This window comes from Callospermophilus lateralis, chromosome 7, assembly GCF_048772815.1.
Source record: "Callospermophilus lateralis isolate mCalLat2 chromosome 7, mCalLat2.hap1, whole genome shotgun sequence".
NCBI classification, from domain to species: domain Eukaryota; kingdom Metazoa; phylum Chordata; class Mammalia; order Rodentia; family Sciuridae; genus Callospermophilus; species Callospermophilus lateralis.
Window position 1 is genome coordinate 136,125,021 of NC_135311.1, and position 56,017 is coordinate 136,181,037.

At 56.3% G+C, this 56,017-nt stretch overlaps 2 protein-coding genes across 3 annotated transcripts; both read right to left on the minus strand.

Annotated features, from left to right (window-relative positions):
* Window positions 1–577: 577 nt before the first annotated feature.
* On the minus strand, window positions 578–14,716 carry Agtrap (angiotensin II receptor associated protein). Of its 2 annotated transcripts, XR_013155554.1 has the most exons (6): window positions 14,616–14,716; window positions 9,071–9,105; window positions 7,481–7,586; window positions 6,206–6,398; window positions 2,722–4,996; window positions 578–2,641 (listed from the first exon to the last, which is right to left on the minus strand). XR_013155554.1 is itself a non-coding variant. In XM_076861287.2 (5 exons), exons 1-5 carry the CDS (start codon window positions 14,640–14,642, stop codon window positions 4,881–4,883), a joined length of 477 nt encoding a protein of 158 aa, XP_076717402.2. In that variant the 5' UTR covers window positions 14,643–14,716; the 3' UTR covers window positions 580–4,880. The 2 variants fall into 2 exon arrangements, 1 of the variants encoding a protein (XP_076717402.2); XM_076861287.2 differs by having other exon boundaries at window positions 580–4,996.
* Window positions 14,717–27,853: 13,137 nt separating this feature from the next.
* Draxin (dorsal inhibitory axon guidance protein) lies at window positions 27,854–37,837 on the minus strand. The gene is made up of 6 exons (XM_076860439.2): window positions 37,420–37,837; window positions 35,243–35,433; window positions 32,609–32,720; window positions 32,126–32,212; window positions 31,097–31,186; window positions 27,854–27,966 (listed from the first exon to the last, which is right to left on the minus strand). The coding sequence occupies exons 1-6, from the start codon at window positions 37,835–37,837 to the stop codon at window positions 27,854–27,856; spliced, it is 1,011 nt and encodes a 336-aa protein (XP_076716554.1).
* Between the last annotated feature and the right edge of the window lie 18,180 nt (window positions 37,838–56,017).

The following is a 56,017-nucleotide window of genomic DNA, read 5'->3' on the forward strand; positions in this document are numbered from 1 at the left end:
AAACCTGGTGGGTGGGACCTTTTGTTCCTTAGATTTTTTTCCCTCTTTAACTTCCACCAGTGCTTTTTGCCTTAAAGTCAAGTTTGTCTGATTTTACTTTAGCTACACCAGCTCTATTTTGATCTTTATTTGCTTGGTATAACTTTTCATACTTGTGGCCATCCGGGTTCATATATTGTAGATGTGTCAGTTGTAAATACAATATATCTGAATTGTTTTAAAAATCTGAGCTGACATTACTGTGTTTTAAGCAGAAAGTTTAACTCACATACAAATGTATGATTAGGACTTATTAATTTATTTGGTGCTGGGGTTGAACCTAAGGGATGCTTTACCACTGAGTCACATCTCCAGCCCTTTTTATTATTTTAAGCCAGGGCCTAAGTTGCTGAGGTTGACCTTGAACTTGCAACCGCCTACCTCAGCCTCCTGAGTCACTGGGATCACAGGCACGCACCACCCAGGGCTGATTTGACTCTTTTATTTTATTGTGCTTGCCAGTGGTCAAATTTCTTTTTTTTTGCATTTTTAAGAAGTGATCAAGGTTTTCTTTTTTCTTCTGTTCCCCCCCACCCCGCCCCACCACTACTGGGCTAGGAAACTGTGAGTTGAGAGAAAACCTGAATAAACTCTCTAGATGTCACCTGCTCTAAGTTACTTGCTTTGAGCTGACTACAGATGTGTGGGTCAGGATGGTGACAGCTGATCCCCTCTAGCTGCTTTACCTGCTCTTGATTAACCTCAAGTCACTTTCCCCATGCTTCAGCCCATGAAGATCCCACGCCCCAGCCTTGGGCAGCCAGAGTGAGAGCCGTCCCTGTCTCCACATGCTTGGCTGCCTCCTGAGTCTGCTTTTCCACAAAACTCCTGGCTTCAGGGATTGGCATCCTCCGTGGCGGGCGAAGTGAGCCTGGTTTGGCAACAACTGCACCTCCCCCAACCCTGCACCCCACAGCTCCTACAAAGCCTTCCTCAGGCCCCTTCATCACTGTGTTGCGTTCCAGCGGGGAGGAACCGTGTCCTCATGAACAGCGTCCCATGCCGATGGCTGTAAATGGGGGTTTTTCTTTTCATTCTCTTTGGAGGTTTTTTGGCTCCCTGAATCTTGAGCTTTGCCCTCTCCCCTTTGAAAACGTTCTGTCGTTCTCTCTGAACGCTGCTCCCCTCCCTCAACTCCTCAGGAACCAGCACCGCGTCTCTGGCGTCTCTCCCTCCAGCCTGTTTCTTGACCTCTCTTTCATTCATTCCGTCTCTGTGTGGAGTCCTCACATCTTTCAGGCCCCCGATTCTCTCCTCAGGTGTCGTCTATTCTATGAAGGAACCTAGCCATTGAGTTTCTGATTTCGATCATTTTCCACTTTTAAAGTTCTGTTCCCTTCTTTTAAAATTCCACCGGCTTCCCAAGCTCCATATCACCACCGTCCAGCTCTAGGAGCAAGGCTCCTCTTTCTGGGCCTGTCCCCAGCAAAGACCTCGGAGATGAGTTTTCATGTTGTGTGCCAGGGAGCCACAGGTTCCCTGGTAGCAAGGAGGGAGCTGTCATATTGGCTCTTTTACATTCTGGAAAATAGGTATTCTTCTGAAGAAAGTTTGAAATAAAACAGATTTAAAAGAAATTTAAATTATTTTTTAGTTGTTGATAAACTTTGTACGTGGTGTCGAGAATCAAACCCAGTGCCTCACACATGCTAGGCAAATGCTCCACCACTGAGCCACAGCCCAGACCTATAAAATATTTTTTAAGCCACTGATCTCAGAGCTCTAAGCTCTCCTCAAGCTCAAACCTGTGATTCTGAGTTTTGATTTGGATGTTTTATGACAACCCATAGATTCCGCAGAGTCTCTGGACTATGGCTGTGCCCACACCACCAAGCACCTGGAGACCTGGACCTCAGAGCTCTGCACTGGCCAGTGAGGATAACCTCTGTTTTGCTTCCTGAAAATATCCCTCTCTTCTGAAAGCTTGTAGAAAACACTCAATAAATGTTTGTAAACTCATAATAAATGAATAGATGTTTGGATAAGCAGACTGGTCACCCCCTTCCTCACTCTGAATAATTACATGGTCATACAGGCAATGAGATGGACATTTATTAAACATTTATACACCACTTTCAAGCCTCCCTAATCCCTGAGTTATGCATTTTTTTCTATCAGGAAACTAAGGCACAGTGAGGTTCAGAGACTGTCATCTCTTATGTAGCTGGTCCCAGGGTTCATTTGGGATTTAAATCAAGGCTACAAGCTCTAGAGCCAGTTTGGAGACAGGCTGCGAGAGCTGGGACTTCTGATCCATTCTGGAGACTCTGGAGACAGGCCCGTGGTGAGGCCTGTCCAACGGGGACAGGCAGGGACCTGCTCTGAAGCAGTTTCTCTGGCTTCATCCTGTGGTCGGCTCCACTTTATGAAAACAAGATGATGTCCAAACCGGACAAGTGACTTCAGCTCTCCAGGAGTACATGTCACCTCTGCGTTGCTGTGACCAAAGTGCTTGATAGGAGCAACCCAGAGGAGGAAGTCTGTTTTGTGCCCAGGGTCTAGGTCCTTGGTTGGCTGACTCCACTGCTCTGGGCCCAAGGTGAGGCAGCACATCCGGGTGGCGGGAAGGGATGGCAGAGGGAAGCCGCTCAGCTCACCGCAGCTGGGAAGCAGAGGGAGTGGGGGAGGAGCCCGGGCAAGCTATATCCCCAAGGCATGTCCCAGTGACCGGCCTGCAGGTACCTCGCAGTGTGCATCCTAAACATTCCTCCATCGCAGGGGTCAAGCTACAGCTCTCATAACCTAACCATCTCGCCCTGACCATGCCTGCAGTGCAAGCGCTTGCAGGAGGCCAGCCAGAGGCGAGAGGTGACCAGAGGCTCGAGGAGTTTCCTTCCAGTGGCTGCTGCTAGAATGCCGGACACTGGGCTGGGGTTGTGGTTCATGAGACAGCCCCGCCTCGTAGGCAGAAAGCCTGGGTTCCACCCCAGCACCTGAACAAACAAAAATTCCAGAGTTGCCCCCGCCCCCAGGGCTGCCCTTGGCATGACTGAGAGTGCCCAGCTCCTGGCCCTTACCTCGGTTGGCTTCTGGGGAACCCTCCTGAGACAGCAGGCCTCCTCGGGCCCTTCTCCCAGAGAATGGGTCAAACTTGGGGGATGGGGACAAGGAACTGTGGTCTGTCATGTACTGTCCCCTCTGCTGCGCACAGGCTCTGCCTGGGCTGCTCCGCTGCCCAGCCAGGCCGTGCCTCCCTCTCATTCCCATGAAAGCCTGACCCACTCCTGTCAGAGAGCATGGACTCTGCAAGCCTTCCTGGCCCAGGGACCACGAGAGAAGAGGAAGGGACTGGTCTGAGCCCCATTCCTCTCGGCCATAGCACACTCCCCCAGGCCACTGCAGTCTGAAGTTGACAGGTGTCTCCTAGCTCATCTTTTTACCCCTTTCTGCGTGCACACCCAAGAGCGAAACGGGCGTGGCGTGGTGCTTCAGGGTACACCAGCGCTCTCCTGTTGCACCCGCCTTCTGCAGTCGGTTCACACCTGGGAGCAGCGTTGGCACGTGGTCAGGTTCGTTCACTGTAACTGCCAGGTGGCAGCCCAGGCGGTGAGTGGACCGTGGCCGATCCGCTGTCTCCTGACGCACTCTTTCCAGGCTTTCATAGCCGTGGCCACCCATTGTCCCTGGGCCCCAGAGCAGCCTCCCCCATCTGCCCAGAGGGCTCCTCCTTTCAGGCCTCTTGCTTCAGCCTGGATCCTCCTGATGACTCCAAGCATGTCCTCCCTGGAGAGCAGGCACCAGGGCCCCACTGTGGGCCCAAGCCCTTGCCGGGTAGGGCTGTGCCCCTGCAGAAGCCCAGGAACCTGGGCCCAGGGGACAGAAAAGCAAGCTCTTAATGGCCTGTTAGTCAAGTGAGGTGAGCCCTGGCCCTGGGATCCAAGGAGCTCTTGGACATGAGTCAGCGCTGTGGCCAGGACACAGGGGCTGCAGGACAAAGCCACCCCTTGCCTCCAGACCCAACAGTACCACTGGCTCAGGGAGCAGCTCACTGTGGACAGCGTGCTGTCATGCAGGCGTCCTGCCTGGGCCGCTCACTTTACCTGAACATCACATTTGGCTCTGGACAGGCATGATCAGCCCTTCCTGGGAGACATTGAAGGTACTAAGTGGCAGAGGAGGGTTCAAGCCAATGCCAGGTCCTCTGATCCAGGTCCCGTGCACTGCCCAGCGCCTTCTCAGCTGTGGCCTTGGCCGGGCCAAGCCAGGCTCTACCGGGTATCCAAGGAGAAACCACCCAGCACAGCCAGGAGATTAAGCATGGCACAAGATGCAGCCTGGCCACGGACGTCCTCAGATTTCCATGCCTCGCTCTGCAGGCTGTGGTGGCTGCTGGGCGCTGCAGACACCTCCTGCCTCTAGGCCCGGGGCCCCTGCATCAAGTGACCTGAGCACAGGACCTCAATGCCACGCTGGATGAGGTCCGGAGCTGGGAGCGACCTGAAGTGCTCAGCATTCTGCAGAAGGATGACACAGACTTGGGGAGGCCTGGGGAGGTGGCCATCACCGGTCCTGAGAGGCCTGACCTGGCCACACCCAGGAGTGACGTGCCCCAGGGTCTGCGTGGCACAGTGGGAGGCAAAGAAAGCCAGGGTTCCAGCCTAGGGACAAGGGAGACTTGAGGGGAGGGAGGCCTTGGAGGTTAGGACAGGTGTGTTCATGGGCTGGGAAGCCACGGGGCTCCTGGCCTCTCAGGGCACTTGATTCCAGCAGCCCCTGGGACAGGGACCAGGAGACACATTCCAGGTGAGGCTCAAGGAAGGGAGTCCAAGGAAGGGAGGTCAGGGACCAGGATGTCCCGGGCACCAGGAAGGTGATGCAGCAGGGCTGGCACGGGGGCTGCTTCAGTACCCTCGGGTAGCTTGACCTCTGCCCTCTGGGACTGCAAAGGGGTCCGCAGGCGGCTCTGGGGAGTCAATTGTCTGGTAGGCACTATGTTCCTGAGAATGTCCAAGGAAATCTGGGGGCGGGGGGCGGTGGCAGGAAAAGAAAAAAAACAAGAGTGAGAAATTGGGATGTTCTGTTGAGCCCAAACCAAGATCCATCTCCCATCCAAGGCCAGGGCTGGGCATCCTGATGCCAGGGAGAGTGGACAGTGGCAGCACCTATGAGCCTCTAGAATGCCCCAGAGCAGGTGTGTTCACGGCCTCACTTTGCCGAGGAAGCAGAGTCAAAGAGGTGACCGACTTGCCTGAAGTCATTCAGCTCCACATCCCCGACGCTGGGCCCTGGGGCCAGAGCTCGGTCTCTAGGCCACATGCTTCCCAGAGCAGCACATGCTCAGGAATCTGAGGGACACCCAGCCTGGGCCCGTGGACTTCTTTCCAGTTCCCCTCCCAGGAACAGGGAGACCACATCCCTGTACCCCAGCGGTCTGGAACTGGCGCTATTGCCGCACCCAGAAAACCAGAGCTGGAGGCGCCAGGCAGAGCCCTGCACACCTCACTCCCACCCTCTCTGTACGTCTGTCCTGGGCGTTCAAGCCCGTCCTAAAGGCTGGGGGCCTCGGTCTCCTTGTCTGTCCCCTGGGGCAGGGTTGGGCGGTGCTGAGGTCAGTGAGGACCATTCCTACACTTGCCCAGCGCTCCCTGGGCCACCTGCACCTCTTCCCAAAGCAAAGATGGAAGCCCCCGCCCCGCCTCCACTAGAGTGCAAAGGAGGTGTCAGAGGGGACAAGAAAATGGCTCAGCCCCCATGGAAGACAGGGGTACAGGGTTTCTGGGGGTGGGGCTGGGCAGGAGGCGAGATGGCTGCCCACAAGGAAGTGACTGCCATTTGGCGCTGGCTTCCCCGAGGCCCCCAGGCCCCAGCAACCCTAGCTCTCCCCGGACATCTCGCACTGTCCATCAAAGAGACCCGCGTGGCAGGTCAGCAGGGCTGGTGGACGCAGGGGAGGGGCTCTGGAAACTGGCTCACACCCTGCCCCCTGCCTTGCCCGTGCTCTGCACCAAGGGAAGGCCAGCCTGAGGCTGCTGCCCCTGACCCTGTGACAGCCCGACAGCGAGGAGACCACCCCAGACTGTGATGGCTGTGGCCCAGGAGCAGCGACCAGGGGAGTGCACACCCAGCCTGGTGGGGAGCCACACCACACGCCTGCCTGCGCTGGAGCCCCAGGCCCATGGGCAGGGGCCATGGCAGGGGGAGTTGGGGCAGCCGGAGGCAGGCTCACCGTGGGACAGGAGGTTGCCCCCGCGCTCCCGGTACATGTGGTAGACCAGGAAGCAGGAGAAGGGCTTGAGCAGCAGGCTGAGGATGGCCATGCCGGCGCTGAAGCGGCCTCTGTCTGAGGTGGTGACCAGTGGGTAGAAGACACTGATGTGGATGATGTCCAGTAAGATGGTGACCAGCAAGCCCCCCAGGAACTGCAAGACACACAGCCACAGGTTTGGGGGCACTGCCCGGCCCCCTCAGACATGCAGCTCCTCCTCTGCATACACCAGCCCAGAAGCCTGGCTCCTGCCCTCTGCCCCTCGGGCTTTGCTGGCAGAGATGTCAGGTCAGCAGGCAGGACCTGGAGGGGAGCAGAGCCGCCCGCCTGCAGCCTGCAGCCTGCAGGGCTTTGGAGAGGACACTGGGGAGGCACCAGTAGCACCACCCCACCTCCCCAGGTCGCGACGGGGTCAAAGACTTGGTCTAAACCTCCAAGTTGGAAGATTCCTTGGAGCTTGTGGACAAATGGCCGCCACAAAGGAACCCTTCTCTCACCACTGAGAGGCTGCGGCCCGGCGGGAAGAGCTGGGGTGGGGCTGGTGGGGGCTGGGAAGCACCCTGGGCTGGGTCAATTCTAACTTCAGTACAGAAGTGGAGCTCCCTCCAGGCCAGGTCTCCCAGCCAACTTCCCTCTCCCCGCAAGGAGGGTGTCACGGTTTACATGTGAGATGTCCCCCCAAGGCTCCTGCGTGAGGCAACGCAAGAAGGCTTAGAAGTGCTATGGCGCTAACCCCTAGAGTGGTAACTGGAGGCCATACAGTGTGGCAGGAGGGGGTGGGCATTGGGGGCATAGCTCTGGGTATTTATTTTGTCCCTGGTGAGTGGAGTCCCTCTGCTTCCCTCCACCACACCCTTCTCCATGTCTTGCCTCACCTCCAGCCCCAGAGATGGAGCTGCTGTCTATGACTGAGGCCTCTGAAACCGGGAGCCCCCAATACTTCTCCTCTAATTGTTCTTATAGGTCTTTCAATCACAGTGATGAAAAAGCTGTCAGAGGTCAGCCCACCTGGGGCAGTGGCCCATCTGGGGCACTGCTGGGCCCCTCCCTGGGTCTGTCTTGGGAAAAGCAATACAGACATGGGCTCCCCAGGGCACCCAGCAGGAAGCAGGCCAGCTGGCAGGCAGGTGGACAGGCAGCCTGGAGGCTGAAAATGGGGGACCAAGGAAGAGAGAGAACTGGGGCAGGTGAGAGGCGGCAGAGCCTGAAGCCCATCCCACGCCCCTCCCTGCTCACCATGCTTATGGCGTCCACGGAGTCCCGCTGAGCCACGGCCCACACGCCCAGGGCCAGGATGGTGAAGTTGGCCCAGGCATAGGAGCCCGAGAACCCGATGCAGCCCCTGTGGGAGAGATCTCTGTCCGTCAGGTGGCCACCACCCTGTGGCTGCCCACCCTTCCACAGGTCACCTCCCTCTTGCTCCAGCGTCCCAGGCCTCCTCAGAGAACAGGCCCCAGGCTGCAAGGCCAGCTGGCTGCACTTCAAACATCAGCAAGTCACCTCACCCCTCCTGACTGGGCACGGCCTCCCCCAAGGGTCTCCATGTGGCCACTCCTGGCCCCGCAGACCACTCTCGAAAATGCAGTCGGCGTGTGAATCTGATGGTCACTCCTCTGCTAAAAACACCGTTTTCTCTCCCATTGAAATAAAATAGACCCTTCACCAGGGCCTGCGGGGTTGGGCGAGTGTCCCAGGGGATCTGGCCAGTACCGCCACCTTCACCTCCCTAGCCCAGCCCTGTGCAGCTCCCCGGACACTCAGCCCCGGTGATTTAGTCTCAGCTCAGATGTCAACTCCGAGACCCCGTCCCTTACTGCCCAGCGTTAAGTATGAGTTCCCTAACACATCTGCTCTACCCTACAGTGCACAGCCGCTGTCTGACAGGGTGTTCACTGGTTTGCTTGTTAACCCAATGGAAACCTGCTAATCCAGGGTCCTCAGTGGGACCCTGCGCGGTTCTGCACCTTCCATTCCTTCCTGGGGGAGGCATGGTTATTATCCTGGGCTCTCAGAGACTGACCGCCCGAGGTCACTCCGCGGCTAAGAGGTGGGGCTGGGATGTGAGCAGCCTGGCTGCAGAGGCCCTGTTCGTCCCGCCTCCCTGGAGGGCAGGCTGTTGATGGCCTCAGTCTGTCTCCCCGGGGTCTCCATGGCCAGCAAGCTGTGGGCGCTTCATAAATTTAAATGATGTTCACAGAGTGTCACATGCAGGAAACCTGTGCAGAGAAGCTGGGGCGCAGGCAGCTGGGCTCCATAAGCGGTTGACTAAATCATCTCGTCCCAGGGTGTCAGGAAAGCAGGTGCCCAGCTTCTGCCCGGGCTCGCCCGCTCAGAGGCTCCAGGAGAGTGACAGGGAAACCTGCACCTGAGCTGTTCTCGCTGTGTATATCCCTCACAGCTGTCTGCACGTGCACTGCACTTGGAAGTTTGCAAAATGCACACGTGAGCTCTAGGGTTTCCGGTCTTGGTTTGGCAGAGACGCCCCAGGAAACTCCACAGACACAAAAGAGGTGACAGCGAGTGCCAAGTTGGCCCCATTGGAGCCTTGTGTCTCTGCAGGCCCTGGGGGTGCCCAGGGAGCTGCGTTCTCCCTCCCGCTCCTGCGGGGCCCTGTCCTTACCCCACTGCACAGATGGAAAGCAGGCTCCGTGGGGAACTGCGGCTTGCCCCAAGTGGCCTGACCAAAAGACAGCAGACAGACCTTCCCAGGCTGACACGGACCTGGGGACACGCGGACACAGCCCCTAGGAGATGCAAGGGCACACACCCGCAGACACGGCACAGCAGGGAGCCCCTGCATGCAGGCAGAATCCCACAGTCACTCACCAGGTTGTCAGCAGCCAGTGGACCAGGAGAATCACCTGCGGCACAAGAGGGGCAGGGAGCGGGTCTGTGAATGGGGTGTGACCACCACAGGGGAAAGGAAGCTTCCGGAGCCGGAGAACAGGAGCCCCTGCCTGGTACCTACGAGGGCTGGTCATCATCTCAAAGGAACAGCAGCAGCCCGGGTGGAGGAGGGGCATGGTGGACACCCACACCCTCCTGCTTCTAAGGGAACGGGCTCTGGAATCAGAAGAGCTTTCGGTGGAAATGGTGGGGATGGGGGGATGAATTTCCGGGGACATGGAGAGCAGAGGGGGGTAGGTCACCACTGTGATTGGGAGGAAGAGCAAGTGGGGAGGAGGCCTGAGGGCCTCTGGAAGGATTTCAAGCCCAGGACAGTGAAGGGGGCCATCCTGGCATCACTTGTGACAAAGAAAACAAAATCCCTCTGGTTTTTTTTTGGCTTGATGCACAGCACCAGGGATCAAACCCAGGGTGCTCTACAACTGAAGTACAGCCCGGCCCTTTCTAGTTATTCTTTTTGAGACAGGGGGTTGCTAAGTTGTCCAGGCTGGCCTTGAACTTTCGATCCTCCTGCCCTGGCCTCCCAAATCACTGGGATTGCAGGCATGCACCCCTGCACCCAGAAATCCCACCCTTTCCTCTATTCCTGATCATCCAAAAGGCCTTTCTGGATGGTATGTGACGAAAGGAGGGGCGGGTGTGATGGGAGGGCGGGGGCCGGCGGCCACAGTGTCCGCAGAGGGCGGCTCCCAGGCTGAGGGCCGAGTGGACAGCAAGCAGGATGGGCCAGGCCCCAACTGCAGGGAGGGCGTGGCCGTGCTGAGATGGGGTGGGATGGCACAGGACTTTAGGAGGACAGAAGCCCCGGGTTGGGAGCGTCACTGGGGACACAGGTCAGGCTGGAGGGGAGGCTGACCGCCGGGGGCAGGGAGCAAGGGGAGGCGCTGCGGGGTCCCTCTTACTGCATACCTCACATGCTTCAGCTGGAACACTACAGTTATCATTCCCATTTCACAGGCGGAAAACTAGGCCCAGAGGCAAATTAAGCTGATCAAGATTCCTCAGATACTGAGGCCAAACCAGAGGCCAAACCAGAATGAAAGTCAAATCTGGCTCCTACTGACCAGTGCTGCTGACCTCCACACTGGAGGCCCAGGCCTTCAGCCAAGAGGGGCTGTCTGGGCCTTTGAGAAATGTGGACGTCCTCTACCCGCAGGGGGCAGGGGGCGCAGATGACATCCAGAGCAGAGGCGTACCCCAGAGGGGAGACTCCAGGGGAATTGTCCCGTCCTCCACCTTCTTTATAACTGAGCACTTCCCTTCTAGGCACTGTCTGGACGGGAGCCCCGTGAGCCTGCCCATCCTTGAGGCACTGTCATCCCTGATTCACAGCTGAGAAAGCTGAGGCTCAGTCACGCAGCGGCCAGTGCAGAACCAGCATCACACCGGGCCACAAGGCCTCTCCTGGCACTAAATGGGAAACTGAGGCAGGGGAGGCCAAGCTCCATGGGTTTCTCTTCCCAGGGGCTTAAGAAGAGTGACCACATGGTGCTGCGTTTCCCCAACATTTACCATCTTACTTGGCGTCACTGGTACCTGCTCTGTGTCTACCTGGGGTGGGAAGGAATGTGGACGTGGATGTCAGCCGAGGACTGACATCCAGCAGAGCACAGTCCCTAACAAGCAGTGGGCCCTCGGTGTGTGGGGTCCACTGAGACCCTGCTCTGTGAGAGAAGAAACCTCTGTTGACCATAGTGCGGGGTGACAGGGAGTGGGGTAGTCACAGGAGGCTTCTCCGTGGAAGTGACCTTTAAGCCAAATGAAGGGGGTGACAGGCATGGCTAACCAGGGCAGAGGACAAAGGATGTGTGGACAGGGCAGCTCCTGCAAAGGCTGAGGCGGAGGGAGCATCAAGCTTTCTGAAAACTACGTAAATCCCTGCTACCGAAGCCAGAGGAGGGCAGGGCAGGAGGCTGGGGGCAGGGAGGATTCTGATCCTTATCTTAAAGCTACCCATAGTCCCTTCAGTCCCATAGGAAACTGACCCAGAGGGAAGGACCCTGCCCATGGCCACTCAGCAGGCCTTATGGTTGGACTTGAACTGTGAGAAGACACCAAGGGAGGGGGCCCCAGTGGCAGCTCACTCCACACTCTCCTCCCAGACGACCACCTGGCCCTTCTCAGCCTGACTTCTGAGAATCGACCTCCGTGTCCACGTCTCTGGCTCCCACACCAGACTGCACACCGGGAGGTCTGGAAAAACGGTGTTTCTTGGCCCTGCAAGTCCTGAAGGGGACGCAGCACATGGCCTCACCCATGCTAAGCACACGCCCTGCCTCTGACTTCCGCCTGCAGCTGGCCAGCCCTGGCTTACCATGGAGCATGGCAACGGGACCAGAGGCCGAGGCAGGGGCAGCTGCAGGGGCCACAGGCAGATCACTGAATGACCTGTGGGAGACTCTGCCTCCAGCTGAGGGCTGTGGGCAGGAGCGGCCAGCTAGCCAAGCCTCTGCAGTGGAGGAAGAAAACAGAACCCCAAAGCCTGCGGACCCTCAGAGGACACACGGCCCCCTGCACGGCATCGCGGTTGTGTCCCTAGTATGGAAGGAACTCAGAGCTGTCACTTCTCTTAAGCCCCCGAGAAGACAAGCCATGGAGACTGAGCCTCTGCTGCCTCCGTTTCTTATTGTTGTGCTGGGAGGTCACCACCACCTCCCCCCACCCCGGAGACCTAACACCCAGGACCGCTCCCGGGAACCCAGCCAAACCAGGCCTGCCCTTCCTGGCACCCTGCAGCAGGAGAGGTCTGTGACTCACTGTGGACACCGGCTGGCTCTAGGGAGGTTTCTGGTAACCAACGTGATCCCGAGGCTTCTGAGAAAGAAGCAGGAAACGTGGGAGGGTTCTGAGCTACATGGAACCAGGACAGGCCCCGAGGTCAGCAAGACCTTCCCTGAAGGACAGGGGAAGGCAGGGCCTGAGCCCTGGACTCTCACTGCAGTGCTCAGCCAGGGGGCTGTCCCCAGACAGAGGCCAATAGACCAAGGCACTGGGGGTCACAGGCTGCTGGAGGGACAGGAGTCAGGGTGTGAGATGCAGGCAGCCTGTGTCTGGTAGGACCCATCTGTCCAACTGCCAAGGAAGCAGCTCTACCCACTTAATACCCACAGGTCCCTGTGCAGCCCAGTGTCCTGTGCAGCAGTGACAGGAGGAATTCCTACTACTGACCTGCACCTGCCTGCTAAGGTGATCTGTGTCCCTACTGCCCAAACACCTGTCCCAGGTCATCCCAGGAACTAACCCTATGAGCAGAGCTGAGGTGTGAGAGATAGGTAAACTGCCCCAGAGGTAAAGCTCACCCACCTCAGAGCCCAGACGCACATCTCGGGATCAGCGCATCTGGCCTGAGTCAACTTAAGGTTCCCTCCTGGACCCAGGCTCCTCCCTGTTCACCCTGGAAGGCAGGAGCTATTTTATCCTCTTATGTGAGGAAATTGATACTCGGGTCAAGAAACCCACTCAACTCATACAGCTAATAAGTGGCAAGGCCTGGGCTTGAATGAATGTCTGTCTGTCTGTCCACAGGCCCGTGCCCAGCCACTGTGCTGCAATCTCAGGAAGAGCAAGGCAGGGTGGGTCGAGGAGGAGGTCTGACCCAGAGAAGGGAAGGCCAAGAAGAAACCAAGGAGCCAAGTGGTCCACAACTCAAACCTCTACCACCAGCGGACCCGTGGGAGGAGGCAGGTGGGACTTCCCAGGGAGGCCTCAGATGAGCATGCCACTGGGAACAGTGAATGTGTTCCTACCCTGAGGCTAAGGGACACGTCAGGGCTGTCCTGAGGGAGGTGAGGCCATGGAGTGGCTAACTGCTAGGTTCCTGTTGTTCCATGTGTGGCTGTGATCCTGGCGGGGTGACTTCAGAGGCAATATGGCCTTGGAAAGTCACCTGACCACCCCAAACTGCTGAGCCTACACCCAAGGAATGAAAGAGGGAGGGACTGAGGGGGCTCAGGCCCAGGGTACAGTCCCCAGCTCCCGAGGGATTTCCTACTTAAGTGCCTAAGAGCTGCCCTCCATAGGCTGGCCAGATGTGGCAAACAAAACCACAGAACACCTGGTTAATCCTGAATCTCAGACCATGAATAATTTAATCTGTCCCCAATACTGCCTAAGACGTACTCATAATAAAAACCTGTTGCTCTGAAACCCAAATTCAACTGGATGTCCCGTACGTTACCTGGTAACCTGGGCCCTCAGGGTCCCCCAGCACTCGCTTGTCTCGGTAGCAGCTGAGACCCCGGGAGACAGGTTCTTGTTGCCCAGTCAAGGGAAGGCCCCCGCCAGCAGAGCTCACACCTGTGGATGCTCTTGGCCTGTCAGGCCCATAAAACTGACATAAGCAGTCAAGGCCAAAGTCAGCCTCGACTGAAGTGGACTGTGATGAAGGTTACCACCTGCCCTGCTGAAAGGTCCCACAAACTGGAGTGCCCTTCCCTCTCAGTTTCTCCCCAGGGAAACATTCCATTCCCTTGTTCCAGCCCTCTCTCCCCAGGCTGTGGCTGGAAGCTCCAGGAAAGCTGGCTCAAGCAGCACTGCACGATTAAGAAGGGAAATCTGCCCAGGGCGAGTCCCCACCCAGACCACGTGTAATGATCCAAATACAGATTACACTGCAGCTGTGTGGCCATCTCTCAGATTCCTTTAGTCCCAGACACCAACGGTGCTAAATGCTTTGTCACTCAAGCACTCAAGAGTAAGGGACGGATAGAGTCTCCGAGGAAACTGCACCAAGACCCAAAATGGCCGGTTTAGTCCAAGGTCCACACCTTCCTGACAAAGCTAAGTCGCCAGTCCCTCTGTTGCAAACGAAGCTCAGGCACCAGACACTGGGGGTGGGCGGCGAGAAAAGGAACAGCGCCAGGCTCAGGAAATGAAGACACCCCAGGAGGCCCGCAGCGTTGGCCCCAGGGCCCCCGGTTGGGGTTTTCTGCTTTTAAGTAACTTCTGCAGCTTGTGCTTCTTAATTATGCAATAAGGACGCTGCCCTGGTAAACTCTGGAAAGCCCAAGGCTTGGGAACGTCGGATTTTCTTAATCTGACTTTGCACACAAAGGCGGCCACCAGGGCTGGACCGGGGCTCGGGAGAAACGTCTGGCCCCCTCGGGCCTGGAGGGGCGGTGTCCCTCGGCGGCCCCTCCCCCTGCTCCAGGGGCATTCTGGGCGCGAAGGCCGGCGCAGTCCTGGGGACCCGTCGCTGCCAGCCCGAGGGACAGGGCACAGCCCCCTCCCTCGCCGGCCGCCCTGCGCCCCCCGGGTCTAGGCTGCGGGCTCTTGCCGGCCCCTGCCGGCCCCTGCCGGCCCCTGCCTGCCGCGGCCCGCGCGCACCTCCTCCTCACTGGGGTCTGTTTGGTCCCCTGGTCCCTGCTACTCCTCCTTCCCCGGACTCGGTCCTCCCACCCTCCTTCAAAACCCAGGTGCCAGCACCCTCCCGCACTGGAGGCCCGCTCCGCCCCGCAGCGGCCACCTTCAAGTTCACGACCGGCAGCTCCATCCCGGCCCAGGCGGTGGGCACCGACGCGACGGCCGCGGGGGCTCCTGGGCTCCGAACTCGAAAAACTAACTTGCCCGGTCCCGCCCCACCCGTTGCGCCCAAGCCAATCCCGGCTCGGCTCCTGGTCACGTGAGGCACGCGGGGCGGGGCATATGACTGCTGCCGGGTTGCCAGGAGACGGCGTTCTGCAGCTCTCGCCTCCCGCTAGGCTGCAGCCCCCACCGGGTTTGTAGCCTAGAAGCTGGGCTGGTGGGCCCACCTGCGGCCGGGTGCAAGCTGCTGACATGGCACCAGTGGGTGTCTCCCCGAGGGCACCCTCTCTCCTCTGTCCTTACCCACGTAAATGGGTTATTTACAGTACCTACCTCCTTGAAAGGATAAATTAGTTAATTTATGTCGTTAAAGAAAAAAAAATTATTAGAGCACTCGTTAAAGCAGTAAGGAGGCTGTTCAAAAATAGAACTGCAATAGGGAGGGAGGAGGGACTCAACTGCAAACAAGGGTTAGTGGAGATTATCACTAAAAACCATGAATGAAAAATTGATGAGACACCAAGAGCAGGGCGATTCTTGCTACAGGGAGCAGCATTCTTGCTATAATTGGGTCATGCAGACAGGGCAGGACAGGAAGATAGAAGGCCAAGGTCCATTCCTAGTCAAAAGCTATGGAGACCCCTACCATTTTGGAGGCTGAGGCAGGAGGATTCTTTGCACCCTGGAATTCAAACCAGCCTAGACAGCCTAGTGAGACCTTGTCTCAAAGAAACAAACAAAAACAGAGGTGGGCGTGTAGCTAAGAAAGAAAAACAAAACAAAACCCAGGGCTCCCTACAGCCCAGCTAAAGCTTAGTCTAGAAGAGAGTGCCTTGCACTTATTAAATGGGCAACACACAGAAGCCATTGTTGCCTCAGTACACAGGAGCCAACTGGTTGGAACCCATTTAAGTCAACATACCAAAAGTTTTAGGAAGCTGTATCCAGAAATCCAGCAGAAATTCTTCCCTACGTAAACCCTCAATTGTGCTGGGAGGAAATGAGGAGAAAGGGATTGTCTCCCTGCCATCTTGGGTGTGGCCACTCTCAGGGCATATCTGAGTTCTTGCTCTGTTTCCAGGAGGGTAAAAACCAGGTGGGAACCCACAAAACAGCCTGGACAGGTCCTCAGATAATATCCAGACCCAAGATCTCCCCGCATACAAAGAAAGGATTCCCTGCCTAGATGAAGAGAGTTTTGCGGCCTCAGAGGCAAAGCCCCTCTGACCTTCCCCTGCCCTCCTGTCTCCTTCCCTTTCCTTTCTCCCTGAAGTGCATCATAGAAACCCTCACTGAAACCCAAACTCCTTTCCCCCAGATGCATCCTGGAAACTAGAATCCCTGTCCCCCAAAGCAAGCCATAAAGCCCAGAAAGTTCTCCCTTTTCCATTCTCCCTGGAGGACATTCATTCCAGAGGAGGCCCTAAAATGTACCCTATTTTTAAGGGCTAAGGATGTAGCTTAGTGGTAGAGCATTTGGTTACCATGTCTGAGGCCATGGATTTCATCCCCAGTACAAGGTGGAAAAAAGAGTACCTAAGAGTACCTAAGGAGCTCTGCCCCAGACCAGGAGGAATAATGACACAAAGGCTAAAAAGAATTTGAATGGGGCTGGGGACATAGCTCAGTTGGTAGAGTGCTTGCCTTGCATGCACAAGGCCCTGGGCTCAATCCCCATCACCACAAAAAAGAAAAAAAAAAAAAAAAAAAGAGAGAGAGAGAGAAAGAGAGAATTTAAATGTACAGGCCTTGCTGGTCCCACGTGTCTGCCACCCTCAGATCCCATTTCTGCACAGTTCTCTGTTCTTCATCACACTGAAGCATAAAAGCAGCCAGTTTTCCTTAGGATTTGGGTCTTTATTGCTAAAGGCTCCTATGTCTCATGGAATCTTGATTAAATAAATCTGCTATGATTTTCTCTTGCTAAACTATCTTTTGTGTTGGCTGTGCCCTTTATGGAAGGGGAGGAAAAGAATCCCACCTTCCCTCACCCACGTGTGCCAATAAAACCGTGGTCACTTTGTAAGGAGAACGTTCAGGATTAGTTAGAAGGGACATTAAGTACTTCTTTCGTGGCAGACACAAACAACCCTAGCTCGGGTAGGCACAGTTCTTACTCCTGTTCACAAGTTAAGAGAAGTTCCACTGCTTGGCTCAAAGACCCATGTACTCGTTGGCACTGAAGCTGAGTTGGGTGCCCAGGAGTGCGGGCTCCAGGACCCTGACATCTAACCACTGAGCTCCACAGCCTACGGAGCAGGCAATACCGGCCAGGCTGGGATGAAGAGGACAGAGCCAGGGCGAGGAGGGCCTGCAGAAGCACAAGGCAGGTCTGTGGAGTGTCCCTGCCACTCACACACTGATGCTGTGTTCCTCCCAGCCAGCTGGCATAGGAGGGAGGCGGGGGAGAGTGCAGGGAGAACTCCAGCTGCTGGGTGGGCCTGGGGGAGGCAGCCAAAGCACAGAGGAACAAAGGAACCCTAAACTGTGTTCTCAAAGGAGCCCGAGTCCTCCTTACCATGACTCATTGTTGGCTCTGGAAGGACAAATGACCTCCACATTCCACAAGGCTTCCGCTCACATCTTTAGTGAGTACCCTTTTGGAATTCAGGTGTAAATGTTTAATGTCCCTCGCCCATCCTGTATGTTTCTGTCTCTTCAACAAAGAATTTTTTTTTTTTTTAATATTTATTTTTTTTAGTTCTCGGCGGACACAACATCTTTGTATGTGGTGCTGAGGATCGAACCCCGGCCGCACGCATGCCAGGCGAGCGCGCTACCGCCTGAGCCACATCCCCAGTCCCTAAACAAAGAAATTGACTTGTGGAATGCTGGGATTGAACCCAGGGGCGCTTCACCACTGAGCTCCATCCCCAGTCCTTTTTTTAAAATTTTTAAATCTTGAGAAAGGGTCTTGATAAGTTGCTGCTGCTGACCTTGAACTTGAACTTGAGATCCTCTTCTGTGTCTCTGGGATTATAGGTGTGTGTCACTGTGCCTGGCTTGCACAACTTCTTGGATAAATACCTAGAAGTGAAATATGGCTGATCATATGGCAGTATATGTTTAACTTATTTTGGGGGGGGTTGTACCGGGGATTGAAGTCAGGGGCCACATCCTCAGTCCTATTTTGTATTTTATTTTGAGACAGGGTCTCACTGCGTTGCTTAACACCTTGCTGTTGCTGAGGCTGGCTTTGAACTCACAATCCTCCTGCCACAGCCTCCTGAGCTGCTGGGATCACAGGTGTGCGCCACGGTGCCCAGCATATGTTTAACTTTTTAAGAAACTGCAACATGGTTCTTGAGACACTTGTACCATCCTATTTTATTGTTTCCATAGCACTTCTCAGTATCTGAAAGGATTACCTGACCTATTTATTTGTACCCACCACCACCTAGACTATAAGCCCTGGGAAGGTCTCGCCTCCTGAGTGCCTGTCCTGAGCCTGGCACACAGTAGGTGCTCAGGGAGTGAACTGAATCACATGTGGGCCACTTCCTCCTATCACAAGCACCTGCCACCAAACTTGCTGCTTGTCCTCAAGTTGCTTCTGAGTCCAAGCTCTGCCCAGAACTCTCTCCATCAGCTGGTGGTGAAGCCCGCGGCTGATAAAGGCCAACACAGCCGTTTCTTTCTCATGGTTTCTTGTGTCTTTCAGATAAAGTGTGTTTTGGACTCCTGCCCGGCCTCCTCTTGTCAGAGTGATCTTGGGCGAGTTATTTAGCCACTTTGAAGCTCACGATGTGGTGGGGATCACATTGAGGGAGGAGATAAGAAGCAAGATAGGCAGAAAGGAGATGAAGGGAAAGGAGGCCGTGACTTTAACCCCAAAGCTTGTGCCGAGGTTGCCTGGCCCTTCACTGCCTGAGCCGTCATTCTTCCCCAGCCCTGGCCCTCTCGACTTTCTGGAAAATCTATAGATCTTCATTCACAAACTCACCTGCCTATGGAAACCGCCCTGTGCACTGTTAATTAGTCCGCGGCTACAGCTCTGTGTGTTTTAGAACAGCCTGAGCAAAGAGCAGTTCAAATCCTATCCCACAGGGGACTTGGCCACATTGTCTACTGACCAGACAGTGGAGAAGACGTCAACCTGAGCATACAGAGCCACCGACCACCACACGATCTGGGATCGTGAGGCTGATGTCACCCCCGCACACCTTCCCATGCTTACCCCCCATAAGTTTTCTTTTAAAAGAAGAGCCCCAGACCCCAAAAGTATGTCTCCCACTGGAGATGGCCCGCATTCTCCCTTCAACGTGTGCTCCTGGATTTCCTGATAAATCTCCGTTTCTGCCTCTATCCGACATTTCTTGAAACCCTTTTTTATGACATTTGTCAAGGATGCCACTGTCCTGTGAGGAGTCCTCTCTGGGACCTCCTCAGAGCCCCTCCAGGGATGATGTGGGGTCACTTATGTAGGGTGCCTGGCACAGCTCCTGGGTGGCACCTGAGAAGCAGGGGCTGCCCCTTGCTGCACTAAAAACACGGTGTCTTCAGCATCTCTTGTCGTTCCCTGGCCTGCGGGCACACCGTGAATGGATAGGGCCTGTTGGACAGAGAGATGAGGCCCAGACATTTTCCTGCTGGCGAAGCCCAGGAGAGGACCTCCCACACTGTGGAGATTCCTGCTGATTTCCTAGTGTCTTCCCAGCACTCTCCTGCTGGGTGCCTGTGACCTTGGATGAGTCACTGACTCTGATTTTTTTTTTTTTTTTTCTATTTCTAGAATATGGGGCAGTGAGGCATTGAATAAGAAAAGACTTTGCATGGATTTCCAATTGTCCTTTGATCCACGAGGTAGTGGACACCAATTCTGATGCAGATTCCAGCCACTTCCTTTCCAAAGTGGGCAAATAAAACCGGAAGAAACAGAGCAGAGATACCCAAACCCTGTCAGACAGTCTCACTACCCTGTGAGCAAGCAGGGCCCATCAGGAGACGCCCAGGGAGGAGGGCCTGGCAGGGAGTCCTGGCCCCTTATGACTGGGCTTTTTCTGGGGTTCCGTGTGGAACCCTTCCCCGTGATGTTCACAGGCGCGCTCCGTGTCTTGGCCTGGGTCTGGCAGGGCCGGGTGGGCCGGGCTGTCTCTGGGTCAGTGCCGACCCTGTCGCTCCAGAGACCTGTGTGCTCCCGTCGGGCCTCAGCGAGCCCATCAGAGTGCCCCGTGGAACCCTTGGTGCTCATAGAAAAGGCAGCAAAAGCAATTGCCTGCGCCCTGCTGGATCCCAGGAAGCCAGCTGCACAGACGGCGATACAGTATCGCCCCAGAGGAAGCTGGTCCGGTCCGCGGCTCTGCTCACTGGAATTCTCTGCTCTCAGGCATTTCTTTCAAACATTTATCCACGGAGCAGTGATCCTCTTTATTTCACTATGTGTGTGCATGTATGAGCGCGTGTGAATGTCTATGCATCTGAACACACGCGTGTGTGGACGTGCTCCCACAGACGCTGAGCATCTGGTTTGGAGCTTCTCTGCAGCCCCGGGACCTGGCGCAGCCTAGAGCTGGCCTTCCCCAAGTGCACGCTGCTCCCACCGCCTCCCGTGGCCGGTGGGAGTTCTGCTGCCTTCCTGGTCAGTTCTCCCGCCTTCCCACTGGATGGTGCTGGAGTTTCATGGGAGGCCTCTGATGACCGTGACTGTGCCCGAGCAGAGGCTCAGAAGCACAAACAAGCCCACAGTGGCCGCTGGCCCTGTGGCCCTTGATGCCTGTCCTGCTGTGGCTTATCTGCTGTGGTGTTTCTTTCATGTCCGCCCCTAGGGCAGGCTCTGGGAGGCCTCACCGTCCTTTCAGGAGGTGCCCATGGAGCCTGAGACTGTGCCCGTGCACCAGGAGATAAGGGAAGAATGAGGACAGGGCAGGGTGGCAGGGGCCTCCACTGGCTCTGCTAATCGGAAAGCCCTGGGAGGACTCCCCACCCCCTCCTCCCTGAGAGGCAGCCTGAAGGGTGAAGGTTCTGGCCGTACCCCTGACTCTGGGGGGCTGGGGAGTGGGGCAGGGGCATCAGAGACCTGGTAGGTGCTCAGTAAACTTGTACCATGGGTCATGGACATATCTTCAGGTTTGGGAGTCAGACAGACTTTGGCAGGGCCTCTGGCTCTGCCACCAACTGGCTTAGCACCACTGGGCAGGTGGCCTCACTTCTCTGTGCCTTCCTTTTCCTCCTCTGCAGAAGTCAGCCTAACCGTTTCCATTTCATAAGAGGATGGGGGCCTCACGCAGTCAACAGAGGCCAGAGCTGGATGTGCCCTCACGTTTCCCCTCTCTGAACATGTGCTGTTCCATGCCAGCCACTGACCCGAGGTCAAGGTGGAGGGCACAGAGATGGTTCAGGACCACAGTGTACAGAGCTGCCCTGATCAGTCACCAGGACGAAGGAGCTGGGTCCCCTACCTCTGGTCTCCTGGACACACACCTGGTGTTTCTCGATAGGCCAGAGTGTGGCATCTCCTGGCATATCCTGGGGGTGGGCTGTGAAGAAGGGCAGGGGGAACCTTTATTTAGCCATCTGCCTACTCACTCACTCTCATCCTTCCATCCCACCCTGACCCAGATTGATACTGGCTGGACATTTGCTGGATATTTGTACCCAAGATACAGGTAGTTGGTGCTGGTCATGTTATCACCTAAAGTTCAAGATGACCAATGGAGATTCTGCCCACGAAGACCATTCTGCTGTGTGCCTTGGTTCTGTGATCCAGGGTTTAGGGTACTGTGCCCCTGAAGCCTCCGGATGGCCAGTTTTCTGTGTTGAAGGCCTTAAGAAAAAAAAATGGCGCCTGTAATTCCAGCAGCTCGAGAGGCTGAGGCAGGAGGATCACGAGGTCAAAGCCAGCCTCAGCAACTCTGTGAGGTCCCAAGCAACTCAGGCAGACCCTGTCTCTAAATAAAAATACAACAAAGGGCTGGGGATGTGGCTTAGTGGCTAAACACCCCTGGGTTCAATCCCCAGTACCAAAAAACAACAACAACAACAACAAAAAAAAAAAAACGAGGACTTGGAAATGACATCTGGCCTCAAGTCTGCAATATCAACTCTGCCTGAGTCTCTGGCCCACCAGCTTGTTCTACAGACTACAGACTTGCTAGCCCCTACAATCATGGAGCCAGTTTCTTAAAATGAATCCACCATATATGCGTATATATCACACATTAACATATTTATATGTATGTGCATGTATACATAGTTAATTTAAGATACATAAATGTAAATTTCCTATTGGCCTTTTCCTCTGAAGAACCATGACTGATCCACCCCAGTGTAGCCATCTGACCCCCGGAAGGCGGCGGGCAGGCTGCCAGCACAGAGCTGACATCTGTGTGGCCTTGCGTTTGACAGGACTTGACCCTTTATCTCAGCACTCTCTAACATGTATTAGCAGAAATGGGTTCAAGTTGACAGCCCAGGACAGAAGGGGCTTTCAAAGCCCAGGGTGCCTTTCTGCAGCTGTTGACCCAGGTCAGCAGTATAGGTGAGGGGTCAGCAAATTACAACCGAAGGGCCAAGTCCGGCCTGCTGCCCCTCTGTGTAGATAAGGTTTCCTGAGCTGCGCTCCCGCGTTGGTAGTCCTGCATTTGTGTGTTAACTCTGCCCTGAGATGGGGGTCAGGGCAGGGAGGGTGTGATTTGGAAGACCCACAGGAAGGAGAAATTCTGGCCTTGATTCTTCAGAACCATCCTTGGCAGCAGCTTGTTAGGCCACCTTGGACCTGAGCAGCCACCTGGCGACAGTGAGTTCTCAGGAAGGTCTGGGGGGCAGTCCTCAGCCTGGAGTTACTCGATAGGCAGAGTCCTGAGCCCTTCAGGTCCAGGAGGGGCTCAGAAGCCTGGGTCTGCTCCCCAGAGGACTCTCCTGCTGCCTGGCTGAGGCCCCATCTTCAGGGAACGCTGATTCGAGGAGATCTGCTTTCCCCATCTAGGCTGGGTGCGGAGATCTCTGTAGGTCCCTAGGTGGAGGGTCCCTGTCCAGGGTTAACCAGCCATAGGTGTGTCTGGGGCTTTGGGAGGCAGGGACACGGTGCCACCAGGAGCCGTCACACAGCCTCCTCTGATGAGCTAGGCCTCTGACAGCCTGGTCTGCACAGTGTCTTCCCTGGTACTAAGCCAGGGCTCCCGCTGGACAGTTCACACACTTCCCCCAGATGCACCTGAGCCCACGCCGACCTGGCCTTGGGGCTGTGCTCTTCTTCCTCATCCTGCTGACCCTGCACTGGCCACCCAGGCCCAGAACGAAGCCTCTGGAGGCCTTGCCGCTGTGACCAGCCTTGTAAACTGTTTGGGGCCTCAGCAGCCCCAACCCTACGATGGGTAGGGAGATAAAAACAGGAGACCTGCCCAGGAGGTCCAGAAAAGGGGCCATGCCGAGGCCCAGGGGAAGGGTCTGCCTTGCTTGCTGCCTGGCTCAGAGCCCATGCTCGGTCAAAGGTGTGGAGTGAGGGACAGGAAGTGGCAGGGGAAACACTGGGCTTCGGGTCCCTTCAAGGGCCCTGGCGATGCTCTATCATCCCAGACAGACCATCTGCTGGAGGAACAGAAGGAGGCAAGGCAGCTCAGCCACCATCTCTTTTATTTACAGCTCGCAGCACACATGCAACGTGACGTCCTAGGTCTGCAAGAGTGCAGCCCCCACACTGCTCCCACACCTTCAAGAGGAGCCACAACCCCTCCCCGGGACATTCCCTAAGTCAGAAAACCCTATGACTGAGGGTCCCAAGCCCAGGTACCCCACCCATTTTCCTCTAAACACAGGACCAGTGCCAGCCCCGGAGGCGGGGCCTCAGAGCTGCAAGGCTGAGCCACATAGCAAGCCGGATCTCAGTTTGCTAGAACATGTTTGAATACCAACGCCCTGAGTCATCCCAATGTCCCCAGCCATCCCACATCTCTGTTTTCCATCCTGCATCGCAGACCTGGGACTCTCAAACTTCACGGTGCACAAGAATGACCTGGAGAACTTGTGAAACGCCAAGGGCTGGGTCACCCTCCCCTCCCGGACACACATACCAAGATTCGGGTTCAGTAGGTAGAAGGGGTGGGGCCTGAGGTTCTGTGCTTCCACCAGGCTCCTGGGCGATACCGCAGGCCTAGGCCACACGGTGAGGCGTGAGGACTGGACAGCCTCTCGCAGCCGGAAGTGGCCCCAGGAATCCTGCATCAGATCGCCTTAGAATCCAGAAAACAGACTCCCTGAAATAGAGACCCCTGGTTCTGCAATGGCCCCCGCCTGCCCGCAGCCTCCGGGGCACGTGCACACACTGGCTACTGCATGACTGAGAGCATGACTTGATCTTGGAGGGATGGTGCCCCGCCCGGCCCTGGGAAGTCCTCGGTGGCTCACTTTCTGGGCTGCTCCAGTTGTTTCTAAACGTGTTCCTTGCAGGTGACCTCAGTGTCTAGTGTGTCCAGCTGCAAAGTCGAACCTCATCGTGAGGCCACGGCCCCACTGTCTCCCTGTCGGTGGGTTCTGGCTTCTTGGAAGGATCCACCTGCTGGCATCTCAGTGGTGGAAGGGGTTGTGGCTTTGGGATTTGACTTGTGACTCAGTCACTTTTCGAGGAGCAAACGAAGCTGTCATTTTCCCAGGAGGATTGTCTCTCATGTCATCAGACCCTCAGCTCACTGCCGGCAGGCACAGAAACCACCCTTGGAGTCACCAGACCAAGCACAGAAAGGCAGCCCCTGGCCGTGGAGGGGGTCTCGGTCTCTGGGAACGGCGTCGCGGTCTCAGCTGGAGGATCCGCAGGTGGGCTCAGGTGGTGGTCCCAGAAGCTATCGGCTTCCTCCTGGCCCCTGCTCAGCTCTCCCCACGGCACAATTTTACACTTGGGAAAAGTCACTTGCTCCTCCAGCTCTGCCGCAGCCCCTGGAATCGTGCCTGCTGCTCAGGGTTGTGTCTAGAACAATCTTCCACACTTTGATCCTGGAACCCTACCCCTTTTTTTCTAACAGAGCATCACACGGCTCAGCATTCTATGAACACACTTTGAAGTCTGCATGGTGGCAGGAATCACCTCTGAGTATGTGATGAGTCACTGAGACCAGAAGGACTACCAAGAGTCTCCCAGAACTATGATTAGGAACGATGTTCCCCCGCCCTCCCTTCTGCCCCCAGGATTCCCATGCCTATCAACCTTGAAGAGGGAGAGGAGAACAGGCATATTTGATTTCTTCTAGATCTGCCTGCTCTCCTTGGTGCCTAACCCTTGACCTCAACTGATTTTTCCCAAAGTGGTAAACAGCCCTTGGCACCCTAGGGCCATGGTTCCAGGCCAGGGAGGGTTTGAATGGCCAACAGTGTGGTCATGTGCAACCTGATTTGCCCTGGGCCAGACAGTTGGCCAGGAGTGACATGCCAGGTGGCCCTGTGGGTTTGTCGTGTGTCTGCACGATTCCAAATCCCCCATAAGAATTATGCATTTATTCTTCACAATAGCTCTATGAAGGGAAAGTTATTATCCCTGTTGTGTTTTATTTCTATTTTTGTAGTGCTAGGCATTGAACCCAGGGCCTCACATATCCTAGGCAAATGTTCTACCATGGAGCCACACCTGTAGCCCCAGGCCCCATTTTACAGATGAAAAACCAAGGCACAGAAACCTTAAGTAACTTTCCAAAGGTCAGCAGGGTGGTAAGAGGTGGAATAGGCTATATTCATCACATGGACTGCAAGAGATGGGAGCCCAGAGAAGAGATTCCCCAGAGCACCGGGGGAGCTTTAGAAAAATATGAAGCCCAGACGAAGACTCCGACCAAGTAGGGTGGAGTAGTGACCCAGTGTATGCATGTCCCTGGGTCCGACCCCTAGCACTGCAAAAAGCAAAACAAACAAAAATCCATATCAAAACAGTCTTGTCATCTGGACCCCAGATTATTCCAATGTTTGCTAAGAAGTGACAGATTGGAGCAAGGACTGACAGAAGATGGACAAGTCTGACCCGAGGCCTGTTTTGGGGTAGTCTGCAAGGGAAGCATATATATATATTTTACATTTTAAGTGGTTTTAGAAAATCTAAAAGAGGAAGAATATTTTGTGACACAAAAAATTACATGATTCTCAAATCTGTCTGTGAATGGATCCCCTGGCACACGGCCAAGCGGCTTCATCTTCATGTTGTCCACAGCCGCTTTGAGCTATGGCCGTGTGTAGTTCGGCAGAGATTGTATGGTCTGCAAAGTCTAAAATATTTATTCGGCCTTTCACGGTAAAAGTTTGCTGAGTTCTGGCTTAGAGGAAATTGGCTACTGTACCAGCCAAAGAAAGGTAGACTCAAGGAAGAACTTTCCTGGAAGACAGGTGGATGAAACACTTGAGGGGCTTTGGGGTCCCCAACTTGGGAGTTAAACGGATTCCACCTTCCCACCCTCCCCCCCACCCAGTGAAAAATGGAGGTATCTAGGGCAAAGACAAGGGCCTGGGATTTCCAGCTGTGGACTGTGGAGGAGGCAACGATGAGTCTGCAGCCTTTCAGCTTTGTCCTGACCGTCTGTGTTTTCCACTGCTGATGTCCTGGGCCTTCCTAACCCTGGCTCCAGCCATAGCAATGCTGGATTCTCTGCCAGAAGCCGGCCCTTGGGACCCTGCCCCACAGAGCCAGCACAATCCAGAATCAGCCTTGCTGGGTGAGGCGCCCAGCGTGGGGCTTGTCGGGTCTTGGACACAAAACTGTTGGCAGATTCACTTTCTACCAGCAGCTTTGATCCCTGTCAGCTCCCCGCCCTCCCTTCTGCCCCCAGGATTCCCAGGCCAATCAACCTTGAAGAGGGAGAGGAGAACAGGCATATTTGATTTCTTCTAGATCTGCCTGCTCTCCTTGGTGCCTAACCCTTGACCTCAACTGATTTTTCCCAAAGTGGTAAACAGCCCTGGCACCCCAGGGCCATGGTTCCAGGCCAGGGAGGGGTTTGAATGGCCAACAGTGTGGTCATGTGCAACCTGATTTGCCCTGGGCCAGACAGTTGGCCAGGAGTGACATGCCAGGTGGGGGGATTTAAATGGTTGTCTCCACCCCAGAGGTAGATCTGCTGGTGGGCGTCACGGGCTCGCCTGTTGAGGTCCTCTGGGGAGCACCCCAATCTCAGAGGTACCTTCACCTTCCAATGGGGTCTGCTGCAGAAGTATGGCGTGGGGCCCAGGGATGGTCTCCAGGGGGACCTGGGGATTGCTAAGCAGTGTGCAGGGTGGGTGTACACAGATGACCGGTGCCTGTGTGTCACCATGCTTGCTTCAGAACCGCTGGGGTAGAGGCTCTCAGGACACCTTGGAAGTGCGTGCCCCATGCTGAGGAGTAAGACCACAGGGACATCAGAGCAGCGTGATTGTCCCCATGCACACTTCATGACTCAGAACATCAACACCAGATGTGGGACCCATTTGCCCAGAGCCGTCCTCACACACAGGCCGATGCTTACTGTCCGGGGAAGGTGGAGAACAGACAAGTTGTTCCAGGGAGTGCTGGGGAGAACCTGGACTAAGTTCTAGGTTGTGAAGGGGCAAGAACTGGGGCCTTGGAGCTGGAGAGCCCAGGCCCAGTTCAGAGCCTTCCCTCCCAACGCCATCTACTGAACTGGAATGTGCATTTCAACTAGACCCCGCGGCTCTTACCTACGTTAAGGCTTGAGGATCATTGATCTGAGACCCTGGACAAGCGAGCCTCGGTGTCCTCACCTGCAAGACGCTGACCGTGCAGGCTTCACGAGGTCATGGTGATAATTCCAAGAGATAACGCATACGGAGCCCTTAGCCCCGTGCCTGGTGCGGAAGAGAGCTCCAGATTCATCTCCTGCCTGGGGAGTTCTAGGTCTGTTTCACTCTCCAAAACCTCGGTGTGAACTCGAGGCGCCTGCAGTGCTGCTGACGGACAGTAGAGGGCACTCTCGACGTGGCCATGGCAGAGAGGCGGACGCGCGGGCTGCGCGGGCCGCGTGGGTGGGCTGGGCAGGTGCAGGTCGCGTGGGTGGGCTGGGCAGGTGCAGATGGCCCGCGGTTTGTCTCCTGGGAGGGGACAGCTAGGGGGCCCAGCGACCCCCTCTGGGGCTGAGTGTCCTGAGCCTGCAACTGCAGCCTTCGCCATCTGGTCCCCCACTTGATGTCGCACTGCTAGTTACAAATTGCCCGGCTTCTCCAAACCTCCGGACTCCGTCCCCTACCCACTGGGGAGGCACCTCCCTCAGGCCGCTAGACGTTGATGAAGGATCCCTGGTCGCCGTTGGCGGTCTCGGGTTCCACGCAGCGCCCCTTCCTCCGTGTGACCTTGCGGTTCCGGTGGAATTTGGCGTAGCAGCGCAGCCCTGGGCGGAGGGAGGCAAAGGTCAGGCCTCGGACCCACCTGTCCCCTCCCCTGCCTGGCCCTGCACCCCTGATCTCTCCTTCGGCCCTGCAGCCCATCCGCATTGCGTCTGCACGAGCTTCAAAGAGAGACTTGGGAGCAGGGCAAGGTGGCTCACCACCTGTAATCCCAGCAGCTCAGGAGGCTGAGGCAGGAGGATGGCGAGTTCAAGGCCAGCCTCAGCAAATGCAAGGCGCAAAGCAACTTAGTGAGACCCTGTCTCTAAATAAAAAATACAGAATAGGGCTGGAGATGTGGCCCAGTGGTCAAATGCCCTGAGTTCAGTCCCTGGTACACCCCCCCCCACCCCCCTGAGGCTGGAGGTGTAGATCAGTGACAGAGCACTGCCGCCCCTGGGTTCCCTCCCCAGCACGGCAGAAAACAGAACAGAACGGAACAAAAGAGGGAGACCCAGCTTCAGTGGGGTGGGAGTGTGGGTGGGGGATTAACAGATCATGGAGCACAGGGGATGATTAAGGCGTGAACATATTCCCACCACACCATAATGGTGGATACAAGTCATGCCTTGGCAAAGCCCACAGATTGTACCATACAATGGCCCTCAAGTAAACTGTGGGCTCTAATAATAACCTACGCTTCCTGGTTTATCCATTGAAAGAAATGTACCATGCCACACAAAATGCTGTTAGGGAAAATTGCATGCAGGGGAGAAAAGGGTTTAGGAGAACTCTTACACACCCTGCGATTTTTCTGTAAACCTACAACTGCTCTAAAAATAAAGGTGACAATTTAAAAATTGGGAGAAAATTTTTATTTAAAAATATATACTTAAAAAAATCTATACACACACACACACACACACACACACACACACAGAGTCTAGGGATTGAACCCAGGGCCTCTTATGTGCTAAGTCTGCACTGTACTTGCCTATAAATTCTCCTGTGGCTTCCACTGTACCTAAAATGAAATCTAGGCTTCATTTGTTGGGTTATAAGGTCCTCCAGGACCTGGACCCTGCCCACCTGTCAGATGCCTTCACCTCCCACCCTCCCAGCCCAGGTGTGGTGACCTACACCTGTAATCCCAGTGGCTTAGAAGGCTGAAGCAGAGGATTGCAAGTCCAAAGCCAGCCTCAATAATTTAGCAAGGCCCTAAACAATTCAGTGAGACCATTTCTAAATAAAAAATAACAAGGGCTGGGGATGTGGCTCAGTGGTTAAGTGCCCCTGGGTTCAATCCCCAGTAAAACAACAACAACAACAAACCCACCGCCCACCCAGCACTCAAGGCTGGAGCCCTGGCTGGACCCTAAGGCATCATTGACCTTGGTCATTGGTCTAGCCCAGCCCTGGTGAGGGGCCCTGAGTGCTCACATTGATCTCAACCTCAGAGGTCAGACCAGCATACACCCCGGGCTAAAACCTGCCCATAACTTCCAAATTACAAACAAAACAAGATCCAAACAAGGTCAAGGTCCTGGGTGATCCTTCTGGAAGCTTCTCTCCCCTCCCCTTGCCACCTTCGCCAGGGTCACCATGTGACACACCAAGCCGTTCCTTTCCTTACGCTCTGTCCCTTGCCTGGAACCAACCTCCTGCTCCCCCACTTTTGGGCAGCTGGCTGCACTACCTGGCGCCGCTCCAGGACTGAGCGCACGGGGCTCTGGGAAGCCCTTCTCTGGGCCCTTTCTCCACACCCTCTGACTTTCCAAAGATGTCTTATCTGTGGGTTGGCTTTCTGTCTGCGAGCTAATCCATGGGCACAGACTCTGCGGGTTCTTTCCCTGCCAGATCTGCAGGGTCCAGCGTCCGACACCCAGGAGGCGCTCAAATCGACTTCTCACCTGACCACATGAATGGTCAGAACCCAATAGCTTTATCGCTTCCCCAGCAGATAATTTTTTTTTAAGATAACGTGAGCAAAATTGGGCTCCGGTATCTCAGGTTCATAGAGGGACTGAGTCCAGATTCTCCCACATAAGAGGGGGCAATGCAGATTGGATATTAAATGGTAGTGGGAAATTATTGTTCAATTGTGGTATTTTGGTTTTAAGAGGGTATTTATCTCCTGCCCCTGCCCTCTGGTACTGGGAATTGAACCACTGAGTTACATCCCCATCCATTTATTTATTTATTTATTTACTTACTTACTTACTTTTGAGACAGGGTCTCCCTAAGTTGCTTAGAGCCTCACTAAGTTGCTGAGGCTCGCCTCAAAATTTTAATCCTCCTGCCTCAGCCTCCCAAATGGCAGGAATTACAGGTGTGCACACAGCACTGGGCATGAGGGTTCTTATCCTTTCGGGATGTGTACTAAAATATTTCTGAAATATCTGTATACTCTCATGAGTTGCTTCAAAATCATATTGGACCAGGGAAGTAGGTTGGGGAGAGACAGCACAGATCGCTGTAAGTTAGTAATTATCGAAGCCCAGAGAAGGGAAATGGGGGTTCATGCTAAGGTTCTGGCTACTTTAGTATATATTTGAAAAATTTCAGAATAACAAATTGGAAGTACTGTTTTTTCCTTCTTTTTACTTTCAGCTGTGCTGGAGATGGAAGCCAGGGCTTTGCACATGCTGGGCAAATGCTCAGCTGGGCCGCCTCCCCAACCCGCCCCTACTCTTTGAAATGTGTAAGTTTGAAGAAGGGCTTTTTTTTGTGAAGTGGGGAACGTGACACCTGCTCAACTTCTGGGGCTGGTTGTGAGGATCTCTGGAGGAAAAGCACAGAACCTGGACTCCTGGGTGTGTGTGCCCAGCAGGGCACGTCAGTCACACGGGAGAGGTGGGAGCCTGGAGGGATGAACCCGGCATCCTTCCCTGGACAGGTGCCAGGAAACCCACACAACGGGTTATCTATGGGGAGGCCTCCCAGGGAGAGGACTGTCGGGTCTCCTCCTCCTCTGGCCCCTGATGTGGGACAGCAGCCAGCCATTTCAGGAGGTGAGGAAGCAGACCTGGGAACCCCACCCCACCCCAACCCAGACTCAGCAAGTTCGCAGACAGGCGGCTCCTTGAGGGAGCTCTTGCTCACATCCGCAGCTCGCAGCTCACGTCTGCTCTCGCTCCTGCCGGCTCACTGCAGACCAGCCTTGGGAAGGAGGCCTGTGGCGAGGACAGGACTCACCTTCCACACACATGCAGTCGTCGAAGCATTTGTTGTTGAGGCCGCGGTTGTGGGGGGTGCAGAGATGCTCCCGCAGGTCACAGCAGGTCCCTGCCACACAGCAAGAGCACGCGGTCAGCCGGGCAGAGCAGCCCCTCCCGGCCGCCCAGCTCACGGTCCCCCGGGGACGGGACATCCATCATCGCGGTGGCAGACCGAGCCCCGGCAGAGTGGACCATCTGGTGCGCAGGGCTGCCCGGCCAGAACCGCCGATGGACGTCAAGGCTGAGGTCCCTGGGGGCGGAGGGCAGAGATCCCAGCTACCCCCATGGGCGACTGATTGATTATGGGAAGCGGGAAGGTGGTGTGGGATCACCTCCCCAGGAGAGCGGGGGGGGGGGGGGGGACAGCTGGGGGCTGCCAGTGTGGAGTCAGCTCTGAGCAGCGAGGGGCCTTGGGGACCAGTGACAACCAGACCAGGAGACCGAAGCCCCGGGTGGCTGGAGGATCGCCCCAGACAGGCCAAGACCTGGCATGCAGCCGGCTTCCCAGGACTGTCTAGGGGACAGGCACAAGCTGGGGCCTGTCTTTGTGCCCAGGAGCAAATAGTGGCTTGGGGAGGAAGCGGGCTGTGAGGGCGGTGGCCTGGCACCATGCCCAGCGGCTGGCTTGGTCGCTGTTTTGCAGAAAACCCTGGCCACTGGTGCAACTGTCCAGAGGTGCACCCCTCCGGGCTCTCCCCAGGCAATTGGGTTCAGTGGCAATGACTGATGGCCTCCAGCTGTGTGACCTTAGGCCAGACACAGCCTCTCTGGGCCCAGCTGCCTCGCGGAAATCTGAGGAGGACAGTGACCCTCTCTCTGGGTAGCAGTGAGTAAAGTGTTAGATGAATTGATATACGATAGAGATTCTTCAGACAGACATTGGTGGCTGCCGTTGACATTATTTTTTGTCTGCAAAGGGACATGGAGCCTCTGACCTTGCTCATGTGCCCAGGAACCCCTGGACCACCTGGTTTCCTCCCAGCCCAGAGCCTGGACCCCGGGGTACCTGGCAGGCAGTCCTGGTGATGGTCACACGGCTGCCCTTGGGCTGGCGATGTTCCGTTGCTGTCTCTGGACAGACCCCAGTGCTTCTCTGGGAACACAGAGGCAGGGTGTCAGAAGCCGAGGCCCCAAAGAGCAGAAAGGGCAGGAGTCACCGTGCTGTGCCGCTGCCCCCACGGGGTGGCTCGGACAAGACGCCATCCTCTCTGTGCCTCGGTGTTTCTTCTCTAAACTGGGCCAACAGTAGTTCGGACCCCACGGGTCACCCTCCCCTCCCGCTGACACCTGGGCAGCGTTTGGCATGTAGGGACACTTACCGGAATTCTCCATCTCGGTCAGCTCTGGCTTAGGCGGATCCACCCACCACCCACCACCCACCACCCACCACCCAGGTTGCACATCAGCAGATCAGACGGGGCTCACTGTCCCAGCAGGTGGCAGTGGAGGGGAGCCCAGGCCTGGCGCAGGGTGTGGAAGGCGACCGTACCTTTCTTCTTGGTAGAGGGCCAGACTTCGGGTTTTAAGTCTTCATAATCCGTCCAGTCGAACAAGGCCATGTCCAGCGTGGGCATCACCTCCCCGTCAGACCTGGGCTGTGACTATAGAAGACGGATGGAGGGGACCCTAAAGCTCCCCACAGATAGGGCAGGAATGTGGGGTCTTGAGGCCAGAGGACAAAGGAGAGGCTACTCAGAGGCCACTTCTGCTGGGCAGCTGGGCAGCTCGACTCCCAGCCAAGGACACCAGGGCAGCTGTCTGAGGCTCCTGCTCAGCAGCTGGGTGAGCTGCCCATGGGGCCCTTAAGCAGGGCGCTGACCCCGGCTGGGCTGAAGGAGCTCCTGCTGGCTCAGGGGATCTTTCTTCCTTTCTTTTGGGGGTGCCAGGGATTGAACTCAGGGCACTCGGCCACTGAGCCACATCCCCAGCCCTGTTTTGTATTTTATTTAGAGACAGGGTCTCACTGAGTTGCTTAGCACCTCGCTTTTGCTGAGGCTGGCTTTGAACTTGCGATCCTCCTGCCTCCCGAGCCGCTGGGATTACAGGCGTGTGCCCCTGTGCCCGGCATGAAGAAGTCCAGCCGCTCCCTTCTCTGTCCTTTCCTCTCAGCTCTCTGAGGCACTGTGGTGGCCAGGGGTGAGGACTCTGTCCCACTCAAAGCTCCTATTACTGGCCTCAAAACTACTGAAGACCCGAGACTATGCCTGACTCTGCACAGGGTCACTGCACACAGTAGGACTCAGGCAGTAGCTATATTTCCAGAGCTGGGTTTTCAACTGGTGGCCTTCAAGGGACCTCCAATGACATAGCTAACCATGGACTCCCTAGCTTTCTTCAGAATATCAGAAGGGTACAGGACCCAAAAGAGGACAAGAAAAATCTAAGTCCCTCTTTGTTCATAGCAAAGCCATGCCAAGGCCACCCTGGTAATGCTGAAGCCTGTACAGAGCTCTTCCTGTGCCTGCACGCCAGTGGTGGACTGTGACTGGGCACAGGTGGACATTAACGACAACCAGTAATGAAACAATCATAGCGATATACTATAATGAAATTACATGAATATGGCTTTTCTCTCTCTCTCTCTCGAAATATCTTACTGCACGGCACGCTCTTCCTTTGTGTGACAGGCGAGAGGATGCGTGAGAGAAGTGCCTTACAGCTTGTATTCATCATCTCTGAATTGCCAGCAGCCCTGTTCTTGTGCTTTGGGGCCATTATTAAGTAAACTAAGAGTAACTCGAACACAGGGACTGCTGTACCACGACAATCAATCTGATGCTAACTAGTAGACGGCTGTAAAGAGACTAACTGGAAGGTAGCAGCATGGACACGGTGTATCTGATAAGGGAATGATTCATGTCTTGGAGGAGACTAAGTGGGATTTCATCTTGCTACTCCAGACAGCAAAACCTATGAATTGAGTTGGGCACAGTGGTACACACCTGTAATCCCAGAGACTCAGAGGGTAAGGCAGGAGGATCAGAAGTTCAAGGCCAGCCTTAGCAATTTAGCAAGATCCTTAGCAATTAGGGAGACCCTATCTAAAAATAAATAAATAAATAAGGCTAGGGATGTAATTCAGTGGTAAAGCACCCCCGGGTTCAATCCCTAGGCACCCCCGAAAAGAACCCTATGAATTATTTATTTCTGGAATTCTCTATTAATGTTCTTGAACTATGATGGATTGAAATTGTAGAAAGTAGACTACAACAAGGGGGAAACGACTGTACTGACAAAATATCTACTTTTATTTACTATTTCTTATACAATATATAAAATAAATTATGTATATTATGGATCCTTTCAAATAGTTTTATTAAAAAAAAAAAAAAAAACTCAAAGCCACCATAGAGGACAAGAGTGGCTGGGTTCACTCCTACATGCCCTCCTGGTACTGCCACTGGGTGGCACTTTTACTGTTTTCTGGTTTGGTTTCCTGTCTTTCTCAAGAATCAGAAAGAGCCGGGAGCAGTGGCACACGCCTGTCATCCCAGCAGCTTGGGAGGCTGAGGTAGGAGGATTGCGAGTTCAGAGCCAGCCTCAGCAACAGTGAGGCACGAAGCAACTCAGTGAGACCCCGACTCTAAATAAAATACAAAATAGGGCTGGGGATGGGGCTCTGTGGTCGAGTGCCCCTGAGTTTAATCCCTGGTTTCAAACCAAACCAAACCAAACCAACACCCAGCCAAACAAACAACAATAACTACAAAAAACACAAAGAGTCGGGAAGAGGTGGGTGCAACTGCTGCCTTGCTAGTTGGTCCCGGTCAGAGGACACGGTGTTCACAGCTATTGTGACTGTTCTCTGTCCTCTTCTGGACTCTAAAGCTCTTTCCCAAGGGCCTGGCCACTCTGTGCACAGAGGTCAGTGTGCTAGGCTGCACTGCTTCCTTGGCGGTTCCCAGAGTGGCCCCAAGCCCCCTTCCCCTGGCCGGGGTGCCCTTCCCCAGGAGGGAGGGGTGGCTGGGCGGGGGCTGGACTGCACTGGCATCTGGAGACTAGGTGTCCACCTGGGCCTGGGCCCCCCAGCACCCTCCTGCCAGGCCTCGGTCCCCTCCGTGTACTGAGAGGGGTTCCCGTGACAAGGTCTGAAGTTCCAGCTCCGGGGTCTTGGGCACCTTACCTGGGGCCTCAGCGAGGTGACAGGCAGGATGAGGGACTCTTCGGTGGCAGGTGCTGCCTCCAGGGTGGTCAGGAAGAGCATGGTGGGCGCCAGGCTGGTGGAGGACTCCTCGGGGGCAGCAGCCAGGGAGGGGTCTTCAGAGAGCTCCGCCCTCCTCCTCAGGGAGCTGGGGCCTTGGACCAAGGCGCGGCCTGGGACCCGGGGCAGAGGCAGAGGGCTTTACCTGCCGCCACCTGGGTCAGCCGACGGTAGGACCTACCTCTTCTGCTGCAAACCAGGGGCGGCAGGGACCAAGGGACAGCCCTGGTTCAGCCACCATCGGGCAGCATGCCCCCAGGGGAGCTCGGTGGGATAGGGGTGAGGGCGGGGCGGGGGGACTGGTGGGATGCACCATGGAGGCCTTTGGGGAGGCTGGGAGGTGAGCACCGCAGCCTGCTACACACTTTGGTGCTTCCTATGTGCTGAAATTAGTCACCACCCTATTTATTGAGAACCTACTCTCCTGGGTCCCAGAGGAGCCACTTCAGAAGTACTAGTTCATAGTTCATCTAACCATTGCAGCAGCTCTGGGAAGTGGGCGCTCCTACAGCCCTATTTATAGAGGTGGAAACTGAAGCACAGAGATGTTAGGTAACTTGCCTAAGGACTCACAGGTCATTAGTAGCCTTGAACCCAGGCTCATCTGAGTGCAAAGCCAATGCATTTAACACTGATATCACCTGCCAAGCCCCACGGATGGGGGGTGGTTTGAGTGGGAGGGTGAGAGTGCAGGGCCACAGGGGGCTCATCGACGGTAGGACTTGGAGAGAGGCTGGAGGACCGGGCTTTGTCCTTGCCTCTTTTGCTGAGGCAAGACCTGGCGGTGAGTTCAGCTGGGTCCATTGGGGTCCCCCCACCCTGAAGAAATGAATCTCCGGGAGTAGACGGGGTCTTGGGAACCATTCACTTTTGCAGTCTCACGCAGGTGACCGCTGGGGAAGGGGGCGGAAAGTCAGGCTGGGGCCCTTGTTTGGTTCTGTGTCCTGGGGGGCTCAGGAGGCCTGGCAGGGCAGAGAGCCCCGCTGGCTGCAGCGGAACCCTGGCCTCCCACCTTCCTCCCTAAGACCTCCCACCCCTTCCCGTCTGTGGCACTCAGAGGCAGTGTCCCCTAGAGACAGTCTGTCACTTAGAGACCTGGAAGCTGAGCTTGCCTGTGGGGGCCCAGGGCTGGGAAGAGGGGGGCCTCCTGGGTTTGTCCAGAGACCCATGCACCCAGCGGGGAGGCTGGGCCCAGGGCCCGGGGCTGAAGCTCCTGTGTGTAGGGAACCTGGGGAAGTCAAGGAAGGTGGGGGGAGGAGCTGTCACACTCAGGACAGACGCAGGAGGGAGAGGGATGGGCCATCTCCCCGCGTCAGCGTCCTGAGTAGCTGGGGTCCCAGGGGCGCACCTTGGTGCCCGCTGAACCTTCTGCCTTGATCTTTTCACAGTGCCAGGAAGCTACATCTGGGTCACTGTGTCCAGGTCGGAGGACGCTGGTTAAGGGACCTGAAGGCTGACTAGCAGTGACTGCTGGTGGCTCCCAACACCTGGGTTCTAGGCACTCTTAGAGCAGAGCTCTGGATCTACCAGGGGGTGGGGGGGCGAAGGGGCCGCCCTCCTCACTGTGCAGAGAGGAAACTGAGGCACAGACCAGGAACTTGGCCAGGGCCACAGACTAGTGAGGGTGGAGCCAGGACCTGATCTGGGACAGACCTGGGGTCAGAGCCTTCACTGCGCTCTCAGTCTTCACTCTATTCCAGAGTGGATTAAAGGTGTGCTTGGAGGGTGCCGAACTATTCCATCTCTACTCAGGACTTAAGAGTAATAGATTTAGGTCAAATAAAAGGTAGAACTTCCTGACTTAAGAAGATGATCTATGGGGGAGACTGAGCTTCTATTGCTACCTATCCCCCTCGGCCTCCCGTGTCCGCCCCCTCCCCCCCTCCTCTCCTTTCCTCCTCTTCTTACTGGACCCTCTGACTTTAGTGGGGCTCTCTCCTCTCTCCTGGGTGCCACTGCCTGCCCGCTTTGGGGCTTCTGCCTCATCTCCCAGGGACCTCCTGCAGTGTCGCCCCTCTGGCCTCCCTCCCCTGGCCTGGCCTGGCCCTGCCCCTCCCGCGGGTCCCCGGGCCCCCTCCCCGCGCAGGTCTCGGGGCTACCTCCGTGCAGCTCCAGCCTGTCCCTGCGTCTCTTGTGCTTCCTGCTGCGTTTCTTCACCCTCTCCCACCCTGGGGACCTGGGCTCCTTGACCGAGGAGGGCACTGCCAGCCCCGGGACCAGGTCCTTGTCCAGAAGCAGCCCCCCAGCCCCTGGCAGCCTAGAGGCCTGCCTGGAGGTGGTGCCCCCCGCCCCCTCCTGGGCCCGGCCAGGCATGCCCGGGCCCCGCTCCTTCTTGCCCAGGCCCCGGCGGCGGTGGTGGCTGGCCTGCGGTGTCCACTGGGCAGGGAGGTCCAGGAGGTTCTCGGGCAGGCTCCGGGCAGGCGTTCCGGGTGCAGGGGACTCTGCCAGGCTGGGCTGCAGGAGCACGAGGAGGACCAGGAACAGCAGGGGGGTGCTGCGGAGGGCGGGCCCCTCCATGGCTCCTCCCTGCAAGGAAAGCAGCGCTCTCTGGGTGGCTCCTCCTGGGGCGGATCCCAGGTCCCTGCAACCTGCACCCGGCTTTTCAGGCCAGCTCCCGGGGGACGTTTGGCCAAGCCTGGAGACGCTTTGAGTTGTCAAAGCTGGGGATGCTCATGGCGCCCGGGGTGGGCCAGGGATGCTCTAAACTGCCTCCAGTGCACGAGGTGGCATTAGAGGGTCCCAGAAAGACAGCGGTGCCAAGGTCACAGATTTGATCACTGAAGCTGTGTCCAGGTTCCAGACTGGACCAGATGCCTTTCTCGGCCCTTTGCCGAATCCCCTGGAGCAGTGCCAGCCCCTCGGGGCTCAGAAGCACACCTCTGGTCCCTGGGACTTGACTCTGAGTCTACTACCAAAGGGACAGAGAGCGCTGGGGCCCGCGGGGTGGCCCTGGGGCTCTGTGTGGACCAGTGTGGCCCCGTCCTCCCAGCTGCTCTCTGAAATGGCTCCTGTTATTTCCCCCATTTTTCTGAAGCAGCAATTAAGGCACAGAGAGGGTAGGGGACCCTTCGTAAGTGGCCTTTCTCCTGTGCTTCTGAGCCTCTGTGGCTCAGCTCTGGCCTGGCCCCTGTTCTTTGCCTTCCACCTTGAGCTCTGTGGTCCCTGGGGGTTCTGACCCTGGGGGATTTGGGATGGCTTCCTAGATGTAGACTTGGCTCTGACCCCTGCAGTGTGGAGTGATTGACCCCCTCCTGTGCACCCCCTCCCCCCAGAAGCACAGCTGCCTGGGGTCTCAGGACTCTCCCTCCATGCTGAGGAGGAGCCGACCCCCGGTGGGTCCCAGGACATCCGGGCTAAGGCAAGGAGGCCTGCAGCTGGGGGTCCGTGGGGTGTCTGTGGGCTCGGGAGACGCCCCACCTCCCCCCATCCGGCCGGGCTCTGCAGATCAGCAGCTGATGGGATTTTTCCGGCCGCCCCCCGCCCCACCCCTGTATCCCATCAGGCTCCCACAGGCGCTGACGCTGCGGCTTCCTTGTGATTTGTAGCCACATAATGGCCCAGGGCTGAGGGAAGGCTGGTGACCTGTAATGATCCTGTCCCCAGAATCCCTCCTCCAGCCGGCTCAGCGCCTGTGGCTCCCAACCCCACCCCAGCCAGCTCCCCTTCAGCCCACCTGAGGGAGGGCAGCGCCCGGGGCTGCCACCGCCCCCAAAGCCCTGACCAGGCTGCCCACTCCTGGGCTGGCACCTCCTCCCAGACTCACGCTGTGTGCTCTCTGCCATCTGCCCAACGTGTCCTGGTCCCTAGGGAGACCAGGAACCCGGCCCCCACTGCCCGTGGGTCTGCTGTTCCAGAGCCATGAGCCGAACAGAGTGGTCCCATCAATTTCCATCTTGTCCTCTACCCTGGCTGGGAGGGGGGCTTCCACCCGGGGACAGGCTGTGTCAAGGTCTCTCATCACATGTCACTCTGTGCCTGAGGTCAGATGCCACAGAGCTCATCCGCTGACCTGGCCACCATGCAGGCAGCCAGTGCCCTGGCCCCACCTCCCACCCTTCCCTAATGAGAGCCGAGGCCAGCCTCCTGAAGCCCCAGGCAGCACCCGGTGGCAGGACGTGGCTGCTCTAAGGGCTGTCAGTCAGGATCTGCTGGGCTCAGGGGACTCTCAGCCCTGCCTCAGGGCCCCTGCGGATCCAGGGCTAGGTCCAGACAGCCACTGAGCCTGACAGAGCCAGGCCTGGCTCCCCACAGGGAGCCTGAGGGGTGTTTTCCAATGAATGGACTCACCACCCTCCCCTCCCAAGGGGGCAGGAAACCGCAGGAAGGAGGCAAGAGGAGGCTTGGCAGAGGCGGGGGCATTCCCAGGGCGCTTAGAGCAGTTTGCTGTCCCTGTGGACACACATGAGGCCAGGCAACGGATCTCTGGGTATGGTGACCAGCCTGGGCGTTGGTCTTGGGGGTCAGCTCCTTCCCAGGAGATAAAGCCATCCCTGCCCCAGTGTCAGCACCCCAAACTTGCCATCCTTCCTGTTCCCCCCCCAATTCCCTTGCCCAGCCCCTGTCTGGCTGTGGGCTCCCTCGTGGTACCAGAAGTCCCCACCTCAGTGCCATCTTTGTTCCCAACTGTCCTTTGTACCCCGCGAGTCACACAGAGTCTGGGCACAAGCGGGGTTTCAGGGCGGGGCCTGGCCTCTCCCAGACCTCCTCAGCACATGCTGCTGCTGGCTCTCCCCCCCATTGCTGTCCCACTCAAGGACTCTGTCACTGAAGACCTTGTAGAACGTGGCCCTAAACTGTCTGCAGCCCTGGTTTCCACTTCCTCCCCTTCACAGCTCACAACAACCGTTTCCTGGGCCCCAAACGCACCGCCCCGCTCCCGTCTCTCGGGTCTCGCACCCTCTGCCAGGACAACCTGTCGCCTCCACTCCCAGCTGTCTCTGCCCAGCCCTGCCCATCCTTTGGGACCCATTCCAGATGTCCCTTCCTCCAGGAAGCCTGTCCAGGCCTCTCCTCAACGTGCCCCCCGGTGCTCCTGTGGCTCTGCCCAGCTCCCGAGGACCCCTGTGCCTTCTGGGCTGGGATTATGGCGCCTCTCGAAGCCCCTGACTAGACTGGCAGCTCCCGTGGCGCACGGGGACCCTCCAGGGCCAGGCGCCTGTGAGCTGGGACCCGGATGGAAGTGGATTCCCCAGGATGTGTGCAGGCCCGGGGCCGAGGGTGTGGGGAGCCTGGTGGCCCCTCTCCTCAGCTCACGGGACTCGTACAAAGATCTTGGCACCGCCCAGCCACCGCGATGCCAGCCTGGCAGAGAGCCACCCAGGAGCCGTGCCAAGGATCCCCAGTGACAGTGGCGCCAATCCATTTCTGTCACTCTGGAAGCCAGCTGGAGGCTCTGCCACAAGCACCAAGCACCCAGGCGAGGAGGGGGGGCAGGTGCTCCCCCATCCCCGCCCCGCACCCCCCATGGTTCTGCTGCTACTGGCTCACAAAGCGTCCCATGGGCCTGGGTCTGATCTTCCCCTGACTGGGGACAGTCAACAGCCAGGGTACGCCCTGAGCCACTCAGGATGTCGGGACGTCCCCAACCCAGAGGTGGCTCTAATAGTGAATCATTAAAAACAAAATGGAACAAGTCACCCGGTTACTGGGGGAGGCCCCCGGCTCTACGGGCTTCACCGGCCTCCCAATTGCCCTGTCTCAGGTCATTTCCCACTTTTTTTTTTTTTGTACCAGGAATTGAACCCAGGGACACTCGACCCCTGAGCCCCATCCCAGCCCTTTTAATATTCTATTTAGAAACAGAGTCTGACTGACTGACTTAGTGCCTTGATTTGCTGAGGCTGGCTTTGAACTCGCCATCCTCCTGCCTCAGCCTCCCGAGCGGCTGGGATGACGGGTGTGCGCCCCTGCACCAGGCTAGTTTTCCACGGTTTTACAATGGGGGAAACTGAGGCTCCAGGAGGGCACATCACAAATCCAAGATGACACCACCGAGGCCTGGGGGGGTGCACAGGGAACCTGGTCCTCGCACCCATGGCTGTGCCCAGAGCTCCACCAGGGCCACGTGCCTCTTCCTCTCGGTGCCTGTCATCCTGTCACTGCTGTGACAGCATCTTTGTGGCTGAATGCTGGCAAGACCTTGGCAGCTGGGAAAAGGAAACTAGCGGGAGGGAGAGGGGTTTCTCTCCCGGCCCAGCCTGCCCCCTCCCTGCTGCGGGGTGGGGAGGGAGGGGTCTCCATCCCAGAGGCTCCAGGGAGACTGTCATATGCAAATGAAGGTGATTAATCAGGCTTTGAGCCCAGTTTGATTCCTGAGCCCCTCCCTCCTCTCAGCTTTTCCTTTGGGGGCCACCAGACCGGGAGACTCCTGCGCCACCTGCCTGGAAGACAACTGTGGAGCTTGCTGCCTGGCGCCCGGAGAGCGTGGCCAGCATTCCCACCTTGCTCCTCTGCCCACTGGTTGCCTGGTGGGCTGCGGTGGGGACATGGGCAGAGGGGTTCCTGTGGGAACGCTGGGTCAGGGACATCAGAGATGCTCCGCTGGATCCCAGGGATGGCGCCTGTCCACGCTCCCAGCAGGACAGGCCCTGACCAGAACTTGCACCCACCCACCTCCTCCCTGAGCCCAATCTCCTCCTCATGGGGAAAGCGGTACGTTGGAGCCTCCTTATTTGGCACAGATGTTTCGGGGGTTCTGAAGCATGAGTCTAATTCATTTTAAAATATATATATATTTTAGGGGCTGGGGAGGTGTAACTCAGTGCTTGCCTGGCGTGCGTCAGGTCCTGGATTTAATCCCAGAACCACACACACAAAAAGAAAATTAAAAATACATGTATTTTAAAACTATTTTGAAGCTTAGCAAAAATAAGCACTCTGATAACAAACACTCTAAAATGTCTACTCCAGCCATTTTTTTTTTTTTTTTAAAACAGGGTCTTGCTATGTTGCTCAGCCTGGCCTTGAACTTGCAATCCCCTGCCTTAACCTCCCGGGATTACAGGAGTGCACACCATGCCCAGCTTCTTTACCCAACTTTTACATAGGCCCAGCCCTATCATAACCCGGACTTCTTCTATTCCCTGAGGAGAATCCAGGGATGGAAGGTGACTTGTTGAAGAGGAAAACCTGCTGCAGCGCGGTGGCCCACGCCTGTCATCCCAGTGGCTCGGGAGGCTGAGGCAGGAGGATCTCAAGTTCAAAGCCAGCCTCAGCCAAAGCGAAGCCCTAAGCACCTCAGTGAGACCCTGTCTCTAAATAAAATACAAAATAGGGCTGGGATGTGGCTCAGTGGTTAAGCGCCCCTGGGTTCAGTCCCCGGTACCAAAAAATAAAACAAGAAAAAGGAAAAAACTGTTGCCGTGTTAAACTGCTTCAGGGCTTGTTCCAGGATTTCTGGACGTGAACCACCAAAGCGAGTTGGAGGTTCATCTTTGCAATGGGTGGGACCCACATTGATGGCCTTGTTTTAGATTCCTGAGGAAAACTCCCCTTCCCCCCCTTTATGGATCTATTTTAAATAAGCAAATATTATAAAGTGGGGGCATAAATTAGAGAAGATTTTAATTCGGGAGAGGAATTCCTGGTGTGGGTGCTACACTGCTCATAAAAGACTGCTTTTATTGGTTTCCTGGATAGTATTAGGATCGTGGATTAGATTTAACTTGGGAAAGATTTATATTGCTTAATATGTGTTTTTGGTGGGGAGCAGGGGAGGGGGGTTAGATGATCCCAATGGCCCTGTCTGAAAGGGAGCCTGGGAATTTATCATCTGTCCTGACAACTCTCCTCCATCTGTCTGTCCAACTGCCAGCCCACCGTGGGGAGGGGTGACAGATCATTTGCCCCAGGACCTCAGTGAGCCTCCAGGGGCTAAGGACATGTATTGAGCCAGCAAGTGTCTGGAGGACACATTTGTGAACGTTAAAAGACAGAGCACAACAGGGGAATCAGGAGACACTCCCAGGCCAGCCTCGGAGTGCACCTTGCTCTCGCCCCCTCTCACTGTGGCTGACCCTGGGCACAGCAGAGACCCTTAGCGGATTGGCTGCTGGGCTGGGCACGCTGAGACCAGCACGGGGGGGCCTCTTTTTAGTGGGTGCTGCTATCTTTCGGGGGCTCTTTGGAAAGGAATACAAGTTGGGGCGCAGAGGGCTGAAATGGGTGGGGTACCAAATCTGGCTGCAGCTCCAGGGCCGAAGTGCCCCTCCCCATGGGAACATTCAACCCTCTCTGCTCACGGGAAACTTGAGCAGGGAGGGACCTCGACCCCTCAGAGGCCAAGAAAAGTCCCCCAGCCAGGGGAGGACATGCAGAGCTCACCTTCACACACGGCCTCCCCCTGGGGCCCTCTGGGAGGCCAGGGCCCGGGTGAGGAGCTCTCGGGGCTCATGGGAAATGGGGTCTCTGGGCCTGCAGACCCCAGCGGGCATTCCGCCACTTCTCCCACAGGGACCCTGGGACTAAAGGCTGAATTTTGTCCTCAGATCAGCAGCCGCAGACCAGGGGGGTCCCAGCCCCTCACCGCTGTCCCCGTGGTGTCTCAGGTCGGTGAATGCACTGCTCTGTGCCTTGCCTTTGACTTCTGTTAGAGTATTCTCTGCTTCATGACACCCCCAGTCTGGGGTCCCTGGAGTAGCATTAGTGTCCCCAGCCAGGACTCATTGGTGCTTAAGGACAAATCTTGTCACATCCGGGAAACTCCCACTTCATTTCCCTACTTCCATGGAGATGCTAAGAGTGTTTTGCCTGGAGCTGCCCTGCCCGCTCCTCTCCCTTGTCCTCCCCACCTGTCCTCCCCGCCCTCCCTCTCCTCCCCCACCCTCTCCTGCCCGCCCTGCACCTCCTCATCAGGAGGTGGCCACTTCCTGGAATAGCTGGTGACAGGATGAAAAATGCCACCCCCCAAGCCCCTGCCTGCTTCCAGGGCAGTGTGGCCACCTTGAGGTCACTCTGCAAAGTTGGGGCGCCCTCTAGGGACTCTTAGGGCTCTGGACTTAGGCTTCATGTGTTCATTAGAGGCAGCTGACTCCCCCAGGACTGGCCATGAGTGGTTTTGCTTCTTTAATGAGAGTATTTATATTCTGCATGGGGTGGATGAGGGGGTGACCATTCAAAGAGCTGCCTTTCTAAAAGGGGCTCAGAGCAGCCAGAGCCCCACCTACTGCTCCTCAGACCTTCCTCAGGAAGCCGTGGAGCCCCCTGGGCGCAGGCCCCGATGCCACGCCAGGGAATCTGCTCCAGCCTGAAGCAGCCGCCCTGGTCCCTGGTCCTGAAAATGGCCAGTGTGGTGGGGCACACAGAGCCCAGGCCCCCATGACAGGGGAGGTCCCTGGAGGGGCCTGGGACAGATAGAGGCACAGCTCCCATGGGCCTCAGGGTTCTCCCAGGGTGAGCAGGAAGAGAGCCCCTTCCCTCAGAAAGCCTGCAGGCCGGGAGGCCACCCTGTGCTGCCCTCAGGAGCTCCCCAGTCTGATGGGAGAGGTTCTGACCTTGGGAAATTTCCAGAACACAGAGTCTCTAATCCTCCAGCAAAGACGCAGTCCCAGCCTCCAGGGTTTCCCTGACAGTCCCAGGGAAGGGCTGGGGCCAGCGAAAGGTGGAGGCCTGGGGACAGGATGGAGATGGCCATGCCCGAGCCCCGGCCTGCTCTTCCCCACCACAGATTAGAACACACAGCTCTCACCGAACCCACCAAGCGGGGTCAAGGGGAGCCCCGCTGGGCACGGAGGAGGGAGCCCTGGGACCAGTGAGTCTCCTCATCTGACCCCGTGTCCTCTCTCAAACATGCCCGTCGCTGTGGGTTGGGGAAGGTAAAGGTGTCTTAGCCAAAGGGACCCAGGGCAAGGACTGGACAAAGTGGATACTGTTCCTATGGGAATGGGAGGGCCAGGGAGGAAGGTGGCCAGGGCTGGGGGCAGGGGTGGGCCTGAGAGCACTGTGCCCAGGGTGCAGGGGGCAGGTGCAGGTGGCCCCTCCTCTGTCCTCAGTAGGGTGATGGATGGCAGGGCACCAAGGCCTAGACCAGCCTGGGGGGACCATTGTCTTGGCCAATGAGGTTTCCCTGAGGGAAGGCTCCATCTGCTTTTATTGTTCCCAAGGCAGCCCTGGGACTCCACCAGGCCAGGCCTCACACCTCAGGAAACCTGTGTGGGACTTGGGGGCTTCCCGGAGGCCTTGGACCCCTCTTCCGGGGCTTCCCACTTTGTGCTCCTCATGCTCTGTCCCCCCCACCTCCTGAGAGTGGGTCTCAGCTCCTGCTGGACTGGGGGACTCAACACCCCACTGAGCAGCTTGTGTGTGTGTTGGCGGGGAAACCCAGCTCCCGGAAGTCCCCAAACTTCACTGTTGCGGTGCCCAGACAATTTAACATCATTTGCCATTTGGTCAGACTAATCACTTAATCTTCAAGTGACAAAACGCCTGCTGTCTGGGTTCTGGCAGAGAGTGGTAAAATACCTGGGGTCCAACAAGCCTGGCTCCAGATGTGAATCCTGGCTCCAACACCTAATAGCTGTGGGACCTCAAATAAGCCAATTAACCTCTCTGGGCTTCAGTTCCGCGTCTGAACAATGACTACGTTTGTCTGGGTAGCATTTATCGGGTATCCTATTCTGGGCCTAGAGCTTTATATATGTCCTAATTTAGTCTATTGAAGTTGACAGCATTCTTCAGATATCACCACAATGGTGACTTGGTGATAGCAGGATGAAGACTTTGAGGGACTAGCCTGAGATCACATGGTAGAGCTTCGATCAAACCCACAGCACCATCTCCTCCCACTTCGACCACTCCTCATGCCACCATGCAGTAACCAGTCCCAGCGCAGCTGCTGTGATTCTCGGAGACTGGTGGGGATTGCCAAACTGCAACCTGAGTGGGGGACCCCTGGAGGCAAGCATTCAGCCATGACCATGACCTCCCCAGGGAGAGCCTGTTGCCCTCTTGGCCTCAGAGCTCCGCCCCCTGAGGAAGGGCTGGAGGGGGATGAGCAGGGAGGGCAGGAGCAGGAAGGGGGAGACAGGTCTCAACCCAGTGGGCAGAGTAGATGTTCCGACCACGGGTCCCTGGAGAACATGCCTAGGAGTCCTCTCTGGAGGGAGCCCCTGCTCTTCCCAAGCTTCGGAGTCAGGGAGGCTGGGGTGCATATACCTGCTCCAGCACATCCCTGGCAGAGATAAGTGACAGACCTCATTGGAGGTCACATAGCTGCTAAGTGACCAGCTGGGATGCAAACACAATCTGCATGGTGAGTCACTTGCCTGGTCCCCTTTGCCTCCTGCTCACCAGGCATACAGATCATCCTCGTCTTCCAAAATGAAGCAGAGTCCAGAAACACAAAAGATTATCCCGTAGCTGGCTCCCCGGCCAGCCTGCTCAGCCAGAGTCCCTGTAGTACCCCCGACCTGGCCAGCAGGACCCAGAGCCCAAGAAGAAGGTACAGCTTGCAATGTTCTATTCCTTCCTGCCCCTTGACCGAGGATGCCATGTAAGATAACAAATGTGGGCCCACATGGGCCACAGTGGGGAAGACCCTGCCCCAACCAGGGAAGGGCAGACAGTTTCCAGATCAGATCAACGGGAGCAGGCCATGCAGAGCCAGGGAGGCAGGGAGAGTAACGGCTTCTCCACAGGAGGGGCCATCTGCCCTTGGCATGCAAGGTTGGGCAGACTTGGGCTGAACACAGGGACAGAGATGGGTCAGACAGAGGGAAGAGCCCTTGCAGGATCCCAGAGGAAGTGTGTGTGTGGGGGATGATCTGTCCCAAGTGCTGAACCCAGGATGCAGATGGGGGCATGGAGGAGGCAGGCAGGATAGAGAGGGAGTCTAGTTAATCCAGTGGCCACAGGGGGCCACTGAAGGGTTTGGGTGGTGGAGAGGGATGGGTTCCATGTGAGTGAGAGTCCTGGAGGGTCCCCACGAGCTTCCTCGGGGTTGCAGGAGCAGCTTGCCTGAGAATGCAGGGACAGGGATGACCTGAAGGACCAACATTGCTAAAGCTGGATCAGGAGCAGGAGCCTGGATGGGGCGTGTGGATGCCTGTGTGAGCAGGTGTGTGGGTGTCCCCAGCCCCTTCTTGCCCCTCTAGAAGGAAAGCTCCAGGTGGCAGCCTGGCTGAGGTTGAAACAAAAACTCAGCCAGGGCAGCCGCAAACCTGCCAGGTGGGACGTCCCCCTCTTCCAAAGCCACCCTCTTTGAACTCCTTGTCCCATGTCACTGGGGAACTCAGGGTGGTGTGTCACTTGTTCTGATGACACAGATGACTGTCAGGGGGTTTGAGCAATTAAAAAGCAGGTCCAGGATCCAGCAAGACAATCCCCCCAGGGGAAAAGAAATGGCTTGTGAATTGCATCATTAAAAAAGAAATCGGCGCTAGACAGAGGCTGGGAACCGGACTGAGTCACATGGACGCCTCCTGATGGACGGCCAGCTGCCAGCAACACCGATGCAGCCACAGTGACCTCATTTGGAAAGCAGAGACCCCCCTTCACCTTAATGTTTTAAACTCTGATTTTTAGGAAAGCAGAGAGGAGGAGGTAAAGATGGTAAGAGTGTAATTGCCCATTTGGGCAGGAGGTGGTGTGACTGGCAGGGTAAGGGGGAGGGTGCTGAGGTCAGGGTTTCTCTGAAGCTGTCTCAGCCTCGAATTTGTGATCCGTTTCTATGGAGTCCATACCCCTGCCCCACCCAAGGGCTGCAGCCTCCCTCTCCCCTCCCCCACCAGCACCATGTGAGCATGTGACAGGCTTTTCTCTGTTTCTGCACACCATCCCTATAGGTAGGTCCTGTTATCCTCTTTGATGACAGGGACACTGAGGCTCAGAGAGATGCATTCCTTTGTCCAAGATCACTTCCAGAGTCACTGACAGCCCGACCCCGGAGGGATGATACTGAACGGGCTCCGGAGACACCTGTGTCGCCAGACTGGGAGGTGGGCAGCGTGAAGGAGTGCGGTGGGCAAGGGCGACCACCGAGGAGGTGAAGGCTGAGGGAGCACCCAGCAGGGCAAGGGAGACTTGGCGGGAAACCCGCGCTCACACGTCTCTAACCAGCTTCCGAAGGCAGCTGAGGCCGGGGGCACCGACGGAGACCAGGCGGCGGAGGGGAGGGAGAGGGAGAGAGTCACCCCAGAGGAGGGAGCCCAGCGCCGTCGGGGTGGCTGGGGTGCAGCGCTGGCCCCGGCTGGACTGGGAGAGCGCGGCTCCCTCAGCGCCCCCTCCACACACCCCAGTCCCCTGGGCGGCCTCGAAAGGGACAGGAGGGCACTGCCGCCACCTCTGCCGCGACTCGGGGAGTCTTCGAGCCTTCTTCCCATGGTAGCGGTGGGGTCCCCAGCCTGCGAGACCACCCAGAGATTGAGAGACAGAGAGACAAAGAGATACTGGGTCGCAGCGGGAGAAGGCTAGCGCCCCGGAGGCGGGTGGGCGACAGGCAGGACCCCGAGAGGGCGGCAAGGCAGTGTCAGAGCGCGGAAAAGTGAGCGTCCAGAGCAAAGTGGGCGGACGAGGGGTCAGGAGCAAAGCCAAGAACCGAGGGGACGCGCGAGGCGAGGAGCAGAGGCGGCAGCCAGAGTGGCTGTGGGACCGACGGTCAGGTCCGAGGGCCGGGGAGGAAGCGGCACCCTCACCTCCAGCCTCCGCGCCCTGCGCCCCGCCCCTGGGCGCGCCAGGTAGCCCACCTTTGTCCGGGCGCGCAGCCAGGTGAGACGGGAGGGCGGGGCCAGGGGCGGGCCGAGGCCGTGCCTTACCTGTCCGGCCAGCGGGGAGGGGGCCGAGGGGCGCGAGGCCGAGCGCCTGCGGGAGCCGAGCGCAGCCGAGGGCCGAGCGGCGGAGCCAGGACGGCGCGGAGAGGTGCGCGGGCGGCAGGAGGCTGTGCCCAGGCGGAGCGGGGCTGGGAGGAAGGGGGCGGGGGCGGGAGCGCGGGGAGGGGCCGGGGGAGGGGCCGGGGAGGGGCGCGGGCCGCGGGCTCGCTGCCCCCAGCCGAGGGGCAGCCCTGGCCGGGCCCGTCCCCGCGCGCTCCCGGCCGGCGCGCCCTCGCCAGCTGCGCTCGGCGTTCGGGGCCTGCTCCCCAGAGGCCCAGCCGCCGCCGCCGCGAGGGCGCGGGGCAGACAAAGGAGGCAGACAAAGGCGGGCGCAGCCCGGCGGTCGTGCGGGCACCGGGCGAGGCGGGCCCGCTCCTCCGGTGCGTAAGAGCCGCCTCGGCGGGGCCCCGGGGCGCGTGGGACGGGAGGGGCGCCGGCAGCGGTGGCGCCTCTGTAGCGGCTCTGCGGGGAGCGGGCGACAAAGGGCCACGGCGGGGGTCCCTGGCGGACCCCAACAATGGATCGAGGTTGCGCGCTCAGCTGCGGCCGCGTCTGGCCAGGCAGGGGCCGGCGGGTCCCCAAAAGGATTATTCCGCCTAGGCTGTCAAATGGGACGGAAGAAATGCCCCGGGCGGGGGAGGCGGGACTCGGAGCGGCGGGGCCTTTGTGGCCTTGGAAAGTGCGCGTAGTGGGGGTGGCTCTCGGAGAAGTCTCCTTCTGGGGCGCGCGGAGGGTCTTCCGAGTGCTGCCACCTCACCTGGGGAGCCGACGGCGCACCTGCGGCACCCGCTCCCCGCCCCAGCAGGGAAGGAAGAAATACGCTCCACACACACACACACACGCATACACACACACACACACACACACACGCACACTCACAAACACACACACAGGCACACACACACGCACACACACACACACGCACAAACACACGCACACTCACAAACACACACACACGCACACTCACAAACACACACACACGCACACTCACAAACACACACACGCACACTCACAAACACACACACAGGCACACACACAGGCACACACACACACACGCACAAACACACGCACACTCACAAACACACACACACGCACACTCACACACACACACACGCACACTCACAAACACACACACACATACACGCACAAACACACGCGGTCCGCCTCTCGCCACGCCTCGTCCAAAGCCTTCCCGAAGCGCCTCAGTTCGGCCCAATCAATCGGGACAAAGCCAGGGCTTGGAGCCGGCTCATCTGTCACCGCGCGGGGCGCCAAGTCCTGACGACCCTGGGAGTGCGGGAATGCCGGATTATGGGTCCCACGGCCCCCATAACTCACAACGGGGTCAGCGGGGGCCTCCGGCACTGCAAAGATCAAAGAGCAGTGGGGCGGGACCCTGGCACGTGGAAAGCGGCGGCATCGCTGGGCGCCCAGAGCTCGCCGAGCGGCTTCCATTTCTCCAGAGCGTGACAAATCACAGCTTAGAGGTTTAAGAACTCCGCTCTGCGGTCGGGCTAGAGCCTGGGTGCCTCTTCTCGGCCATCCTGGGCAAGTTGCCCAACTTCTCTGAGCTCATCAATTTGCCCCTCTGGGGGTTCAGGACTAGAGGTAGTGGCCTGTATAAGAAGATAATATTCCTAAGGCCCTGACCCATAGGAAACTTCCAGAAAAATGAGTGGCCATTGTTATTGAAAGATTAATATCAAAATGGGCACTAGAGGGTTTGGTGAGAATACTGTTTATTCACTGCAAGGCTTGAATCATTCATTCCATAAGAATCTATTGAACACCTACTACGTGCTGGCCAGCACAAAAATGCAGTGGTAAATGACCTGGACAAGAATCGATCCTTGCTCTGTGGAGCTTAAGTTCTAGTGAAGGAGGCAGAGCATAAACAAGTTAGCAGATAATCAGGTGGTGGTTAGTGCTAGGAAGACAAAGCACATTTAGGAAAGAAGGCATAAGAGGTTTCCAAGAGGTGTGGTTTTACATAAAATTGTCAGGAAAGCCATCTTTGGCAGTTGGGTTTGTTTGTTTATTTCGTAAAGAAAATGAGACGTGTGACTGTGAGAAGGAGAATGCAGTTCAAAGGAACAGCCAGTGCTAAGGTCCTGAGGCAGGAGAATGCTTCCTCTGTTCAAGGAAGGGATCTTGTGCAATAAAGTCAGACAGGGAGCTGGCACCGGATCAGGTGAGTCTGTGAAGGCCATGGTAAAGGCTCTGGGTTTTTTAGTCTGAATTGGAGGGCTGTGAGCACAACAGAGACATGCTCCAACTTGGGTTTTAACTGATTGACTGATTTCTAAGCTTGAGACTAGATTTCAGTGGGGTAAAGGCAAGGGCGGCAGGATTCTTCTCTTCAAGGAGAAAAAGCTGTGGTATGGCATTCATGTACCAGATGATAAACCCTGGAGACTCTGGCTCCAGGGCTGCTGTAGCTGTTTGGTGATCTTTTGATAAACTTGAACTCTGTTCTCTGGGTTCTTCCAAAGCGATACTGTGGGGAAATGGTGGATGTTAAGAGAGACCCAGACTCCTTTCCCAGCCAGGTTATGGTGACTTTGGCCCTCAGTTTCCCCATCTATAAGTTGGGGCAGTCAAATGGCCAAAGATCCATCAACTGAGGAGAGAGTAAGGGAAATGTGGTGTATTCATGAGGGAATAGTATTCTGCCATAAAAAGGAACAAAGTATCAATACATGACACAACCTAGATGAACCTTTGACCTTGTGCTAAGACCTAAAAGGCCACAAATTCTATGATTACACTTATAAGAACTATTCAGAACAGGAAAGTCCACAGAAGCAGCAGGTGGATTGGTGGTGGCCAGGGGCCAAGGGAAGGGAAGACAGGGCCAGCTGCTGGTGGGGAAGGGGAATTTGGTTTTCGGGTGATGTAGTAGGTGGTGGTGATGGATGCACGACTCTGCCTGTACTAAAAACAGCTGAATCACCCACAGAAAAGTCTGAACTTTGGTTTGTGAATTATATCTCAACAAAGATAGTATTTTTTATTTTTAAAGTGGTAGTTGAGTTGAATCAGTGATTCTTGTGGCCCAGGATGGCTTCAGAGGATCCGAAAACTCCGAAAATCGTGTAAGATATTTAGCTTCCTGGTGCATTTTTTTGAGAAGAGAGCAAAGTTTAAGAAGAGATGATCTTAAGGTCCCCCTGACCAACGAGGGGTCAACACCACTGGGAAGTCAGCAGAACCCCCCAGAGGGCCCGGCGTGGTGGGCTTTGGTCTGGCTGAGGTGTTGGAAGCTGTCCAGTGTTCCTGGTACAAGATCAGGGTTCTGGTCATCAGTGGACCCCAAGATCAGGCACAGCTGTGCAGGCCCAGCCTCATTCCAGGCCAGGTGAGGGAGGAGAGGAGTGTCTGTGGGTCCCCGTCCTCATCTTTAGGCTTCTCATGCCACAGGGATGTGTGTGCTTCCCTAGGTCACCACGGGTGCTGCCGCCTTGGGAAGTGGAAACCGGGAGGTGGTGTAGCTATGAATGGTTAGGACATTGGCTCGTACAAAGTGGTTGTTCTGGGGACTTCAGTAGTGAGTGTGGGTCTTAATATCACTGTCATAATGGCCATCAATTGAGCATTGATACACCAGGCACTATGCATTTTATGTTTTAACAAAGAGTATCCCATTAACTCATCCCTATGGAATTGACCCCTTATCCCATTTTTCAGACGAGCAAACTGAGGTTCAGAGAGAGAAGGGCCTTGCCGTTGGTTACGGAGCAGTGCTGGGGAGAGAAGCAGGCCTGGTGGGCATAGGGGTTGCTGTGGGGAACATGGCAAAACCCTGCTTTGTTTTTGAAAACAGCTCTTCTCTCCACATCGCCACCTACAGCCCAGGCTCTGAAATCAGAGCTGTTTGCTCCTTACCCAGACCACACAGGGACCGAGTCAGGCAAGTGCTGATGAGCTGCGCCACCAGGATTCCCTTCCTCCAGCAGGCTTTTTCTTTCTTTTCTTTTTTTTTTTTTTTGGTGGGGGTACTGGGGATTGAACTCAGGGGCACTCGACCACTGAGCCACACCCCCGCCCTATTCTGTATTTTACTTAGAGACCGGGTCTCACTGATTGCTTAGGACCTCATTGAGCCAGCTGAGTCTGGCTTTGAACTTGCCATCCTCCTGCCTCAGCCTCCTGAGCTGCTGGGATCCTTCCTCCATGATTCTTTGGTCCACGCATTTAACACACTCCCTGGGCACCTGAATCTGGCCAGGTCCTGGGTAAGGTGCTGAAAGACTGAGTGAGGCTGGGTCCCTGTTCAGGAGATATTCCAACTGCCTAGGCCTTGAGCATCAGTGAGATTGTCACCAGGCTGTGTGTCTCACTCACTATGTCTGTCCCCTTCTCCCGGTGTCCTGGGAACCTCAGGCAGGATAGGATAGCGAATCCATCCTGGGTCCAGCGTCCAGCGTCAGGGCATGGGAGTGAGCTCAGAGCATCTTGGGGTCTGGAGACTGCACTGGTCTTGTTTTACCAGTGGGCTTATCCTGTGATTGTTCAGCGACCCCAGCACCCGCGCTGCCTGGGTGGGCCCTGGTCCTGGCTGGCTGCTGCTCAGCCTGTCTTGTGCTCACCTGCTCAGTTTCCATGTAGATGTCTCTTGGGAGTGTTTCCCCTTCTTCCCCTTGCGGAGCCCTCAGGGGCCTGCTCCAGGAGGCAAATAAGCTCTTTCTCCCCCTTCACCCCACTCTTCCCTCCCAGCTGCCCTCCTCCGTATTGTCATTATGGTGGAAAACATGCAAATAACTTTGAAAAACAGTCTCCCGGCAAAGGGGTTTTCAAAAATGTAATAAATTAACCCCATAATGTAATCTGGGTCCCATGGCCATCCATCACGCTGATACAATTAAGATATGAAGGACCAGATGGCCCAGAGACCCATGCACAGGTCCCCTGATGGTCCCATGCTGCATCGGACCCCTGCCCTTCCTCCTGCCCCGTCCCCAAGGAATTGTTCCCCTAAGACTGTCACGGTCTGTCACCAATAGAAAAGCTGCCAGGAGCAGCCTCCAGAGAGGGGTAAAGAAGGACCCTCTCGCTTTCCACAGTCAAACATCTGAAATCAGAAGGAGCCCAGGTTTGTAAGCCCCAGAGCGGCTCAGCCAGTTCTGTGTGGAAACGGCCCTCTCCTACGTGGTGTGATATGGCAGAGTCCCCAAGCATTGCTGTGCCCAAAATGTGCTGCCAAGTGTATCAGTTCCTGAAGCAAAATCATCTGTCCTTTGGGTTAAACATTGATATTTTACAAAATGCAAACTACAGTAGCAATTTCCATACTTCCTAGGGCATCCAGGCCCCTGGGGAGCTTGTTAAAGGGCCAGTGCCCTGCTGTGTGCCCTGATCAGGTAGGTCAGGGGGGCTGGATGGCCTTGTGTTTAATAGGCTCCCTGGGGATTTGGATGCAGATTTCCTAAGTCTGCATTTTGAGAATGCTCTGCTGCCATCCCTGGCTTAATCAGCCAGGTCACTGATCCCCTTCCCACTAGAAGTAAGTAGTTGCAGGTTTGAAGGCACCTGGGCGGAGCCATCCAGTAATGAGCTGCACAGGGTCAAACCTCCTGGCTAGATCTGTGTGCCAACAGATGGGACTCCCAATAATCTCTTACATCCCTGAGGTCAAGACAAAGTCCTCTTGGCTTCTAGTCCTGACCTGTTGTTGCGCATGACTCCACAGCAGCTTCTCTTCTCTAAGATTTCCTATCTGTAAATTAAAGGAGTATATTATTAGTCAACTTTTGCATCCCTGGGACCAAAATACCCAACAAGAACAACTTAGAGGAGGAAAAGTTTATTTTGGGTCAGTCCGTGGTAGGCTGAGTCCACTGCTCTTCCAAGGGGAGGCAGAGCATCCTGGCTGGAGGGCAGGAGGCTGAAGGGTGGAGGAAAGCTGTTCAGGCCTTGGGCAGCCAAGAAGCAGAGCAGGGGACAAGGGAAGATGAACTCTTCCAGGGCAAGCCGCGCCTGCCTACTATCACCATCCAGTCACTCAGTCCATCCAAACTAGGACAGACTGATTAGGTTACAATGCCCACAATCTAATCATTTCACCCCGGAATATTCCTGTATTCACAAAGGAGCTTTTGGAGGACAGGTCATATCCAGATCCTAAGAGGGGAGACATGAATTGGATGAAGCCCTCGTGTCCAAATAGGCATCAGAGCTGTGTTTGTATCCCACCTGTGTGATTTTGGTGAATTGAAGGAACATCTCTGGGCCTCTTTGCCATCCACAAAGTGGGACTGTAAAATGGATACTTAGCTCCTAGGACTAATGAGGGAATTAAAGAAACCAGGGGTGCTCAATCTATGATGGTGATTATTTTATTGTTATCACCTCTGAGGGCCTTTTCAGTTCTTCCAGACTTTGTCCATGCCTCTAGGGGACTCCAGAGCAGTAAAGTGTAAAGGCAGAAGGCACCTCTGCCTTCCTCCTGCAAGCTGTGTGATGGACAGCTTTTTTCACCCCTAATCCCAACCTCATTTGGCTCATCTGCAGAAAGGGGACAATCCTAGCAGGCCACGTGGAGTTATTCTGAGGACTTTCTGAGACAGTCCAGGAATCCAGTGCCTAGCACTAGGCTGGGACTTTATAGAGGCTAGCTACTGTTAACAAGTAGGAAGTTTTTCCTCTTGGGCGGTCAAGCCAGGCTGCACTTAGGTCGAGGGTAGTAAGTGGTGGTGCAGGGCTTCCGGTGCTCCCTCTTCCCTGGCCGATTCTCAGTTGGGTGCCTAAAGGTCTTGGGGATGGTGACTCTGAGCTTAGCAGCAGATGTCGCTGTCCTCAGTCTCCACCTATGTCCCGTACCTGGCTCTCACCAGAAACTCCTACCTTCTTTCTGCGCTTCCCAAAGCAAGACACACCCTGGAGGGAAAATACCTAG

What these genes read in the sequence shown, in the direction of transcription:
- Agtrap (XM_076861287.2), bottom strand. Translation starts at nt 14,642, where the DNA reads ATGGAGCTGCCGGTCGTGAACTTGAAG. An exon ending in CCGTGGACGCCATAAGCATG is followed by an intron (nt 6,399 to 7,480) that starts GTGAGCAGGGAG and finishes TGTGTCTTGCAG; the next exon opens with TTCCTGGGGGGCTTGCTGGT. An exon ending in GGGCAACCTCCTGTCCCACG is followed by an intron (nt 4,997 to 6,205) that starts GTGAGCCTGCCT and finishes CCCCGCCCCCAG; the next exon opens with ATTTCCTTGGACATTCTCAG.
- Draxin (XM_076860439.2), bottom strand. Translation starts at nt 37,837, where the DNA reads ATGGAGGGGCCCGCCCTCCGCAGCACCCCCCTGCTGTTCCTGGTCCTC. An exon ending in CAGGCTGGAGCTGCACGGAG is followed by an intron (nt 35,434 to 37,419) that starts GTAGCCCCGAGA and finishes CCCGGGTCCCAG; the next exon opens with GCCGCGCCTTGGTCCAAGGC. An exon ending in TCACCTCGCTGAGGCCCCAG is followed by an intron (nt 32,721 to 35,242) that starts GTAAGGTGCCCA and finishes CGTCTTCTATAG; the next exon opens with TCACAGCCCAGGTCTGACGG.